The sequence below is a fragment of the Equus asinus genome, chromosome 2 (genome assembly GCF_041296235.1).
Source record: "Equus asinus isolate D_3611 breed Donkey chromosome 2, EquAss-T2T_v2, whole genome shotgun sequence".
Taxonomy (NCBI): domain Eukaryota; kingdom Metazoa; phylum Chordata; class Mammalia; order Perissodactyla; family Equidae; genus Equus; species Equus asinus.
This window is the reverse complement of record NC_091791.1, coordinates 14,577,586-14,649,674: the sequence shown is the minus strand read 5'-3', so window position 1 is coordinate 14,649,674 and position 72,089 is coordinate 14,577,586.

The following is a 72,089-nucleotide window of genomic DNA, read 5'->3' as shown; positions in this document are numbered from 1 at the left end:
TGGAAAACATAAAAGGGTCCAGCCACAAATGTTTGGGCAAGACTTAGGGAGTGTAGAGCCCCTTGTAGGAAGTGACACCTGCTCCAGGTACATCTCAAGGTGGAGTCCTAGAGGAAACGTGGACACCCTCGAGATCTCCCTCAGATATAGGAACGTAAGGATGTGGCAATGGCAGGAAGCTGTCATGATGGACATCAGGCAACCTGTGATTTTACTCTCCTGCCTCTGGTAAGTTCTGCTTGTCACAATCAGGAAGTAAGTTTTCAGGAGGCTGAGGGAGAAAGCCAGCAGGACATGCGTGTTCATGGGGAAGCCTGCCGGAGGCAGTGGGATACCTGCCTCCTAGTAGTTTCATCATGGGGCAGATCACCTCCCCTTCTGGAGTTTCGTCTTCGTTCACACATAAAATGGGGACCCAGACAATTCTTACTCTAAGGGGTGGTTCTGAGGCTAAAGCAAGACAATGGGTGTGCTGGAAACTCTGAAAGGCTGTACAGATGTGAGGAATTAGGGTAATTAAATGAAAGTGGGGGAAATCCATCAGCAGCAGTCAGGTGTGTCCCAGACCCGCTTGGGCTCATGTGGAGGGTGGGTGGGGCCCGCTTACCTGTCCAAGAGAAATGCCCTCCTGTCCCCCGGGAGTGGAGCAGAGCTGTCAGTCTTCATCAGGACTTCCTTTCTGGGAGCGGCTTCCTCGTGTCACAAACTTGGCATGGTTCAAACCTCTCCTTCCAGAGTTATTTTCTTTGGGTGTTGCAAATCCTCCTTTACCCGGAGGAGACAGAAATCTCCACATTTCTTTCCACCTGGAAATCACCACGGTTCTGAGGCTGTCCTTGCTTCCTGCCGAAGACATATTTGTGTGTCTACACCCCACAATTTTCCCATGTAACTTTCATTAAAGTTAATTGGTGTCACAAGATTAAGGCAGGCAGCAAGAGACAAAGAAGGCAGTTCCAAATTGGGCCTGGCCGGGGTGCCGGGGGAGCGACAGGCTTCTGGGGGGGGCCACACCAAGTGGGGGTCCCAGGCTTTGCTTCAGTGGTTTCTGCAGAAGGGGCTGTGGAGGTGCATTGTGGGAAGAGCCACAGCCCGGGGTTCTTCTGTGAGGTTAGGACAGGAGGTGCCTTCTTTGTAATGTCACTGGCCTGGAAGGCATTTTTACCCCTTTCTCTTTTTGATGGTAATCGGCCACGGTAACGCATATGACAGTCCTGGTAGCAACCATTCGCTGGGTGTCTAATGCACTCATCCTGGGGTGGGGGCTGCACTTGCGCTTGATTCTCATAGCAGCTCTATGAAGGCTACAGCTACCTGCATTTTACACATGGGAAAGCTGAGGCTCCAAGAGGTTTCATGATTCGCCTGAGCTTGCATACACAGTAAAGAGCAGAGCTCGTGTTCAAGCCCCTGTCTCCTGACTCCATAGCAGGACATGGGCTGAAAGTGGAGTGGGAAGGAAAGCCTTCCTGCCTTTGGTGGCCCTCAGCTGATGCCACACCACTTGGAGAGACCCTCCCAGACTACCTGTCTTTGGGCTGGCTGGGTGTCTGGGACCCATTGGGTGCAGGGGTCACATTTGCAGGGTCCGTGAAAGCCTGGTGTGGACAGGCCTGGCTCTCCCAGGGAGCAGGAGTTCAGCCCCTCCCCCTCTGCAGCAGGTGGTGGGCACCCCCAGTCCACAGAACCCACCGGTTCTTCACCCTTTTGTGCACGAGGACCTATTTAACATGAAAACATTCAAACTATTTTTAGTATCTGTTAATTGAAGAGATGAAATGATAAAAAAGATACTGTCAGTTTAATCATACTTAAAAATAGGTCTGTATTTTATCCATCACAATATCGATGTAAATGAATAATAATGATACAGATATAAACAGGCAATTCACAGAGAAAATACAAATGGCCAATAAATGTATGAGAAGAGATCAATCTCACGAGTAATTAGGGAAATGCAAATTAAAACAACAATGAGACATCATTTCATTAATCAGATAGGCAAAAATTAAAAGTTTGATGCTATCTAGTGGCGGCTGGGGTGTGGGGAAATGGTTACTTTTATCTACTTTCTGTCCCTGGAAGGATAAATCAACGCAGCCAGTTTGGAGGGGAATGTGTGGCAGTGATTATTAAAATGCAATACATACACACACGTGCACACACGCGGGCGCACACACACACACACACACAGACACTGGGGTTTAGCAACTTCACTCCTTGGTGATTCCTCTAGAGCACAAGATGAGACGAACACTGAAGCACTGTACGAAACAGTGAAAACATTGGAAATAAATTAAATGTCTTTCAATGGAGGGATGATTACCCAAACAACGGAATATTCACACAATGGAATACCATGCAGCCATTAAAAAGAGTTAGCAGATCGATATGCACTGAAGGGAAAAGATTTCCAACATATGAGAGTTGAGTAACAGAAGCAAGCAAGCTGCAGAATGATAACATTCCCTAAGACATTATATGGCGGCCAGGAGAATGAGCCTCACGGATCACCAGGTGGCATCATTGGTTGACAATGTAATTGTTGCTCCTTGAAATCCGTCCCTGTGTTTGAGTCAAGGCCATGCTTCCCCTGGGCTGCTCCCCTGCAGTGACTGGGTGTGGGAAGAATACTAAAGCAAACCCGCTCCTGGGAGACATCGGACTCCTTTCTTAGCCAACTTTGAGCTCAAGGACTCCCCACTGGCAGTCTAGGTGGCTTCTAGTTAATCTCTCCCCCTTTCTTCCTCAGGGTCAGACGCACCTTGACAAGACCACTTGCCCTGCAGTCTGATGGTTTTCCCAGAATCCCTCCTGTTTCCTCTCTGTTCCCTTTCTGCATGCCTCCCGCTCTATGTCCTCTCATATAGGGACTTCCCTTAATGAGATTCTTACGCGCTTAATCCTATTTTGGTGTCTACTTCTTGGAATCCCCATTGCATACCATTAGTGTAGTGGTTCTCAAACTTCAGCGTGCATTGGAATCACCCGGAGAACTTGCTAAAATGCAGATGGCTGGGCCCCCAGTCTCAGAGTTGCTGATTCAGTCCGTCTGGGGTAGAGTCTGGGAATTTGCATTTTACGGAGTTTCCTGGTGATGTTGATCTCAAATGACCACACTTTGAGAACCACTCTGTTAATGTATAACATGCAATTTAAAAAATATTTTTATGGGTTTGTCTATGTATGTAAACATGAAGAAAAATATCTGGGAGACATCACACAGCAAAGTGACAACAGGATCTTTCTCTGGGGAGGCCAATGGGATTAAAATCAGCAATATGGAGGTGGTTAAGAGCATGGCCTCAGAAGCCAGATAGCCTGGGTTGAAATCCCAGTTTTATAGCATGCTGGCGTGTCATCTCAGGCAAATTCTTAATCTCTCTGTGCCCCAGCTTTCTCATTTGTAAAATGATGGTAGTAATCGTAGCAATCTTGAGGGTTGTCCGGCAGAGAATATAAGCAAGTGCTTAGAACACCGTCTGGGATATGGTAAGTACACAGTGTTAGTTATTTCATTATTTTAAATTAAGTGAATGGTGAAAGGGGTCTTTAACTCTGAACTTTTAGCAACAAGAATTAGGCATACTACTTGAATAATTAAAAATTTGTAAATAAAGAGAAGAAAAATAGTTGTGCATATATGTGTGTTTGAAGGATATTCTGTATTCAATCTACATGCAATATTTGGTGAACAAATGAAGGCAGAGATTTCTTGCAAGATTTTTGCCTACCATCTATCCCCTGAGGGCCCCAAACCCATAAGTTATGAACATTTAAATAGGGCAACTACCACTTGTTGGCTGAATTTTAAAAAATTAGTGTAATCCAACTATAAGTCAGTCCCTATGTGACCCAGTCTATGTAGGTCATGTTAAAAAATGCACAATCTATTGGCCCAAATTAATTAAAAAGGAATTCCAAGTTTGACTTACATCACCACTAAAACATTAAGTGAGGTCCATTGAATTACCTCAACAACGGTTCTTAAAATGCCCTTTTCTCTCTCTCCCCAGGGAGAGCCTGAGAGCGTCTGCAGGTTAACAGTTACCAGTGTGGGTCCCTGTCACATTAGATTCATCAAGAAATCAGTTTAATTAAGCCTGAGTGTTAACAGGCCTGTTTTTAAAGCGAGCCACTGCTCCTATAAAAGGTCCCTTTCCCTGGGCACATAATCCTATTTTGACATTGAGCTTTTGGCGGTGAAACCTTCCTGCATTAGGCAGATTATCAAGTAAATCGTGTCCCACTCAGCGAAAGAAGGCCGGTTGTCAGGGAGTGAAAAGTTAGAGCGGTCTTCCTTTTTTTTGCATTTGTTTTTCTAAATTTCTTCATGCATTTACTTATTCAACACTTATTTTGGACATATTATATTCTGGCTCCGAAGCTAGAGGATACGTCCATGTTATTTTATTCGATACTCACTAGTCTACCTATGCAGTAGCAATTGTCTCCATTTTTTCAGATCAGTAAACTGAGGCTTAGAGAAATCAAATAAAAACTCACTTAAAGTCACTCACCTCATCAGTGGCTGAGCTTCTGTGATCTGTTCACTGTCGTAGCTCTTCTGCTGGACCAGGGTACAGCAGGGCAAAACTCAGCTCCCCCATTTGCTGTCTGTGCAATGCTGAGAAACTTTCTTAAAGTCTCTAAGCCTCAGTTTTCTCATCAGCAGATAAGATGGTAAGTACCTAGCTGTGGGGATTTTTGGAAATCAAATTATGTTACAGATGTGAAAGTCCTATCTCAGCACCTATGCACTGTAGGGACGTCGTGAGCCATACAGTTGTGTGGGTTTGTTTGGACAAAAGGAAAATCATGACCAGCATTACTGTGGCTGGTTTTGTAGATTAGCTCACTTATTACTCATCACAACTCCCTTCTAGCCCATCCTTTTGTATTATAGATGCTATAGAACTAGAAACAAGACAAACTACATTTCCCAGATTCCCTTGCAGCTAGGAATCTGCATATGAGCTCATTTCTGCCAAGGAGCTGTGCCACTCAAATCTTGGAAGTGAAGTGAGCAGTCGAAGTTGGCAGCCATGCAGAGGAAGATCAGCTGTGCTGACGGGGAGTGTAGGCATCTGTGTTTGGAGCTGGCTGTGGTGGAGTTGGTGGAGTACACCGCTCGGTGTCGTAGGTTCTGACCAGTGGGTTTTATGGTACAGGAGTCCCACAGTGTGCATCAGTATTGCTCCTAGCAAAGTGGCCCCTTGGCTATAGTATTTCTTATAGCATCCAAATCTGGTTCCCCAGCCTTTCTGGAGGTTCTGTGAGCTACTTAATCCTCCTTAGTAAATCCCTTTCTGCTTAAACTGACTAGAGTAGATCTGTTGTCCAGAAACAATATTCAAAGACTGATATAGTATAAACCAGGAATGGGGAATTGGAAATGTCAACCCTGAGTGTTCAAGTTGTCCATTGACACATGGCCAGCACTCTGAACTAAGATATTTTTAAATATATAATATGTTTCCTATCAAGGAAAAGAATCTAAGATTGATGGAGAACAGATACAGTTTCTGAATTTTCTCTTGATCTTTCACTATATGAATTATTTTAACAATCTGTAGTAATTTTATACTTATAGTACTGATGCAGTAGGAGATGTTGACTGCAAAGGTAACAAGGATATTTTAAGATTTAAAAACCAAGTTATAATTCTGCAAAATATTGAAGGAAATTTCCATGTCCCCAAACAGCAAACCATGTGTATGGTTAACGACTAGTATTGTTGTAATTGCCAATTTTAAATGGAAAACTATAATATGATATTTGGACAAGATTAGCAGAGATTCTGCGTGACATAGAGATAGTGTGAGAAGCCTCAGAGCAAGCTAGAACGGAGAGAGAGTGGGTCATGCCGTCCACTGGCACCCAGTCCCAAGTCTGCCACATCCTGGGGGACCCTGGGCAAGTTAAGGATAGGCTGTCTACATGGCCTAATTCACTGTGTGGTGAGAATTACATGAGACAGTGTATGGAACGGCCCAACACATAATAAATACCCGCCTCGTGATGGATCCCTCTCTTTGTCTTCCCTTTATCCATTTTGGTCAATGGAGAGTATAACACAACCAGTTGCTACACTTCTGAAATGTCGCATGTGAATTGATTTGGGAATATCAAATCAGCTTGGCATACATCAGGGGGACTCTCTAAGGACCCATTGTAAATCTAATATGTGTGTGTGTGTATACATGTTCACACATACCCACACACTCACACACATATATATAATTGGTTGTTTTGGTTTATCAAGGAATTTAGATAAGGATATGATAAACAGGGCTTCTGCCTCTGCATGTCTGGAAAGGGTCCTTGTCACTGTGTTTGTCCCGATCCTGAAACCTTCAGGTCGTCTCCTAATTGGCACCTTTCTGGCCGACTAAGCCAGGAGGCCACGGAGCGAATGGATTCCACACACTGAGTGACCCTGTGGACTAACCCCCTCCTGGGGTCTGGGGTGCCTTCAGGAAGGAGTGGGAGCCCCCCAGCTCTGCTGCTGCCTGCACTCCATTTCTTCCTTAGATCCACAGGGTTAGATCTCTGTCGTTGTGCCTGCAACGCATTTTTAACAGCACTGCTCTCGAGTTAAGTGAACAGCGAAGGGACATAAATAAAGAGAAGAGAAGGAAAGAGAGAAGGTCAAGAGTAAATGACGTCGGCGACCACAGTTTGACACTTAGAGGTTGCCCAGATTTTGCAAAACTCTATCTTCCTTGTTTAGTTAGCTGTTCTATGCTGGAACAAACAGACCTTTTCAAAAAATAAAAGCTGAGTAAGAAGCTTGGCGGAATTCTTAGACCCAAGTTTTCCACGGGTTAGGTTAGCTATAAATTAACCAGTCTGCAAAGGATATAAATAAATGAATTGCTTTGTTGCGAGCTATCTCCGGTAGGGCTCCGGCTGCTGGCTCTGAAGCCTGGTGGCCGTTCCACTGCCCAGTGCTTTTATAAATACTAATGAGTGACATATTGAGAAAAATTGTACCTACAAAAGCAAAGACTTCTTCCATGCAAATCAGGCCCCAATTCCCCACAGATAAGGATCTTTTTGATGGAACACATGCAAAATCTCGAGCTCTTAATTCTTTCATTAGTATTCCAGGCAGATGGCTGCCAAATAACAGAGAAAACTGTCTGAATTGCTGTGTCTGAAACCTAATATTGATTTGTTTAATAGTGTCAGGAAGTCAAAATTCACAAATCTCCTGTCGATTGTTTATGAGGCAGTTAGCAGAGAATTGGTTGCCCCTGCTTAATTAATAACTCATTACTGAAATTTGATTATATGCTTGAATGCTTTAAATGAGTTCTAACATAGCGTCGGCAGAGTGGCGGAGCGACAAGGTAGGGCCGCTTGCAAAACCTCCTTTCCAGGCTCCTGCCATCAGAATTTCCCGACAGTCACACGACACAGGCCTCTTTCACTTTCCTTCCAGGGTCAACCTCCCTGGTGTTAATATGTTGGTTTAAAAGGTGTTCTTGGGTCACGTGGACTAAATAGAGGTGGGTCTACAATTTGGGGTGGAGACACTTCTAGAAAAAACTGACTTGAACATAATTTATTGGTCACTTGATCAGAAGAGACATATGTAATATTGTCTGGGAGTGCACAAATTCGGAAGGTGGGAGCTCTTAGGGGGCAGATTAACTGGTGGGAAGATGGAAAACGCTCTATCCCTTAAGTGTTGTTGTTTAAAAAAATAGAGATTCAGTGTGGCTAGTTGCCATGTGTGGACAGACTGGCAGGACCAGGGCCCAGGAGGTCTAGGCGTTATCTGACCCTGAGTTCCGAGGCTGGGGGTGTGGAGGGAGGTGCTGCTCCACATGGCCTTGTGCCAGGGACAGAAGGAGAGATTAGAGCCCATGTTAAGGTGACATCAGAGCGTCCGGGTGTCTCTGTTACATCTCTGGATTAAAGTGATGCCTTTGGGAGACAACTGGTCTGAGAGGCTGGGCTTGGGTGTGGTTGGAAGGGTAGCTCTCTACAGACTAGTGATGTGGGTGCTGCCCCTCATCATCCTTAAACTTCTAGCCCCCCACCATCACTGCCCCCACCCTACACCCCACCGCCTCCATCCATCAGACAATTGGCTTTGCTGGGGCAGGCTCTGGCCAACAAGGGTTCCCTGAGCCCTCTTCTCTTTCTGTTTTAGGTGCAGCCAGGCTGACCTGAGCAAGGGAAGAAAGCAGAAGGAGAGGAGATTCGTAGCTTTGCTCCCTCTCTGTGCCCTGCCAGACACTGTGGCAGGAGATGGACGGGAGGAAGTGTGGGAGATGAGTGTGCTTCCCACCAAAGCGTTCCCTTTAGTGGATAATGGGGGCAAGTTCCCAGGCTAGCCCATAAAAAATCATTAAGCTCACAGTGGATTAATTGGAGTGTATCTGTTGAATAGTATTGCTGTTATGTTATAGGCAAATTAGGACTTTGTGGGCTAGCCTGTGACCTGGCCACCACTGGAACATTATTGCATCATTTTAGAACACTGTTATACTGGAACAAATGAAAGCGTACAATCTAAATTCCAAATAGCTGACTCACAAACGAACTTTCGGGAGCCAAGCCTTTGTCATCAAGGGCTGCCAGTTCGCAGGCTCACACAGGGATTTTAAAGGCTCGTCTTCAGTCAGTGATCAGGGCCTGCTCGGGGAGGCCCTGTCCCGTGGGGAGAATCCTCAAGGAGTTTGAAGTCTGATTGCTTGTAAGAAAGTAAACTGCAGCTCAAGGCAGACCACGATAAAACCCCGAGTGGAGGGACACACAATATGGGTGCAAAATTTCAGAGGGAGGAAAGGTCACTGCCAGCTGGTAGGGCCAGGGAAGGCTTCTGGGAGGAGGTGGGAGCAGGATGGGGCCTTGAAGGGTGGTCAAATTTCATTGAGGGTGGTGGAGCATTCCGGGCAGGCATAAGAGTGGGCTGGTCAACGGTACATTTTGGGGACGGCGACCGGCCAGGCCGGCTGGGAAGGAGGGTAATATGACCGGCCTGTCTCCTGCCTGTGATCTTAATTGAACCAGTCAAGCTTTCAAAATGAACAGTTGATCATTTGATTAAGAAGGGCCTTTGACTCTTTCAAGACCCACAGAGACTGATTTTTATCAAAGTGGATCAGAATGGTTTGCATGGAGGAATGCTGACCCGATTTGGGAGGGAGGCTCCGTGCGGCTCCTCGGGGGCCCGCCTGAACTGCTCCTTCTCCATGGAGTGTCCTTCAGTGGGGTGGGTGTTTAGGGCGGAGGCCGGAAATTGCTGCCCCATTCAGAGTGGCTGGGTCCCAGAGCAACGCTCACTCCTGCCGGCGACGGGAACTTGAGGGAGCCCTGCGTCAAGGGTAAAGCCTGGGTTTTCCCCAATGGCCTCCAAGATGGAATGTCTTGCAGCGACTTCATCTTGGCTTAACCAGCTCCAGTAGAAGGAAAGTTCGCTGGTGTCTGCCATGGAGCTGAGTTGTCAAAGTGCTATTAAGGATTTTCAGTTATACAAAAAAAAAAAAACCGGAGTCAACTTTTTTTTTAAACTCTAATTTATTATGCTTGATTACGCAGCTGGAATGGGAAGGTAGCTGCTGTTTTAAATAACTCCTCACAATTTCTTAAAGAAATGATCTTCAAAGCTTTAACGGGTCAGTGGCTCAAGTACAAAGGAAAGATTGATTTCCATCCTCCCACCCTTTGTTCCCAGAGTTTAAAACAGACACGTTTGGGTAAATTAGTTTGTCTATGTTATTAATGGAAGAAGTTATTAAACTCCCATAAATATACTGTGGTATCTTGCTTAAGATGCCAAATTTGCTTTCAGGGGGAAAAAAACAACTCAAAAAGAAAATGTGGAAAAGCCCAGAAGGGTCTATTGTTTTTTTAAAAATTTTATTTCGAGGCATGAATTTGGATTAGAGAGCTGTAGAACGGGGCTGGCTCCAGATAGCCCCCACGTGGCGGGATAAACACCCACAGAAGGAGAGCCCCGCATATTTTTTTAAAAATCTCTGAATTTAACGGGAAACATTCAGAGGCTAGGGTGTAGCAGGGGTGTGGGTACACGTGGGTGGGAGGGCACAGCGAAGTATTCTTTCCACCATGAAGGGGTTGATGAAGGACTGCCCAACTTTTAAACCTGAGGGGCTGGTGGACATGTGATGGCTGAGGGGGAAAACATGTTCCCTCTCCAGGGCCCTTTTGGGGAAGGGGCTCAGAGAGGACTCCCTGAGTGAGGGAGGCAGCCCCTAACCCACGTCCTGGGCTAGAGTGTGAGGGAGACACAGCCGCAAGACCCACCCACGGGGGACGGTGCCCCAAGAGCTGCAGGTTGGCGGCTCCAGTGTGCTTCTACGGGTAATTCCCCAACTGTGTACCGCACTTCACAGTTGATAAATCTGAGTTCGGTGTCTCCTTAAACCTCACAGTGACCTGGGAGGTATCTTAAACAAGGTTTGTGATCCTGATCTTGCAGATGATAAAAGTCAAACGCAAAGCATTTTTCCCCGAGTAGAAAAGGAAAATAAAGAAAATCATCGGAAAAGTAAAGAAAAGCATAAAGAAGAAAACCGAAGTCACCGCCAGCTGACGTTTAACATTTTGGAGCTTTCCCTTTTGGACTTTTCTCAGTGGCCACACACATGCACACACGTGCATACACACACTCACTGAACGCTCGGTGTCCCAGGCACTCTTACAAGCGCTTTTCACTTAGTAATTCATTTACTCTTCAACACGACTATACCAGGCAGTCCCTTCATTTTACAGATGAGAAAACAGAGGCACAGAGAGGTTTTGACTTGCTCGAGGCCACACAGATAAGTAGTGGTGGGAGATAAGATTTGAACCCAGACAGACGGACTGGCTCCAGCCTCGGTCCTATGTGCCTAACCACCCAGCATTTGGCCTTTTTGTACATCAGTGGACCGACTTAACAGAGGTGAAATCCTGCCATATCTGTAACATGCCCCATGAGCATTTCTGATGCAATTACAGTTCTAAAATGATTTTCAGTGGCTGCACCACCAGATGGAGAAGTTTTGATAGAGTTAGCTATCTTGCGTGGGGTCCCACAATCCAGGACCAGAACTGGGGTTCTCGGGCTCACAGTTCAGCACTCTTCCCACTGTGCACACTGTAGAGATAGTCACAAAATGAAACAGAGAGACAGCAAAACTCCCAAAGAAGCCAGGATGCACTGTCAGATTCTGAAGCGGCCCTGGGAGCTTCTGTGACAGCGGAGGCAGGACGTACAGCCCTGGGGTGAGACTGTTTTTCCTGTCATCTAGTGTCCCTATCCTAAACCCTGTGTGAGAAATTAACTTTTTAATTCAAGACTAAGAAGAGCTCTGTGTTCCCCGAGAGGCTGAAATGTTTCTTTGCTTTCCTCCTCTATAAGTATTTTTACCTTTTCACTTCTGCTACCAGGAAGTTCCAGGTTAAATCTGAAGCTAACCTAGGGCAACTACTCGACCCCTTACGACCTGCATGCTCCTCCCTGGCTCTCCCTGATCCCTTACGACCTGCATGCTCCTCCCTGGCTCTCCCTGGTCTTGGTGGTCTACTCATATTTGCATTTTCCCAGTTTCTGTATTCTGTTTCCATGTTTCCATGACACATGTTACAAGGTTTCCTTGAACAGTAACCTCCCTTGTGTGCACAGGTCCATCTGCTTGGGACTGGCCGCCTCACGCTGTGGGGAGAGCCAGGAACGACCATTTTGAGCACTCAGTTTTGCACTGTGTCGCTGTGTATAAAGCTCATGAACAGCCAGAATCCCAATTAATCGTCCTCTCACGCATCCTGAGAGGAGACTGACCATGCTCAGCCTCATTTTAAAGCCGAAGAAACTGAGGCTTGGAATACAAGTGGCTCAACCAAGGCCGTGCCCAAGGCGCCCTCCCCCGACCCCAGGATGTTTCTGAAAAGCACCGGGCGGCTTCAGTGCAGAAACAGGAACGCCGCTCCCCTCCCCTCTCCCTTCCTCTTGCTTCCCTGTGTGTGGGTGTTTCGCGCACGCACTGTGTCATGCTGTGGCATGTGAGCTGACTGGAGGTACTACACTGAGGAACTTTTTTATATTTTGAAAGATATATTAGTTTTAATGAATTATGGCAAGTGAAATTGGTTTTCCATTTCCAATAGCAATGTGATGTGTTCTTTTAAAATACACGTATTGAACTTGTTAAGAAAAAAGCAAATCAACTTAAAGTAAAATTTTGAGGAAATAGTAAAAGGACAGGCATGCAGGGGCCAGCCCGGTGGCGTAGTGGTTAGGTTCACGAGTTCCGCTTTAGTGGCCAGGGGTTTGAGGGTTCGGATCCCTGGCACAGACCTACATAACATTCGTCAGCCATGCTGTGGCAGCATCCCACATACAAAATAGAGGAAGACTGACACAGATGTTAGCTCAGGGACAATTTTCCTCAAGCAAAAAGAGCAAGATTGGTAACAGATGTTAGCTCAGGGACAATCTTCCTCAAAAAAAAAAAAAAAGGACAGGCATGTAAATATAACCAAACTGGCGAGCCAGCCTTATCCTTGGCTCCCTGCCAGCTTATGACCACATTTGCAGATTTCTCATCTATGCAGATAAGACTCTAGAAGACCAAATTGTTCTCCAGACCCAAAGGAATGAGTGCCCAATGTAAGAATTTCAGGCCAGCAGCAAGTGAGTTTCTTTAAGTTTGAAGGCAAGCCACCTTTCGAGTCAAATGTCCAAGGACAAAGTGGTGTCAGGAAGTTCAGGTTAGGTTCCCTGTAGCCACCGTGGCAGGCCAGTTAATCCCTCGATTTGTTCATCTGAGAAATAGGTGATCTCTACCTGGTCAGGTTAAAGTTGAGGTGCTTCCCCGAGATTGCTCAGGCTTGCTTCACCAAAAGTTGCAACGCTTCTCTCCTTTCTTCTCAGCAGGCCCAGCCACACGAGACAATTCACTTTCAGGTAGCATGTGGTTGCAAAGGGCCAGGAAGAATTAGCTGCGTGAGGCACTCCCAGCTCTGGGAACTGCCCGTTTGCCCTGGGGGAGTCATCGTCTGGGCCTCAGTGTGCTCATCTCTAGGATGAAGGGAGACGGATGCAGTCAGGCCTGAAATAAGTAATAGCTGCCTGGAGTGCTGTGTGTAGGAGAACTCTGAAGCCACACCCAGGCTCTGGGGAAGCCAGGGGACCAGTGAGTGACCTCCAGCATGGCCAGCTGATGGTGTGATTGTTGACATCGAGAGGGCCCCAACAGCCAGGATCCTCCAGGTCTCTGGGGTCTTGGGGTCAATGCCCACGATCTCTAATTCTAGTTGTTTCTAATTGCCCAAAGCCAGCTTCTAAAGAAAGCCTGCCCACTTGTCTTCCTTCCTTCCCCTCTTCCCTTTTCCTAGCCCAGTCTCCATGGTGATAATGTGATCCCCATCTCTCAGGAAGGCTGCTAGGCTCATGGGAGCCGTTTGTAGGGACCATACAATTTATGATCCATCCTGAGATACTTTTGAAAATGAAAGGGGCACTCTCCATAATTCTCCCGGGACCACAGCTGCGACCTAGGACTCTCCTGGGGAATTGGCGTCACTTAAGGTAATAGTTCTCAAACTGCCCATGCATGAGGGATCCTCTACCAGAGGGCAGTCCCGGGCCCTGCCTTCAGACATTCTGACTCGGTGAGGGTGGGGCCTGAGAACTGGCATCTAACTAGCTCCCGAGGGATGCTGATGCTACAGGTCCACGGGCCACATTTTGAGAAGCATGACTTGGAGCCTGTGTGCTTAACAGTTCTTACAACTCATTCACAATGTGTTCGGATTGACCCTTACAAAAAGTCCAAGAGGCCTGGAAAGTTCTTACCCATAGTTCCGTGTTAAGCTAAGGAACTGAGACTCAGAGAGGTTAAGTGATTAGCCCAAGGACACCCAGCTACAAGAGGAGAAACCCTGGGCCAAATTCGGCTCCTCCAGCTCCCAGGCTCCACTTGCCTCACCTGGTGCAGAGCCTCTCAGCTCAGGAGCATGTCTAGGGCTGAGCTGGGCTCTCTGGCTCTGCAGCAAGGCCTGCTCAGCAAATGCTCTGACCTAGATGAAAACTGGCTTCTTTTGCTTTATAAACACCACTTCAGGTCAGCCAGGAGGTCAGAGATATGGTGTAAGAAGTTACTTTAGCAATACTTTTGTTTATATTTATATTTAATTAATGTTTTAGGGTTTTAATCATTTTGATATATTCATAATTTTTAATAGGCTTTTAAAAAACCTTTTTTTGCTGAGGAAGATTTTCCCTGAGCTAACATCCTCTACTAATCTTCCTCTTCTTTTTCGCTTGAGGAAGATTAGCCCTGAGCTAACATCTGTGCCAATCTTTCTCTATTTTGTACGTGGGTTGCCACCACAACATGGCTGATGAATGGTGTAGATCCATGCCTGGGATCCAAACCCATGAACCTGGGCCACCAAAGAGGAGTGTGCAGAACTTTAACCACTAGACCAGGCAGCCAGCCCCTTATAATTATTATATATATATATATATATATATTTTGGTGAGGAAGATTGGCCCTGAGCTAACATCTGTGCTGATCTTCCTCCGTTTTGTATATGGGACACCACCACAGCATGGCCTGATGAGCAGTGTGCAGGTCCATGCCTGGCATCTGAACCTGTGAACCCCAAGGCTGCTGAAGCGGAGCACAGGAACTCAACCACTATACCGCTGGGCTGGCCTCCCTTAATAATTTTTGATATTTAAATAATCAGGTGTACATTATGGAACATTTGTGTTAGGTATTTTCTATGTTTTACATCATTGAAATGGAGTTCCATTTCTTTTTTTTTTTTTACTACCTTTTTTTTTTTTGGCTGAGGAAGATTAGCCCTGAGCTAACATCTGTGCCAATCTTCCCCTATTTTGTATGGGGGTCACCGCCACAGCATGGCTGCTGGCGAGTGCCGTAGGTCTGTGCCTGGGAACTGAACCCCGGCTGCCGAAGCAGAGAACGCTGAACTTAACCACCAGGCTGTGGGGCTGGCCCCTGGAGTTCCATTTCTAACACACCAATCTATTACTCAACTTCCATGCATTTAATACTCATGTATATTTTCAGGAATGTAGTGGGGGACTGCCTGTACTATTTAACCTCTCTGTGCCTCAGTTTTCCCATCTCTAAAATGGGGCAGGTAATAGTGTCTTCATAGTAGGATTGGGGAGAGGATTAAAGGAATTAAAGCAATTAGAATAATTATTGGAAGAGTGTTTGGCAAATGCTGAGTGTCCATAAATGTCAGCTCTGTTTTTTTTATTCTCTGCTGGACACTCATTTTATTCTGCTCTTCACCATCTTTCCTCATTTTCACACCTGTCCATCAGTGAGCTCTTTCCAAGCGGAGGCCTCTTTTCCTTCCTCACTTTGCCCCTCCAAGTCTTGCTTGTACACAGTAGGTGGCTAAGACCTACTTATTGAATGAATGCAGAGTGTAAAATGCTTAGAAATCCCAGGAACTCACCTCTGTAGAGGAAAGCCATGAAACCCAAAGCATGAATGACAGGACATTTCACTGAGGCTCTGTGGAGGTTGCTGGAACAGCTCAGTTTGGCCACAACCCAGCTTCTAGCATCTCACGTCCAGCTGCATGGAATGTGTTATGGGCTCCACAGCGCTGTTCCAGACATGAGGCCTTAACAGGATTTCCAAAGTGAGTTCCACTGTGGGAAGGCCTGGAATCAATGGATCCAATGGGAAAACTGGAAACGAGTTGGGAGCGTTGCATTCAGCCCTGCCGGCTGCTGATGGATTTGCGAGGGATGAATGTTTGCCTGTGGACGCCTGGCTATGAAAGGAAAGCAAAGCAAAGCGAGAATCTCAGTGGATGTGGGAGGTTTTGTGGTTTGGTCCAAAATCAGAACCAAAAGTGGGAATGAATCTCGTGTCCAATGACCACAGAAGTAGACTTTTGAAAATAAAAATTCGCATTTGTCAGTTGCTTGGTGAGCAAAGAGGTTTCCTGGTGCTCAGGGACTGGTGACAGGAGGAGCCTTATGGAATCTTGCCAGGTTGATGAGTTTCTTGCATAGCCCTAAAGATAACCAGCCAATGAAAGAAGCAGAGGGTGCAACATGAGCATGCCTTAGATAATAAAAAATATCTGGCTTGGAAGCTGTCTTGTATTTAGAGCCCACTGCGAAACAAACCGCCCCCAGACAGAGTGGCTTAGCTGACCACCATCTCTTTATGACTCTGTGGGCAGGTGAGCTTGGCTGGGCTCATCTGGGCACTTCTTCTTTCCTGAGGGTGCTTCCTCATGCCTCTAGGGTCATCTGCAGGTCAGTGAGGCAGCTTTGCTTCCAGAGGTTGGCTGGCTCTTAGCTGGGAAGTGGGGACAATTGGCCATTTACCTTCGCCATCCAGCAGGCTGGCCTGGGCCCATTTGGGGGTGGTGGCAGGATTCTAAGAGAGAGAGAGAGCAAAAGGATGCATGCCTCTTGAGACACGCTCTCGGAATTGATATCTTGTTGTTTCTGCCACATTTTACCAGCTAAAGCAAGTCAGAAGGCCAACCTAGATTTAGAAATACACTCTGTTAAACACATCCCAGCTCTTGAGGGAGGGAGCTGCAAAACCCCACTGCAAAGGGGGCACGCACATGGGGTGGGAAATTGGGCCATTTTACAAACCACCGCGGACTGGGCGGGCTCACCAACCAACCGTTAGGGGAGGGAAGCAGATAAGGCAGTTGCATGCTGAGAATGAGCATGGCTGAGGATTTGGAAGGTAAGCACTCTACTTAGCTTCCTGGCTGCCTGTTGGGAGCAGAGACAGCTCATACGGGGCTGAAGACTAGGCCTGTGTGTGTGGAATGGCAAATGGGGTGAGGTTTGGATCCTGATCCACTGCTGACTAGCCATGTGGCTTTGGTGGGGGGAGGGGGGTCAGTGAGTCCATCTTAGCCTTAGTCTTACCATCTGTAAAATGGGATGACAGTTTCTACCTCCCAGGGTTGCTGTGAGGATAAAGAGGCATTTGGCCTGCCATATGGCAGGCCCTGGAAGAACAGCTGCAATAATGAGTAGTACATGCTATCAATCAAATGGCAAATATGTTGAAAGATAATGAATAATAATGAACAACCAGAATTTCTCCCTAGCAAATGACCCTGAAATTTCTTACCCTGGAAGGCAGAGTGGCGTCCCAGGTTTGTACTAGCAAAGGCTGGCGCCTCCACGATGCAAACACCATTTGGCCAGCAGAACTGACCGTTAGCCACTCAAGGCCTCCGTGACCTCAGATGTCTCCCAGGGCTCTGCGGGGGCTGGGGCTTTTTTTCCCCAACAGGAATCCCAGTGAGGGCACACTGAGCTCTGGGTAACACACTGAGCCCAGGGTCTGACCTTGGCCCTGCACAAAAGGCCAGGTGCAGCGAGGGGAGTGCTTACTGAGACAAGGCAGTGTCTTCATGAGTCCAGGAAAACCTCTCTGGTTTTATCTTTCGATCCCCTGGACCAATATGCCAGTGTCTCTGGGCAGGGAGACATCAGGACAGAGAGCAGACAATTATGTAGGGTTCCAGACCAACAGTCTTGAATACGTTCTATATCTGCACTGTCCAAAAGGGTGGCCACTAGCCATATATTGAGCACGTGAAATGTGGCTAGTGCAAACAAGAAACTGAATCTTTAAATTTAGTTGGTTTGCATAGCCACTTGTGGCTAGTGGTTATCTTACTGGACAGTGCAGTTCTAGACGGGTGAGCCCCTGAAGAAAGAGGGCTTTGTGGATGCTAAGCCACACAGCCGTCAGGTCTGAGTGGGTTGGGGACATTGTCCCGGAGCCTTGTGGGAGCCAGGGGAGGGTCCGGGTGCGAGCCACGGGGCAGCGAGCCTTGGTAGAGCCTCCAGGGTTGTCCCTGGTTTCTTCCTATTTCTAACCAGGGCTGAGAAAAGAGGAAAGCCTGTGACTCTGCAGATGTCCAGAATCCAGGGTAGATTTGCCCTGTCCCCTTGCTCTGTTCTGAGTGGCCACTTGTAGCTCCCCCAAAGCCCACAGCTCTGTATGCTCCCTCCTCCTTTCTTGTCAAGTCAAGGGGACGGAGAGGACCTGCCAAGGATGGAGAAGGGTCCTTTCTATTTGGATGGTTGCTTTTGAACAAATATGGCTTTTGAAAACATTAAACTAGTGCACACGTGTACACACACACACACACACACACACACAGTTTGTTTGTGATGGTGGTTACTTTTGGAGAGTTGGGACAAGATGCTCGGTTTGGAAAAACTGGAGAGTTTGCCTCTGCTTTAATTGGCTTCAAAAAGATGACAAACCAAATCCGCCTCAGGGTTCGCTCTTGAAACTCACATTGGAATTTATTTCAGGACCTTCCCCCAGCCTCAGCAGAGTGCTGCTTGTGGGTCTGCTGGCAGATTTCGCCCAATTGCCTTTCAACTCGAGCAGCAATAAACAGCCCAAACCAATCACAGTCCTTGTAGGAAAGCTGGATGAGAAAGCCTCTCTCTGCCCACCTCACCCATCTCTCAATCCCCTGGTATTTCTTAAAGTTGGGACTTTATTGCAGGCTAACGTTCTAGTGTCCTTTAAAGGATAGACTCTGTGGATCCTTCGATTAACTGACTGCGGTGGAGACCAGCGGCTCCTGAACCGGCTTTTTGCACGTGGTGTGGGCGAGATTAGTTTCCTGCTATCGGCATAATTTACAAGGCTCACATACCCATGTAAGGACTTGGTGATTACATGGAAAATATCGTATAAATATATAGTAATTACAAGTTCATGCAGATTACTTGGTATATACATTTGAAGTTACCGAGTAGTTCAAAGATTAATTATCCTGTAACTGGCTGTATTTAAATCATTTTTTCTCATATACGAATACACTGAGGCGGACTTCAAGGCTAGCGAGGATGGGGATGTGATGAGTATGATCTGAAAAGAAAAAATGAAATTTGACAGGCATGGATTATTTAAGGCATGCATATGTGAGCGGAGCAGCCACTGCACTTTGATGCAAATCGTAGGGGAAAGAGCAGGGAGATGGTGTGTAGAGAAAGGTGCTGAGGAGAGTAAGGATTTCCTGCGGGCGACTTGAAATTTAAACAAATAATCATTTAAATGGCGGCCCGGCATTACGTTCCGAGTTGTGTGCATTAATGTCAACATCTGGTACCAAGATTTTGACAATTCTATTAAAATGCCCCAGCACTCCCTATCTAACACCTGTTAGCTCTAATTTTCTTTCCTGAGAAGCACACCAGTAGACAGGGTAGATTCCAAATCATTTATCACTTTTAAAGTGCTTCCATATGCGTGTTGGACCCAGCCTGGCCCTAGGCAAACGTTTTCTGAATGCATTAAAATTCAGGACTATGTTTTTTTTTAAGTGTAGACACCAATGTTTCATTGAATTCATGTCTGGTAATTATTAGCTTAAATTATGGCTCACACATGACTTGACAAAGTGGACCATGAATTAAAACACACACACACATACACACACCCCCCCCCCCCCCCCCAGAACTCTTCAATAGATGCACCCAACTCCTACTGCTCGTTATTGAGATGTCAGTCAGTAATCATTAGGCAAACACTCTTCATAGAGGGAACTGCTAAGAGGCCCAGGAGTCCCAAGAGACAATCTAAAAATGTCAAAAATGTTACAGTATAAATGAATGACACCAACAAGAGAACATGTGTTAGTGATGCAAGCAATTAGTTAATATACTACAAGTTTCAACCTCTGAGCAAAACAGGCAACAAAAATTTCCTCTTGACAAAAGGCTACAGATAAGATCAGGTTGATTTCCAGACAATACAATCCTCCTAAATTGGAGCGGCCCACTAGGAGGCTGGGAGGAGGGATGATGGAGGATTCAGGGATTTGTAGGGTGTGAGCCCCCAGGGTAGGTCCTGCTTCGCCTGGAAATGACTGGCTTGACTGCTGGGCTCTGGCCGCGGGGAAGCCGAGTCTGAAACGAAGGAAGACGTCCTGTGTCCCATGGATCCGCTCACGAAGCTACCTGCCCGCTCCTTGCTGGGGCTTGAGAATGAAATTTAGAAGGTCGAATGAAATTTTAGTGCTGTTTTCAGAGGAAAGAAGGTGCCTACAAAAGGTGACAGGGGTGAGGATGTGATATGGACAAATGCTTGTTCATTGCTTTTCAGAGATTTTAAAAACTAACTATTGTATATTGTATAGTTTCTCTTTCTCTCAATATATATATACACGTGCACAAACATAGACATAATATACACACAGAAAAGATGTTTTAAGAAAAAATCCTGCTACATTTATACACATACAGAAAATATGTTTTAAGCAGAAATACACATGATGTGCACTTGGGCTAAGGATTTGAATACGTCCTCTAGAAATACCAGGCAAACACTGAGAATACAAGAAAGCAGGGATGAAAACCTGAGTTCACCAACTTAAATATAAAAAAATTTGTAGACAGTTAAAAATGTCTGCCCCTGTACACACGCACGCCTACACTTTCACACTTCCTCTGTTTACTAAATAACATTTCAGCACAGTTTTCATCTTATAAGGAAAGTGTTTGAAACTTGGAATAAGTGCACTTAATTAGAGGAAGGCTGTGAAAATGTGCACTAATCTGATATGACTAATAGCAAAGTGCATGAAATTGCTAATTAGAATTTCATTAAAGGTACTGCTTTATCAGACTGTGAATATCACAACCTTTAAAATTCTTTCAGGAGGGCTTAATTCCTTTTCAAACAGAAATATTCTTTAAAGACATTTGATTTGTTCTGAAGGAATTCATGGCTTAGGCTGGAACTTAAAGTGTTGCCGATATTCCAGGAGGTGCTATCAGAATAGAAATAGACATCAGGGACTTTGTTTCATTTGCTGCATGAATCCCTTCCTCTCCCGCCTCTATGGATTATTGTTCAAAAAACCAGTCATGAAAACAGAGTTGAGTCCTTGGTTTACTCCACGTGTCATTTGTCTTGTGCCGAAGCAAAACGTTTATTCTCTCCTAAAAGAATACAGGGAAAATTACTTAAAAAAATTTAAAGTCACCAAAAATAAAATTAAACATCTTAATTTTCACACTCATTCCAAAAAATAAAAGGGAGCAGACAATAAAATATTTTTTTCTTTAAAGGAAAAGGCTATTCATTAAAAAAAAATTAGCTGACAGCCTTCACTCTTTCTTAAAAAAGAAACTTCTTAAAATATGAATAACATTTCAATCATTAAATGGCACTTTTTAAAATTAGCAATGTCCACTGTTAAAAATAGCAAATTCATGTTTACTTCTCTCATTTGCTTTCCTAGGTTATTGGGTTTTCTTTATTTCATGTTTTAATTATTTGCTGCACTCAATCTGCATTTCAGCTTGCTTTTTACCACTCGGATTTTTAAAATTCTACCTCCATTCCTTCATCTTTTATATTTTCAGCCTTCCTTTCTGTCACTTCTTTTATTTTCATATGCATCATGTTGCTATGACACATTACTTCACTGCGCACAACTCCCAGTGTTACCAACTATATTTTTTTATTTGGTGTTTTTCCTGGTCCTTCAAGGGTATTTACCATTAGTAACTGGGTTCTTTCTAATACTCAAGCTTGATTGCACAGTTACATTTTGTTACTGAAAAGCCATTAACGTGAGTGGAAACTACGGCTCACTCAAAGCAGCAGTTTACTTTTACAGAAGTTGTTAAAAAACCAGCCTGGTTTCAAATTTGCTGAACACACCGGTTCACAGTGATGTAATTTTGCAGAACTGAATATTTTAAATACACTTTTAAAAGCTTGGTGTAAAAGCTAATCAGTTCTATTTGCCTGACGGACCACATCTGAAAGGCGAGAAAATGAGAACAGAAGTAACTTTATTTGAGAAGCCGTGTGATTTCTTTGGACGTTTAAACAAATCTCAAGTGAGTTAATTACAGTTTGCTCTGATTTTAGGAGGAATTTTCATGGCATTTAGATAATTTATCGACCTGGCTAGGTAACAGATAAAAGATTATGTTGTCCTTTCCAACATTTGAGAGGTACACTTGTACAAGAAATGCAACGATTTTAAAAGATCGGTCTAGACTTGAATGAAAATTGCGCTGGTTAACTGTAATGTCTGCAGTCCGGGATGGGTGTCAGTCTTGCCTATCTGTGGGCCACCGTAGTCAAACAAAGCTGCTAATTCGAATGTTTTAAGTTTCAAATGGAGAAATATTGTTCTAATGTGGCAACAATGGGGCTGTTGTCCTTTCAAGCACTCCGAGATTGCAGGCTCCTCACGGGTCGTTTTATGCAAAACGAATGGCAGGTAATTGTGATTTAATTCTTTTCAAGTAAATTACAGTGAGTGCGTGACACAAAGCCGCGCGGCAGACCCTCCTTTCTCTGTCAATAGTTGAATTAATGATGGCAGGAGTAAAAACAGCAATTGTGCACAAGAGCCCTCCCCCGGCCCCCCACCCCTGCCAAGGGGAGATCTGCCAATCAGGCCGCGCCACCAAGAGACTGGGAATCCTTGGGTCGCCGAGGTTCGGGGGACGGAACGTTCGGGTGTCTCGGCGCGGGGGTCGCGGAGCCCGGGCTCGCCCAGAGCCGAGGTGCCCGCAGGGGTCAGCGTCTGCGCGCTACCGGCCGGGCGCCCACCGCGTGGTCTCCGGGGGCACCGGGGGCACCAGGGGCTTATGGCGCTGGACATGCGCGGCCGAGCTGACGACAGAAACGATTCCGCGGGCGGGCAGGTGGTCCTGGGCGCTTTGATAGTAGGTTAACCTGGCCACGCTCGCCTCCCTGAGAGACACCCCAGAAGGCTCCCGAAGGAGGGGTCTCCGGTGAGCGAAAGGCGCTCTGGAGGCGGGGCGGGTGACGGGTGGCCTCTCTGCGAGCCCCGTCTGAGCGCGCGCGTGGTGGCTGGGCTCCACGGGTCCCTTGGCGCGCCTGGGGTCCGAGGACCAGAGACCGGAGCCGCTTCTCACCCAGAGCGCCAGTGTCACTCCCAAACCAGTGAAGCCCGGGTCGGAAGGGAGTCACTGGGGGAGGCCAGAGAGGTGGACGGGGAAGGCAGGGGTCGCCTGAGAGGGCATGTCCCCACACCAGGCGCACTGCAGGCAGCCTGGCACGCAGGAAGGGGCTTGAGGATGGGGCTCGGCACCTGGCACACAGTAGGAGCTCGATAATCATTGAGCTGACCACTCGCATACTGTGTGACCAGATCCGAGGCTCACAGCAGCTGTGTCCTGGAGCTTTTGCCTGGAATCTGCTCCAGTGGGCTCTGGATTCAGAATTCCAGGGATGGAATCCTGCACGTCTTGTCCTCAGTGGGTAACTTTGGGCAGGTTACTTAACCTCTCTGGCCTCAGTTTCCACAACTCAAATGGAGTTAAGAATGGTACCCTACCTTCGAGGGTCCTTCTGGGTATTTAATGAGCAACCAGTACAGTGCTTAGAACAGTGCCTGGCATGCAGTAAAGTGCCCTCAAATGACAGCAGGCTCACTCTGCCTCAGCCCCGTACATGTACACCTGTCCCTTTTCTGGAACCTCCTTAACTGAGTCCCTGCCTCAGGGCCTTTGCAGGCAGAGCTCTTCCGGTGCTCCTGTCCTAGCTTCTGCTTCAGGCCTCAGCTGTCACCCCTGAGATACATCTTCGTGACACCTGGCTCTTCCCCCCATGACTATCACAAAGCTCTTTGTTTTCTTCCTAATATTTAGCCTGATCTGAATGCTTTTCTTTATTCCCTTAGTGTTTATTCTCTGTCTCCTCCCCAAAAATGTAAGTTCCATGAGAATGAGGACCTCGGTCGTCTTGTTCTCTGCAGGTCCCAGCACCTTGATCAGCGCTGTAGCAGGTGCTCAGTAAATACCGTAGGAGGGATGAACGGAGTCACATCCTCTGACCTGTACATCAAAGTGGTTGAACCACATCATTTCTAAGTGCCTAGGCCTGTCGTTCAAGAAGTGAAATCGTCAGCATGGAAATTATATTTTCAAAATTTAAAAAACCAATTATTTTCTAAAGAGATCTAGGTTCTCAAGAAGGGTGCCAGACAACTGGAGACTTGTCTCAATGCCACCATCTTTCTGCCCTGACCAGTTTTGACCATGAGGCTGGAGCCAGTCTCTCGGAGCTCTCCCCATGGCTCCCTGATCCTGGGAGGTGATAGAGGGGACTTCTGGATTTCCTCCCTACTCTTGATTTCTTTCCTAGTTGAGGGTGGTGGTGGCTCCAGGCCAGTCTGGGTCCCGGAACCCTGTAGATTTCCACCCCACAGCACAGTAATGCCCACCTTCATTCTACCTGCCCTTCCATGTCCCTCTCGCCCACCCCCCTCCCCCTGTTCTCCAGTGACATCATACGGCACTGGCCTTTTGTCCTCAACCTCCCTTGCCAGAGCTTTTCTATTCCTTTGATTGCCCCTCTTTGGCATTAATCACAGATTCACACCTGCTTTTCCTCCTCCCCAGAGCCAGCTGCTTTAGACTGGCTCCGGCTGGGCTTGCCAGACCATCTGAAGGAGCCAGCAAGGCCAGGCGAGAGAGGCTGGGGGGGGCTGTCTCAGCAGCTCAGCTCATGGTGGAGAGATGAGTCAACTGGCTAGGGTCACTGTGTCTCCGTGCCGGGGCCAGAGCCAGGGACAGAGTATTTCTGGAAGACCTGGCTCCCCATCTCACACTATTTACTCAGTGAGGTCATTATAAACAGTGAGTATCTCGGATACATGACATCCTCGGTGGCCAACTCCTGTCCCAGGGTCCTATCTTTGGGAGAAAATTTGAAGAAGACCTCTGGCCATCCAGAGAACGTGAAATATAAATAGTCAGCTCATTCACGGATCCACAACCAGTTGCTTAGCACCACTGGATGGGGCACAGCGATGGGTGCTGGGGCCGTAGATACAATAATAGCTCACACTGGTTTAGCACTTCCCATGTGCCAGGAGCTGTTCTACGTGCTTCATGTGGGTTACATCACTTAATGAAGCACTCACATCTCTATGAAATAGCTTCTATTATTATCCCCTTTTGTGCAGGAGGAAACAGGCTCAGAGCAGACACAGAGCTTGACGAGGTTACATAGCCACGAAGTGACAGGGTCTGACCATCAAACCAGAGCCTGCAGTCCTAACCACCACACTGCACTCTCCCTCTGTCTTAGTTTCCAAGATGGACAAGATACAGCCTTGGCGGTCCAAGGGCACAGAGCATCAGAAGGACACAGAGGTAGGTGGGTGGGGGTGGTTGCCTGCCCAGGGTATCAGTACTAACACGTGATGGTTCTTGCTATACACCTGCCTTGTTCTAATTGCTTTACACCTGTTATTAGCTCTTTAAAGCCTCACAGCACCCTAGGGGGTAGAAAGTAACATCACCCCCGTTTTATAGATGAGATGGCGAAAGGTACGGCAGGTTGCCCAAGGTCTCAGGGCTAGTAAGTGACAGAGCTGGGAATGGGACCCACAGAGCCCAGCAGTCACAATGGATGCTGGCAAGAGGATTTCTGAGAGCAATTTCCTGGCTTTGGAGCCTCTCTGCAACAGAGGGGTTCTGAAGACAATTCCTTACCTGAGGGATTTTAGTGACAGCCTTGCCTCTGGGGGCCAAGTTCTCCTAGGAAGGCATCACAATCACACAGACACTCTCTGCCACACCGCGTGCAGCTGCCAAGCGCTTGCTGGCATCCCCATGGCACGACCAACGGGTCTGACGGATCACAGGTCACAGGATGGGGCAGAGGATGGGGCAGCAGCTCCTCCCTGCTGAGCTCCGAGTACAGACTTTGCTCATTGCCACCCCCGCCCCTGCCCTCATGCAGCCCTCTCCCACTTCTGCCTTGGGGGAAATCGGCTCTTTCGGCGCCGCCTCCCCCATGAAATCGAGCGCCCCCTGGAGGCCGGGGCTGTGTGGCATCCATCCACTTTCCCCTCAGAGCCCACCATGGGGTTGGGGGGGTGGAAGATATCACTTGTTTTGCACAAGTTTGTTGATTTCAGGCGTCAGGGACAATTTTTATGGTGTTCTGGAAAAGATAAAAATCCTCAGCTTGGGTGAAGTTTATATTAATTTGAAAAATTGTGTATTATTATTAATATATTGGATGCCTGTGCTGCTCCAGGCCCTTCTGCTATTTCATGAAATCCTTTCCCATAATCCTAGGAGGTGAGTTTTAAGTAACCCATGTCCCAGGTGAGGAAGTGGGGTGTAGAGATGCTAGGCCCAGGGGCCCAGAGCTGCAGGAGGTGAGTTGGAGACTCCCATGGGGGTGAGTCCGGTGGTAACAACAGCTGACTTTTCCTAAGCCCTTAGGTGTGCTAGGGGCCATGTACCCTAAGTGCTTTTGATGAATTAATGCATTTAATTTAGATAGTTTTCCTTATGGAGTGGGGAGCGCTATTCCATTTCACAGGTGAGAAAACCAAGGCTCAGGGAGGTTAATTAACTCGATTCCCCAAGGTTTCATGGTTAAAAGAAGTGGTGCCCGAGTTCAGATTCGAGTCACTCTTCCTTGAGAGCTTGCCCTTCGCTTACTCGGCATGTGCAGTGCCTCCTTCTGCCGCTGGGAAAGTGCCGTAGGCACCCGGTGAATGCTCTTTTGGGGGCAGTGACTTTTGGGTGGGGAGCCATCCTGAGGTCAAGTTGACAGCCTGCTCCGGACAACCCCTGCTATGTGCAAACTCTGGTCCTAAGCCCTGGGACGAGACAAGGGAGGCCCAGACTGTCCCAGGGCACTGGCATCCTGGGAGAGAAGAGAGCCATGTCCCTCCGCCTGCAGGCTGCACCAGTCAGGGCCAGGGAAAGGTGGATGCCGCGAACCTCTGAGGGGAAAGAGGGCGCCCCAGCAGAGGCAGGGGACCTTTGCCAAAGAAGTGGACTTGAGATGACTTGAGTGGACTTGCTACCTGGGTTTGAATCCCAGCTAGCTGAGTGACCGTGGGGTTGTTAATAACTTCTCTGAACCTCAGTTTTACCAGGTATAAAATGGAGACGATAAAAGTACCTACCTTACAGGATTATTATGAGGACTATATGATAACATTTAAAGTGCTTGGAAGGCAGGAAGCTCTATATTCTGTACTTCTTTACTCTGTTCCTTATCAAGGGTGGTTGAGTTTCAGTAGCTGAAGGGGGGGAACGATGCACCAAGTGAACACCTTGAGCGAAGCTTGCGAGTTGAGACAACAGAGGGTGTTTTTAAAGAATAATAAGTAGCTCCGTCTGGCTGGTTCCTATGGGAGCAATAGAAGACGAGGCTAGAAAGAGAGGCAGGGGCCAGGTTGATGAGTATATACTTAACAGGCAATGGGGAGCCATTGAAGGTTTTTGAGGAGGGGCATGTCATAGCCAGAGCTGGGTTTTAGAAAGATCCTTTTGGCTGCACAGTGTAGAGGGGGTTGGAACAGAAGTGATGGGAGAAGCTAGGCTATTGTCATAGGCCGGGGGAGAGGGTGGTGGCAGCCGGCAGGGCAAGAAAGCATGAACTGGCACTCACGGCAGAGGGAGGCCCCTGGAGCTTGGCGGTCGTAAGGTTCCTGCTGTGTGGGGCGTGTGCTACACGCACCCTTGGCCACGGGCGGGCACGGCACAGGGCCCCATCTAGGTCCAAATGAGTGGCTGGGAGTCTGCATCAGGGTTTTCCCTGTGCAGGCCCAGGCTTGGAATGCGGTCCCTCTGGGCACCACATCATCAGTGGCATCTTTGTGCCAAAAAAAAGACAAAAGAAAGGTAGACAAATGGGGGTGCAGCCTCCTTTGGGCCTGAGAACCCAGGTGCCTGGAATCCTCAGGGCGGGAAAGCTCTCTGATGGTCCGAAAACCGTTTCCCGAAGCTGCACTTGGAGGGGAAAAGGGAGGCAGGCTCCTTTTGGGTTTTCCTGTAGGTTTTTGAAAAGCAGAGCAGACTGGCGGAAGCTGCCTGTCTGAGGTGTGTTTTATCTTAACCTTTCCATGTAATCCTGAAAGCCCACCTAATCAATTGAAGATCATAAAATATTAGACTTAATGCTGCAAAGTGCTGCTTTTTAATTCACATAACAAGCTCCTAAATAATTCAAATAGCAAACAGACCCTGCAAGTCAATGGTGGGAGGCTGCCTGGATCAGCGGGAGAGTGTCAACACATGCCACATTTCCCGGATCGACTCCATTTCAAGAACCCTATTAAGTTAATTGCTGGTTTCTGACAGCAGAGAGCATGCTGGGAGCACAGCAAGCTTTATTAGCCTCCGTGGCATCTGGAGACATCAGCCATTTTGCCCCTACTTGCAGGCACTGGGAGCAGCACGGAAAGAAAGTAAATCAAATTATGAGACAATAAATGCTTTTGGCACCACGTGGGCATCCGATTCATGGGTGAATCCAAAAGCGTTCGAGTGTCAATTGTTGGCCTGTTAAATTTTTTACAGCAATGCTGTCTATATGTTGCAAAAGTCTCGTGGGATGCCACGGAGCAGTGACATCATTTGGCACCGCATGGCTGATCCAGGTGAACCTTGATGCAAGTGAGGGGCCCCTCCTCCTCATGGAACTAGCGGGTGGAGAAAGTCTCTGAGTGGAATGGGAGTTGAGGGGATCTTTAGAGGGGTCCCCAGTTACCCCAAATAGTTGATTTACGCATTCAGGTTTGTAAGCAGATCTGCCTTGTTTGGAAACCCAGTAGAGGCCCCCATGGGGTTCTGGAGATGGCCAGGGGTGGGCAGCGAATGGAAGACGTGTGCAGTCAAGGTCCCCAGCCTTCTGCCCATGCAGAGGTTCCCAAGCTGGGCGTTGCTTCCGTGGCTATGTGCTCTCCCCTTGGAGGCCCTGGTATATATTGAGTACGGAGTGGGGTGGGGGCTTCCTGGCAGCTTGAAGATCTACCAGCAAGGATCACTCTGCCAAAGCCCACCTTTGATACTGGAGGAAACACAGGCACAGAGAGATTCCATGTCTGCCCTGAGGTCACACAGCCACCCAGTGGCAGCTGGTTCCAGGATGAAATTCTCTCCTACTGCCTGGCATCGGCCCATCTTGTGCTGTTTCTCTTTCAGGCCTCAAGATTATGGTACAGTAATCCAGAATCTAGTAATCTAGGTTAGAATCCTGGCTCAACCATTCATTGTCTGTGTGACCTTAATTTAAGTAAAATATATATCATGACATGTTAAGTACGTGGTTAAGGCCTCGAGCTCAGGAGCCAGCAGTCAGCATGATTTCCATCTATGCAGAGGCTCTCACGAGCAAGATGCAGATGAGCAAGCTTATTTCTATTTCTAAGTGATTCTTTTACAAACCAACAATCTTCCAATTTATTGGGTTTGCACATCTGAGTTTTTATATCAGGTTTGCGTAAAGTGAGGTAAACCACTCTCTACAATCTCTCCGTGCCTGGTCCTCAGATCTAGGCTCAGTGTCTGCAGAAATGATGGTTCTTCCTGAATGGGGCCCGTGGTGTGATGGGAGTACAGTGGGAAGGAAGATTTGAGAATGATGGCAGGGGCGAGAAGCCGGCAGAGTCGACAGCAGGTACAAATAGAGCAGGTGGATGGATCGGTTCCATCCGGTTCTCCAGGCCCCCTGTGTTCGCGGGATCGCTGCTCTTTGATGCTGGAAGGGGTCTCAGAGGTGGAGTCTGGCATCCTCATTTCACAGATGGGGAAACTGAGGCTCAGACAGAGGTGGCGACTTGCCTGAGGTCACACCGCTGTGGTGAAGCCAGTGACAGGAGCCGGGTCCCCTCCCTCCCAGTCCTGTCATCTTACCCAGGTCTCAGACAGTTGGGAGTGACCTTGGTGGCACGGGAAGTGATTTACCTGGGAAGAACAGAGCAATGCTACCTCCTGCGTTTACGGAGAGAGGACGTGCCATTGCCCCAAGACCTCTCTCTGAAAACAGTAGTATCAGTTCATAAGTCATCTGTGATGAGAACAGCTGTCATTCCTGAGGGCTGAATTCCATGCACTTTATTTGCATTATCCATGTAGCCCTTTGAGGCAGGTGTTACTGTGATGCCTATTTTTCAGAGGAGGAAACCGAGACTCAAGGATTAAGTGTTTTGCCCAAAGTCGCACAGCTGGTAGGAGTCAGAGATAGGACTAGAACCAGGGTTCATTTTGACTTCTGCCCTTTTCCTGTTGCGGCGCGGGCCCCCCCCCCCCCCCCCCAATTAGATTTTGGCTAAGGCTGGAGGTGTCTAGAAGCTGAAACAGGGAGAGACGGATCACTCATCTGGGGTCTAGCACTAGCGAAAATTGGTGGATTGGTGGGCAATAGTGGGAAGGTGGTGTGGACCCTCATCCTGCACCATGACATTCTGCCCCCTTCCTCCCACCTCCCACCCGTGTCTCCTTCCAAGAATGGGTTGGTAGCCAGGCACCCAGAGCTCCTATTTCACACAATCACCAGCCTCGAGTAACAAAGGACAAATATTAGGATTAAGTCCAGCTGCACCTGACAGTAAACTCAAATAACAGTGGCCTAATTGCATACAGGTTTCCTCTCTGATGTACAAGAAGTCCTAGGTAGGCTGGTGTGGTAGCTTCACCATCATCTGGGGCCCAGGCCCATCTCTCCTCCTGCTCTGCCATTCCCAACATTTGGCTTCTGTCCTCAGTGTTTCAAGATGCCTGTTGCAGCTCCGGCCGTTGTGTCCACATTCCAGCCAGCAAGAAGGAGGAAGTTGGTAAAGCAAAAGGATTTTTCTTCAGTTGTCTTTTCTCCCTTTCCAAGAATCTTCCCAGAAGTCCTTCCCTGTAAGTTTCTCTAGTTTCAGTGGCCAGAACTTAGTCACATGGCCACACCTGTCTACAAGAGAGGCCGGGAACGAAAGTCTTTAACTGGGCACCTTGCTGTCTCAAGAATATAGAGGCTCATGAGCACGGGAGGATGAGAGAACAGTAGGCCGTCTCTGCCACAGCGTGGCCCTGTGGCACCTCTCCCACTTGCCAAAGTGCTGTTAGCTGAGAATGGTGGCATTTTGAATCGGGAAAACTCGGGTTAGCTTTGGTCAGAGTTTGGTGTCACCCTGTGAGATAATTGGCAACGCCCTGGGGTGCCACAGGGCGAGGGTTGGACCACTGAGCTTTCTGGTGCTGTGTGTTCTGGGGATGGCCACGGTGATGGAATCAGCGGCAATTCGCACTGTCAGTGGCTTTCATCCCACATTGTCCCCTTTCAAAATAGGGATAAGTTTTATTTCTCTGGATTTTTTCTGTTCATGACATGTTTATCCAGCGGGTCTTCTGAGGTCGATTGGAGGATGGGCTTCCTGTTCTGGAGGATTCTGATGGTTACCCCTGAGCCTGCTCTGCCTTGCACCAGGCACTGTGCATGTGGAAGGTCACGTCCTCCTCACAACATGCTTGCAGGCAGAGGGATTATGATCCCATTTTACAGATGAGAAGTGGAGGCCCAGAGAGGGTAAGCAGCTTGCCCATGATCACACAGCTGGTGCTATGGACTAAATGTTTGTGTCCCTCCCAAATTCGCATGTTGCAGTCCTAACCTGCAATGTGATGGTATTTGGAGGTGGCGCCTCTGGGAGGTCACTAGGTTTAGATGAGGTCATGAGGGCGGAGCCCCCATGATGGGACTGGTGCCTCGATAAGAGGACGAAGATTGCAGAGCTCTCTCGCTGCCATGTCAGGACACAGTGAGAAGCGGCCATCTGCGAGCCAGGAGGAGGGCTCTCATTGTGAGCCGATCACACCACAGCCTGATCTCAGCTTGCAGCCTCCAGAATGGCGAGAAATTCGCGTCTGCCGTTTGAGCGCCCCATCTCTGGTACTTTTGTTGCAGCACCCGAGCTGACTAAGAAGCTGGTAAGTGCAAGAGCCTGAGGCTGTGCTTTCCCCTACACCACAAGACCACTTCATGCGGTCCCTATCTCCACCCTCCCCATTGCAGACGTAGCTCCTGGGGACAACAGGGGTATCCTCAAGACCTCCCAACATCTGCTGTCTCCTAAACTCCTTTCTCATCTCTACCTCCTCCTCTTTCCTCTCCTCCACTCAAGACCCTCCTCCAGTCTTGGAAAGACCCCTGCAAAGTTGCCGCGGGAAGCTAGCCCGTCACCTGACCCCCGTCTGGGTTTGGGCCAGTCACGCCTCCTTTCTGGGCCCCAGGTGGCTCACACCTCGGTCCAGCCCCCTTTCCTGAATCTCAGGTCACACGCTGTATAGGAAGTCTCCGTGGAAATAGTGTTACTCCTCAAGTTGTGACCCACGTGGTCTGCGGGCTAGGACTGAGGCCGGTCAATAGGAACCAAACACAGGCTGTCTCCATGCCCTGTGCCCGTCTTCATCTCAGTGAAGGAAGCCACTGACTCTGAGGACAAAACCAGAAAGCCCTCGTTACGCGGCCCCAAGAGGTGGGAAGAGCTGTGTGTGCAGCTGAGGCCCCGCTGCCTCTCAGCATCCTCAGGTTTTCGTATATATAATCTAAATATATACTTTGAAAATTGAAAAGCGCTCACATATAGAATGTGTCTGTGGGGAGGGAATGCTCTCTTTGAACATGTCTTTTTAAAGAGAAAATTTGCCAAGTGTTTTCCTGCCCTTAAGGAGACACTTGAACACGGCAGCAGATGTAAAATGGAAATTGAAGTGTCTCTCCCAGGCCACCGTACACGTATAAAACAGGCACAGTCTATTCTAAGCGCTCATTAATAGCTGGTCTCCGAGGGCCCTGGCAGCAGCCAGAGGGTTTTACTCATTAAAAAGATGGCGAGGTAGAGTTTGGAGCCTTCCCCGCTTGTCGCTGCGTGATCCTGGTGTTCAGACGTCGCCAGCAGGCCCCAAATGAGCTCCCCTGGATAGCTGGCCTGGGTGAATCTTTTCTGAAGCATTGGAGAGCATCACCCGCTCATTGATGAGGGGAGAAGCCCTTGCTGTTTATCGAGTGGGCTTGTCTCTCCTCTGAGGCCAGCCCAGAACAGCGTTATCTCCAGACAGGTGTGGGGAGGGAAGAGCTGTCACTTGTCAGCTAAGAAAAGATCATCGGTGATTCTCAACATGGCATCGTGGTCCTCTGGGCAGCGCCATAAATGACACGGTGCCACCAGGCTTGGGCCTTGTGCAGAGGCCTGGGGCCCTCAGAAAGGTCTGTAAGGGACCGGACCCTTGGAACTGAAGGTGCTGACTGACGGCCCCCTGGGTTTCGCATCTTAGCAGCGCCTGCTTGCAGGAGGGCCCCTGGCTTGTTTTAGGAACGAGCATCTCTGCCTCGTTTCTCACCCACACTGTCTGTCTGTTCTTTGTTTTTGTTCTTCCACTATCAGGATCAGTGTTTTGTCCTCTTCTGCCACTCTCTGTGAGGGGAGTGACATTGTCTTGTCCCCATAGGCACATTTGCGGGCACTCCACAGTTTCCCAGCCTTCCTGAAGGCTGCCTTTCTGCCCTAAACCCCCCGGGAGAGGTGGGAAGCTTACTGGCCTCTACGCCTCTGCGTCCTCCACGTCCGCCTTCTTTCCTCTTCTGGACTTTCACTGTTGGACCCTTGACTTCTGCTTCCCCTGCCCTTCTCCTGGCCGGCTCAGATGTCACCTCCTCTGAGAGGCCTTCCCTAATGTGTCCACTCCCCCACCCCCCACTGCTCCCTGTTGCATTAGCACGGTTTGGAATGACCTTGTACTTGGCAGCTCCCTCGCTTCTTGTGCTCTCCCCACGCTGCGCGCTTAGGTCCAGTCTTGTTCATCTGTTTCCACGGGGCTCAGCGTGCTGCCTGACCCCAAAAGGTACTTGATTTATTGAATGAGCCAAGAAGCAGAGAATGAATGAAGGGTTCTCTGATCCCAAAGCCTGGCGCTTAGTCCCTCCACTAAGAGCAGCCCTTTGGGACTTTTTTCATCTGTGACCCTTACTAGCTTCTGGGCCATAGCCCCCAGCTCTCATGGTGTCCGTGCAGACGTACTAGGGCCTGCCCCTTGTTGCACACTCAATCAAGGTCACCACAAGGGGACAGAGCCAGGATTAAGACAAGAAGAAGGTCATGACATTGCGTTCCTTCCTGTAGGGAATGTTTTCTTGTTTGTTATCAATACTGTGTTGAGAAATCAGTTTATCTATTCTTACCCCTCCTTTGCAGATAGAAAATGTATTATTTATGAATGCTAAGAATAAATTGGACTGTTTAAATGAAACTAAACTTCAAAACAATTAAGCTCAATATTAATAAAACGAGTTCAGGGGTGAAGGGGGTGGGAGATAGGGAGAGCGTTCTGCAGCTTTTTTTGTGTGTATGCAAAGGGAGCTTAGCTCACCCCTGAAAGGACTTGAGTTGGCCTGTGGAGATGCATCCATTATAGCTTCAAAAATAGACAGGAAATCCAATGGAAAGGGCAATAAGGAGCCAAATCCTCTGGAGTGGAGACTTATGGCGCACCACGTCCACCGCGAGGCCTGGGGGGCTGAGGGCTGCGGATTTGGCTGTGAGTTTCCCAGAAGGCAGGGCAGAGAAAGAGAGGCGGGGCTGAGGTCTGGAGGAGGTGCGAGGCCTCGAGCTTTGCAGGGAAGAGTGTGGATACCCTGGAGTCTTTTTTAAAAAAGAATTTCAAATAACTTCTTAAAAGACCAAAAAATCATCACTCATGGTCTCAAGATGCCTATCACGCTGCTGGGCTGCCCCTGCCCAGTTACTTGGCAACGTGTGCTGTGGGCTCTGATGGCCGGGGTGCCACTGCTCAAATGCCCCCAGCCTCCAGCAGAAGACCCACCCTTACGGCACCCCCTCCTGGGAAGAGCGCAGGATTATGCCGCTGGGGGGGGAGGGGCCAACAGCAGGCTGTGATCAGGGTGGGCCCTGCAGCTGGGTGGGGTTGGAGGCTGCACACTGATTTCACAGGCATGGCAGAGTGGGGTTGGATGCTGTAGATGGCTGGTGGGGTGAAGGTCCAGCTGGGGCCCTACTGAGTCATGCTCAGATGTGACCAGGGTCTCTCCTGTGCATCAGGCACCCAGAAGTCTGACTGGGCCGCACAATCCTTGAAATCCCTAGACTGTCCTGAGAACAGGATCAGATTCGTCCTTCCCTGCTGGCACGGTGTGTTCATCTTTGTGTTGACAGCATCTGATATGACACTGTGCAAGAGTCCCTTGAATGAGGGAATGAATTAATGATTGAACAAGTGACTGCCATGACTCCCGTGCTCCAACTCCCCTCTTTCCTCAGCTGCTGTTCAGGGCCACTTCCTGCAGGAAGCCCTCCCTGAATTCTTCTGCCATCCCGTCTCAAGACTTGCAGTGCTGGGTATGCAACCAACGTGTAAACGCTTCCCTGGTGCCAAGAATTGGTAGGTCTTTCTCTGTTTTCCATTGTTCCTCTTTCTACCTGGACAACAAACTCATCTCTTCAACACACACTCATTCAGCTCTCACTGTATGCCTTACACTGTGCTAGACCGGAGGCCTTCAAGAGTAAACAGACAGACACGGAGGAGCTTATAGTCTAGTGCGGGGATCAGCAGTCTACTGCCCCTGGGCTGAATCCAGCCCTGCCTGTTTTTATAAATAAAACTTTATTGGTGCACATCCCCGCCCGGTTATTTGCATGTTGTCTATGGCTGCTTTCGAGCTACAGTGATAGAGTTGAGTTGTTGTGACAGAGACCATATGGCCTGCAAAGCCTAAAGTATTTGCTCTCTGACCCTTTCAGAAAAGTTTGCTGACCTCAGTCTAGTGGGGGAGACAATCTAGAAAAAGGTCATTACAGCAACGACCTGTGCCCTGAGGGACAAGAATGGGGTGATGTGACTGAGACTAGTCGGGGTGGGGGGATGTGTGTGTTACTGTAGACAAGTGACAGGGAAAAGGTGCTCTCATGGAAATATCTGTGAGCTGCGACATGAAGGATGAGAAGGCTGCTGCATAAAGAGCGGTCCTAGTGGAGAGTAGAGCACGTGCAAAGGCCCTTTGATGTGTTGGAGGAATGGAGAAAAGCTTGTGTGGCCGGGAATGCAGTGAACGAGGAGAGAGTAGGACCAGACCAGTGTTGGAGAGGTAGGCAGGGGCTAGATCCGTGGTTCCCAAGGCGGGCAATATTGTCCTCTAGAGTCCATTTGTGGTGATAGAAGGAATGCCATAAATTCAGGGAGCAGGCACCAAGGATGCAAGACTTCAAGAGATTATGGAACAGTGCCACACAACAATGGACTGTCCTGGGTCCTGCCTGACTTTGGGGTGTCCTGATGGGTACTCATGTAGGTGAAAAGCTGGTTTCTAATGATTGAGCCTGGACGTGGCTCTCTTATGCACATAAACAGAAGGAAGTTTCAGCATGGCGTCCACTATACATTGACTTGTGCAGGGATGGGACTAACGTACAAATTAAGGGGAGACTGCGCTGTGTTTTGTTTGGAACGTTACCAAGCAGCGTTCACCACGTTGGGAAAATCATGTCACCCATGGCAACCTCGCTCTCGGTATTTGAGTCTCCGAAACAACACGCCCATTGTCAGGCTGTGTTTGTGGCTGTGGCATTCACAACGACTTACACACAAACGCAGGTCCTTGTGTTCATTAGGGAAGTCATGTCAGAGAATCGACCTATTGAAATGCATCTTGTTTTGTTACAAACTGCTTCTCTTTTCCCCTCTCTATATTACAGTTGAGATGTTATGCTGATTAGAGCATCTTGTGTGTAGATAAACTATATGCCTCTAAACTTTGTTTCAGAATAGCCAAGGGGCACCACAGAATATTGTCTGGCAGGAGCACCAGGCTGGATCCTCATGTTTCGTGTGGATCTTGACCCGGTTTGGATTTTTTCTCTTTTCTTTTTCTTTTTCACTTTGATCCTCCATCCCTCCCCGTCCAGCACAGGGCCCCATGCTGGGTGCCCAGCAGGCACTCTGCAAATTAAAGTGCTGCCAGTCAGAACAGCCTCAGCCCAGGAGCTAAGCACGTCTGTACTCCTCCCTTGCAATGAGATCGCTGAGGCCGAGGGGGGTTAAGTCGCTCACCTGGGCCAGGTAATATCTGCTAAGTGGTATCTGATGAATGCGGGGTATGTGTATGTTTGGGTTAGGGTGCCTGCCTCCTGTTCCGGACCCTGATGCAGTCCTAGTTCTTGTGGCTTCCCTGTTTACTGATCTACCTACTAACCCTGGCCACCTGCCCAGGCCCAGCCCTGCTCACTCCTGTTACCCGACCAATGCCACAGGCATCACCTTGTCCCAGGAGCCAGCCTCTCACCCTTTAGACCCCAGGCCAGGATCTAAGAATATCTCCAAGAGTATTCCCCAACACCTGCAACAGATGTGCCCGCAAATTACCTGGTCCCAGTGGTGGGGAGAAGGGGAGGAAAGGGCATCGTTTTTCTAAAAGGATTACACACTTAATTTGCAAAGTTACATCACACATTCATGCACAGGTCAACTTTCTGGGAGCTTATTTTAAAACTAGAGGCAGGTCAGGGATCCTGAGGGCGTCCTTCACGGAGAAGACGTCTGGGGAAGGGGGACCAGACGCGTCACTTGCTTTCACATGTGCAAGGTCAGATGGGGACAGGTGGATATTCACGGGGCCTCTTCTCTACATGTGCCAAGCGCCTCCAGCCGCCTTCCAAGACCAAGTGTGCACTAGCAGCATCCTTATCTCACATGTGTGGAAACCAAGGCCTAATGAGGTTGTGTGTCTTCCTACCCTCCGTGTGCCGTGTGACCTGGGCAGAGCCTGAACGGGAACCCAGTCTCCAGACTCCTAATGCCACGCTTTCCCACCATCTAGTGCAGTGGGAGATGTGAATGGGGCCGTGTATTGAGCACATTAATGTGTATAGAGAGTCGATGTGTATACGTATTTAGTTATACTTTTTATTATTAGATGGGTCTGGGTTCTTTATTTTATGAGTCACAGAAAAAGCTACGGAATCCATGTGAGCCTACAGCCAGGAGTGGATAAATTTCATAGAAAGTGGTAAAAATGAATACTGATCCAGCTCATTCAACTGACAAAGCAATTGTCTTGAATTCTTGCTGTTAATTTAAGGGTTTTTAAAAATTAACTTGAGGATAGTTTTGTGTGCAGAAAAGACCGTTTAGAAGTTTATTCGGTTTCTAAAATTAATATTAGCTATATTACAGTTACAAAGTTCAAACCCTAGTTCTTCCTTATGGTTTTAAATTCTGCTTATGAATTGTATTATTCTATTTAGTCTCTTAGTAATGATGTTATTGTGGTTAAATGTACGTGACATAAAAATTACTGTTTTAATAATTTTTATTACAATCCAGTGGTGTTAAGTACACGCATACTGTTGTGCATATCTATACTTTTTTTAAAAAACGTAAGAAATCTCTTCTGAAAATTCTAGCAAAGGACGAATGGATCAAAGCCTTCTGGGAGAAGGAGCAGCCAGCCCCACACGTCGCGTGCCCACTTCCCGGGTCCAGAGAGCGCGTGTGAGCACAGCTGCTGGTCCAGCGAGATGTGCGTTTCTGCCAGGTTCTATCAGTCGCTGAGACTTCGTTGCTGGCGACCACTGAGACATCATCTCAAATCCCAGCTGCCTCTGCCTCCCTCGATTTTTCAAAGCAATGTTTCCCCAACCAGATTTACATTTTCAAAAACCCTTCAGATCATCACAAACCCAAGAAACTTCCACTCCTCTGAGGTTTAATTAGGAGAAACTGTCTTTCTGGTCCTTCCGAGAGCCGGGCTCTCAATTTCTCAGCAGAAAGGGAAGGTTCTGGTGGATGAGCGGGGGCGAGGGAACTCGTGAACAGCCTCGCCTGCCTGCAGCGGAGAGAAAGCCGCGCTGAGGTCACTGAAATCACGTTGTAAGTGTGCCCCGTGTCATTAGGAACCGGAGAATGGGGACGATGGGAACGCAGGATAACACATTAGCAATAGATAATACAGTCTAAATAAACATAATCAGCTTTCTTCTATGTCTCCAGACCAAAGCTTATCTATAAATACCCTAATGACGCCCAACCAGCCAATTACTTGTTTCTTGGAAGAGCCCCTTATTAATGGCGTTGCAGTGAGGGAAAAACATTAATTATTGGACACAGTGGGATCTTTTACGTTCTGTCTGGTCCGGACAGCACCAATTAATGCAACAATTATTATCAACGACCGTGGCAGCATACTGAGTGCAGCCACCCCGGGGTTGGCTTGATGGGGTGGGAAGAATTCACACTGGGGGAACATCACCCACGCTCTCTTTATGGAGCCTGCTCCTTCATCACTGCAGAAGCTGCAGGAACAAAGCAGAGTGTGTTGGTTTTTCTTTTGAAGCGTCAGGATAGTGTTCCTGGGGTGCTAGGTAGGGGAGAGGGGGAGGAGTCAGGCACCGGTCTGTCCTGATGAATTGCTGAGGGAAGCCAGGCAGAAGCTCAGAGAAGAGAGTCCATCTTCAGAGTATGGAGCACCTGGTTTGGCCCCTGCCCATTCCTTCAATCCCTTCACCCCCCCACTCATCATACTGCAGCCCCACTGCTTCTCTCTCAGCTTCACCAATTCAGTCGTGCTCCATTCTGCCGCAGGACATTTGCACAAGCTATTCCTCATGCCTGAAAACTTTTCCCCTGCCCTTTGCAAGGCTGGCTGCTTTCTGAATGCAGTATGAATGTTCCTTTCCTAGGGAGGTCCTTCTTGAGCCTGAACCCAAAATACACATTTCCCTTCATATTGGTCACTTCTTGTTTCTATTTTTTGCACGGCATCTATCACAAATCGTAGTATATTTAACAGACGTATCTTATTATTTTATTTGTGTCTGTTTCTCCCACAAGAATGCAAGTTCCATGAGGGCAGGGATTTCATATTTTCCCTCCAGCATCTATCCAAGTGTCTTGCATTTAGCAGGTGCTTGATAAATATTTGCTGAGTGAGTGAATAAATCCACGCGTTGTGTAGAAACAGATTATACTTGAGAGACTGCGTGCCAGGTGCTACACAGGCTAAACCAGCTCTTCTCTTGCAGAAATTCCACAGGAACCCCCCAAACTGTTCTATTCATAGCGATAATGTCTCCTGCAAACTTTATGTTGACTCTGCTTCTGTGGTTAAAAAGAGAGAAACATCCTGGAAGGGCCTTTGACAGGCTGTCCTGAAAAATATTGGTCTCTATTATTACTCACCTCACGGCACTTGATTTGGGCTGGCTAAAAGGAATCTGCTCTGCCCAGGGTATAAAACGTTTGCAGGAATGCTTTTATTTTTCTCTGCTCTGTGACAAGGAGAGGATCTCTTCTGGGAGGCATTAATTAGAGAGCACTTTGGGAAATCGGTTCAGGGAAGGCTGGAAGAACTCCCCAGAGCCGTGGTCAGGGCTCGGAGAAGTGGGCGTGCCCCTGTAGCCCTTCTGGAGAAAGATGTGCAGGCTATTTTCACTGAAAGTTCCCCTTTGGAGCATTAAAACAGCTCCTACATCTTGTTCAAAGTCAGCCAAGTTCGGGAAGTTTCGCCGACCTCGCTGACCCACAGCAGCCCCCACTAACGGGGGGCCAGCCTTGTGCACCCTTGGCCGAGATGATGGCCTCCCGGGGTTTCTAACCAAAGTGGAACTGTGAAGCTTGGAGGCAGCCCCGGGGAGCCCTCAGCCTGCGGCTGCTGTACAGATGTGACCACAGCAAGCGTTACCATCCCAGTTCCCCTAAATAACCATCCCCAGGGAAATACTTAGAGATGACACGGACACTCAGGGCATCTGTCAGGGCTGTTTTTGCTTTCATCTCCCAGAGAATGGCGATGACCTCAACCCATAGTGATCTCACCCCATCTGCACGCTTCTAGCACATTTGGTCTTGACCCTGCCATTGGGCTCAAGGGTGGGCTACCCACTTCTAGGCTGTTTGGGGGCAGACAGGTTGTAAGCCGCTAGCGGGCAGGATGTGCAGTGTCCCCACACCCTGCTGAGTGCCTCGCTTGGTGACGCCAGCTTGGCAGTGTTCAGTGGAAGTCTGTTTCAATGCCACGCTGTCTTGCCATTATGTCTCTTCCTCTGCCCCCTGGTGCAGCCTGTGACTCCTAGAGGGCACGAACCACAAACTATTTATCCTTCTAGAAATGACTTGCAAAGTTCTGAATGAGAAAATGCCAAGGTCCTCAAAGGAAGCTGCTGCAGGGGCATTTCAAAGATGCTCCCCCGCAAAGGAGCATCCGGGGTTACTGTGGGCCTCTGGATGTCCAGAACAAAAATAAGAATGAAACGTTATCGTGAGGGGCCTCCAAACAAGGTGGTGGTTGATCTGGGTTCGAATCCTGGCTCTGCCACCTACTGGCAGGGGGCAGTGGACTTGTGCTTGAATCGTCTGGCCCCTGAGTTTCTTCACATGAAAGATTGAAATAATGGTCGCAATCTCATCGTGCTGTTGAGGTGTTCTACGGGGTAATGTCAGTAGAGTGTTCAGCATGGTGTCTGGGACAAAATACACCTCCAATCAATGTTAGCTGCTGTGGTTATTGCTGCTCTAACTGGAGAGCTTTGGAACGTGGGAGTGAGGTCTCCGAGGACGGCCAGTTGACAAATTTGTACCGAATGGCACTGTGAGCTAAGCGTTGTCCTAGGCCCGAGGATGCAGTGGTGACAAAGGTTGGTTCTGTCCCAGAGAACCTGTTGCACATTAACCAAACGATGTTTCCCGTCGGCTGCAATCTCACTTCTCCTGGCCACACTGGCCGTGTCCTGTGGGAGGACACCTAACATGGGTGCAGAGTGTTTGACAAATGGAAGGAACAGTGGTGGCCGTGGAGTGTGGGCTGCTTCCGAAGCACCAGCGGTGGCGTGTGGGGTGGATTTCAGAGCTAGCTGTTGTCCCTGGACTGTGTTGGACAATCATTAACCGTCTTTAAATCAACCAGTGCCTGCAGCCAGGTAGAAATGCCCATGTCAGAAGGTTCTAGATCATAAATCATGGGCTGCAGTTCAGATAGTTCTGCTGTTAGGTCTTTAAATCGGGACTTATATTTGAAAATACTGTTTGTGGCTTCTTGATATATTTGACGTTTCTTTATCAACGGGTATGAAAAAGGTCTCTGGTTGCTATCAGCTGCTCGGGAGGACAACTGTGTATTTCTCTGGGATCCCTCGCGGTAACCCCCAAGTGAATGGTGTGTGTCCATGCGGCCGCTATCTTAAGGTTAGCCACCCCAGATGTACTTTCTAAATTTGGAGGCAATCAGTGCAGGCATTGCATGTGATGTGGAAACAAACAGACACAGAGGCCCTTTCTTTATGTAGATTTGAAGTGTGGGGTCCTGGGCGGCACCACTTGATTTCAAATGCATGCTTCCCCTGTTATTCCTTTCCCTCATCTCCCACTTCCACGCCCCGCTCTCGCTCGGATACACAGTGATTCTTGATTTCCTGTAAAGCCGAAGAATATGATAGTCATTTAAAACGTGTCAAATTCTTTACAAAAAAGTACAGTGTCTCGTTCAGTGATTTCCATGATTATTCAAGGCAAAGGACTTTTCGTTTGAATTGACAGTGTAGTTCGTTCCCAAAACAACAGCATAAGTTCCACGTCAACGCTCACCCTCTACTGTGCAGTCAGCAATTCCAGGCTATCACTGGAAAGACAGACGGAAAGCAACGTTCTGCTGGTTTTCTGGGGCTTTTACTGACCCACAACAGTTAGGGGGTAAACCTCCTTCACGGCCACTTACTGCTGTTTACTTTTGTCCCCGCTCTGAGCGTACCCCTCAGGTCCCACAGCTCGCTGTCGTCTCCTGACGCTCTGTGGCAAGCTCAAGGTCTTCCTCAACGCGGTACCTACGTGTGAACCTTGTATAATTGGGGTCCCTCACGTAATATGTGTACCTTACATAATTGCTTTAACCGTGGACCTTATTTAATTGGAAACCAGGAACCTTTGAGCTATCTAATGACATCATATGACTTTTATTAATTTCTGCCTATTTGCTTAGCTGTCAATTTCTAAACTTGTTCGAAACTGTGATGAGGAAAGGAAATGCTGAGCAGGCAGGTACCCACAGAGTTTATTCAGGCAATAAATGAAATATTGAATGAAAAGACATCAAATCAGTAATAAATGAAACACACCAAAATAGAAAGCTGTGGTACTGAAGACTGCATCTCTACCGAGTACCAACTACGCTTTCCTTTACTGTGAAGAGGGAGAAGTCCCCTGGGCTCCTGGTGGCCTCAAGGGAGGGTGTAGGAGGAGCCAGCAGGCAGAAGGTACAGCGAGAGGCCCTGGCGTTGTGAGTGGCTTAGAAAACAGGTGCCCGAGACAGGCTGCTGGCTAGCCACGTGATCTGGGGCAAGTCATCTAGATGGTGGGGCCTCTGTTTTTTCATCTAATCAGAAGGAGCCACAGCTAGCCCCCATCTCATCCAGCCGGGGTGGGCTTAAACGAGATGATTCAGGCTGAGTTAACGTAGTGCCGGGCTCTCAGAGAGAACACAACAAAGGGAGGAGAAATGCTTTTCTAATAATTAGAGCCAGTTAAAGATGGTGTGGGCTTCCGTGGGGATGGGAGAGGGAGTCCCCTGCCTCTGGAAGTATTTAAGAGGAGGCAACCGGCTTCTCAGAGTTTCTAGTGCAAATGAATCACCTGGGGATAGTGTTAAAATTCAGATTTTGATTTAAATAGGTCCTGGGTGGGGCCCGAGAGTCTGCATTTCTAACGAGTCCCTGGGGATGCTCCTGCTGCTAATTGGCCACACTTGAGAGGCAGGGAGCTAGATGATTCCTGGGGGAGATGCTAGAGAAGGCACATGATAATCCATATGGATCCATGAGCTAGACTTCTGTTGTCCTGTGCGGCAGTGATGGCCACTGCCATGTGGCTGTTGAGCCCTTGAATGTGGCTAATTGAGTCCAAATTCAGGTGCATTGTGAGTGTAAAATACACAAAAACTTAGTATATAAAAAGAGAATGTAAAATATCTCAATAATTTTTATGTTGATTACATGCCAAGATGATAATATTTGGGATATATTAGGTTAACTAATATATTAATTTCACCTGTTCCTTTTTGCTTAATTTTTTTCCTATGACTATTAGAAAATCTTAAATGACATACGTGCCTCATGTTCCATTTCTATTGGGCAGCACTGAGCTAGATGGTCTCTAAGGTCCCTTCAGAACAGGAGCGCTCAGGATTCTATGGTTTTTCACTTGGACCCAAATATGATGTCCACGCATGTCCACGTGTGTGTCCCCTGAGGAACGCGTGTGGCCTGTGTCCTCCCACTGCTGAAGGCCGTGAACAGGGCCAGACAGGGCTCCCTGGGTGTCTAGCCTCCTGCTTGCCTGGGGTTGAGGGCGAGGAGGGAGCCTGTGTGTTGTCTCCACTTCTCTCTCGCTCTAATCCTGTCTCAGAACTAACAGGAGATAAAAGGCCGTGTCACTACAGGGATGATCCATTTCTACCTCGAAAATGCAATTTCTTGACACTGCTCTCTGGAAGGAAGCAAATGTTGTCTCCAGCCCAGAGCTTCTCTCTGAATTTACACATCACCGCCCAAAATAAAAATGCCTGCCTGGGGGAGGCGTTCCTTTTGGGAGTTGGGCGTTGAGGAACCAGGGGACGGAGGCCCCGGTGATGCCCATGGATGCAGCACCGTCTCCTGGAACGTCACCTGGTGGATCTGGCTCGAATACACCTGAGGTTGTGGGATGCTGAGGCTTGTCACCTGCAAATGATGGGGCAATCAGAGCCGGGGAATGACACGTCACAGGCAGCTGCTAACTCAGGCCCCATGATGGCAGACTTTTAACATCCTCTCTGATCTCTGCTACCCATGTCCGGCCCCCTACTTTTTTTCAGTGCATGCTTTCTGCATGCATCAGAGTGAGCCTGGAATTGGAAAACCACCTGCTAGTGTCGACAGCACCATCTCCATCTTTCCTTGTTTGTCTATAGTGATGGCTGGATACGAGCTTCTGATTTTTGCATGAGTAACAGGCTGAGAACCTTCCCATATGGTTTGGAAAAGCCATTTCATTGCACCCAGTGGGGAGATCCAGCAAAGTGAGCACTTAGGATCTGGAATCCGGTCTCTACTCCTTTCTGGGTGGGACCTCCGTCAAGTGATGCAAACTCCTGTGCCTTGTTTTCCTTACGTGTAAAATACTGATGCTGATAACATCTACCTCCATGGAGCTGTTGTGAGAATTACTCAGTTAACACGCTAAGGCCTGAGAATAGTTCCCATCTCATGGTAAAGCTGAACATGTGCTGGCTGTTATTCTGAGCTAGGAAGGGCTCCCTGAAAGGCAGCCTCTTTTTTCAGCTGGCAGATTATTTAGAAAAACCCCCAAATGGCACACCTGGTTGAGTAAGAATCAGGCCCTGTGTGGCAATGATGTAATGTACCTGTTTCTGGCACACTTGGCCATTCAGGGGATGACCCGTTTTCCTGCACTTCGTCTTGGTCATTGCAATGGGTTTCATCAACCAGCAGGCTTGGAAGTGAGCCCAGGGTTAGAAAGAGCTCTTTCTGCCACTCTAGACCGCTTTCACAGCTTGCAGCTCGAATCAGGGTTGGGGAGGGGTGGAGGGACGCTGCCATGATGACATCCACGTTCAGGATGATGGCGATGGAGACAGGCGGAGGAGCAGAGCGCATGTTCCCCACTTGGCCCTCCAGGGAACGTTCGCTGCATCACCAGAGGAGGTAGGAGGGTTTTTGTTTCTTTGCTCGGCTTTTGGCCTGGTACAGGGAGGCTTGAGTTTCCAGGTATACGTAGGACCCCTTGAAAATTGAGTGGCAGCATCCTGGGAGAACATGTGTTGTGACTGGCCTGCTGTGGGAAGGCCCCCAGCTCCCAGCAGAGCATCAGAAGGTTCCTAAGCATCACGTTGGGCATCTTGGATGCGAGAATTTCTTTAAAAGTCTGAATTTGCACCTGAGAAGACGTTCTCATGGGATCTCTGTACCACCAATCAGAATGAGGGGCTTTCTTTGAAGGAGACTCCGGCAAGTACAGAGAATCTGGGGTTTCAAACCCCCTTTAGAATGAGGCTGAGTATGAATCAAAATGTATAGACAGACAATTAACTAGTTAACTGACTGGTGCAGTGTAAATTGAGTTGCCAGCAGTGGTAGAGGATCAATCAATCAATGAGTCAAACCAAATGAGGTCATTGCTAAAAGCAGAGGTTTGGGCCAAATGTTCCTGGATTAAAGTCTTGCTCCATTGCTATTGGCTGTGTGGTGTTGATCAAGTCACTCAACCACTCTGAGCCCCAGTGTGTGTGCCTATGCAGTGGAAAAAGATGCCAACCCTGCAGGGCTGTCGGAGCGACTAGACAGGAAGTGGCCCAAGGCCTCCTGAACTTCCGGGTGCAGACCCAGGCTCTCCTGGTTCCATCTGGTCCTCGGCTCACTGGCTGCTTCTCATCTTCCAGGTTCGGCTTATCCGTCCCCTCCTCAGAGAGGCCTGCCCTGATCTCCCGTGGAAATCAGGAGATTTCTGTGCCTGCTCCTCCCCAACTAGTTGCCTTCCATTGCTTCCCCTGGTCTGTTTCCTTCCCAGCATGTGTCACAGTCTGTGATTTACCTGTTGGTGTTTCTTTGTTGTTCTTTTTTGTTTGTTGACTGCTGGCTGTGTCTGGACAGGAGCCTGAGGTCTCTGAAGGCAGGGGCTTGATCTGTATTGTTTTGGGACTTGGAGCGCCTTGATCAGCCCTGGGTCACAGCAGGTGGCTGAAGTGTTGACGAAAGACCCCTGTAACCAGGGCCAGCTTCTGAGCTCATTAGTCCTTGGCTTTTCCGTACCTGTGATACCAGGAGGCGCTTCAAAGGGTTGTGGTATGGCAGAGAGGAGCAGAGATGGAGCACAGATTTCACAGTGCGAGAAGTGAGCGACACAGAGCGGGAATCCACGGTGTTTCATTAAACTATGAGATGGCGTACGGAATACTCAGGGCCCCCAAATCACAAATGTTTTTATTCTTTTTCCCTCTGCTCCTTTCTTCTCTCTATGGAGTTTCTACTTCTTACTTGCAGATAGAAATCACACAGAATGCAAAGTTTGGGGTAATTGATGTAACTCTGAAGAATGAGAAAAGGAAAACCACGGATTTTCAGTTTCTCAACTTACAAAACCAATGATTTCATTTATAATATCTGTGGAAATGGCCAGTGAGGGAGTTCACATGCTAACATGTGAACTGACCCAATGAGGCAGCCTAGATGGGAAAGCTAGTATCTTTGGAACTATTGGTATATTCCATCAGAAGAAGAACACAACCTTTTCCCTCTGTAAGGTTACATAAGGACATTTCTTCATGAATTAATCTCTTTTAAAAAGAATTGATATTTTCTCATCAATAAGAACTATAGAACCTAGTGGATTTCTCTTTTTACCTTGAGTGGTAGGAAGCTCAAAATTAATTTCGACATTCAAGAATAATATTAGCTCTCAGGTTGCTACACCTACTTATTTCTGTGCTTTGAAAAGAAGCAGGACTTAAGTAAATAAATGCATTTTGGAAATGTGATTTGCTTCCTAAGATCCTGTGGCTGAGTTTTCGGGTATGGACAAGCTACGCTAACACTTCCTAATTTTTGCTGTGCACTTGCTGTGACCCTGAGCTTGTCTCTCTCCCTTGCTCTGGTCTGTAATTTCATCGGCTATTAAAAGAAGAATTCAGGCCAAGGGAGGTGGTTCTGGGCACTTGCAGATTGAAATGCTTTTCTTCTTTCCATGTTCTGATGAGCAGTGTGGCCCTCTCTTCTCATTCCACTGTCACAATGCATTAAAGCAGGGATTCCTCTCCAACTTTTTTTTAAAAGCCACATTATCTTTCGTCCAAAATAAAACTGATGGGGAATCCAAGTGCCTGAAACAGATCATAGCAGAACTCCTGTGGTTGAAGTGAGGGGTGGGGTTGTCGGTGAAGAATCCTCACCCTTCGCTCTCCTCCCTTTCACAGCCCCCAAGGCACCCCTGAGGCACCCCCGGAGTTCCAGGGAGCACAGTTTGAAAGCACAGTATTACAGGAGTGCGCGCCATAAGCAGAATGAAAAACGCTTTCTAAAATCTACCTGCCCCCAACCAAACCTGGATTGGAAGCTTCTTGAGGGCCAGCAGCACCTGGCGCCTGCTGAAAACACAAGTGTCTGTGAAGTGGATGGAGGAGTGAAGCCTTTGTTTTCATTTCCGAGGTCTGGCTCAGCTTCTCAGTCCCGGGACGCCCTCGCTGCAGTCCTTCATGACCCTGTAAGGCAGGCGACAGTCTCCGGCTGCTCCCGGATGGCGAGTTTGCGCTTCCCTTGCCTTTGTATCAGAATGATTTGTGGCTTCTCAGGTGGAACGGCTGGTGATATAATTAACATTTCAAAACTTCGCAACCACAAATTGAATTTGTTTTGAATATTTGGGGATGTTTAAACAGTAGCTTGAGTGTTAAATTTGCACTTTATGGGAGTTGGGGAGGAGGAGGGATGTGGGGATGGGAGGAGGGGGAGGGGAGAATTTCCCAAAACTGTATGAAAGAAGGATGGAAAACATTGTTGAGTATTTGCTGGGAAAATTGTTTTTTCTTCTTGAATTGAAATATTGCCTTTAAACCATTGGCAGGCTTACAGAAGTGAAATGAAAAACAAATCCTGCAAAAATCCTGAAGTATCCTAAAAATAATGAATAAAGTAGTGCAAAATGCTTTGATTTCAGTAATATTTTTCAATAAAGCTGGTGCATTCCAAACAGATTGTATTTATCCTGAAGGAGGCCCTTCTGCACTGCGGTGTAAGGGTTTATAACAACTTTTTGGTGGTCTTGCTTCTGGTATGATAATAAGAAGTATTCACGTGGGGACAAGGGCGTGGGCTTTGAAAATGGGTGGACCTGGGTTCAAATCCCTTCTCCTCCTTATATTACCTGGACCTCTCTGAGTACGTGATCATCCTGTCTGGGTTGAGTTTCCTCATGTGTAAAAATCCAAAGAGGAATGCCGACCTCAATGGGCTGCTGTGAGGTTTCAGTGAGAGAACAAGAGTGAAAGCTGTGGGTGGGGTGTGCAGGCTGGGACCAAGCTTGTTTGGGTAAAGAGGGTGCTTCTGTATTTGTGTCCAGAGCTCTGAAAGATGTTTATAGTACTACTCAAAGCTCAAAATTCCATCAGTGCGGAAAACCACTGCTGTTTCCTTTTAGTTTTCATGGTGATTTATGATCTAGATAGATAGATAAATTGGGAACTTCCTGAGTTATTAATATTGTAGATTACCTTCCTTTGCTGAATATTGATTGAGAATACTTTCCGACATCATTAACTTTTCTTCTATATCATATTTTTAATGGTTGATATTATTTCATTGTTATCTATCATAGTTTTTTATTACTTCTCTATTATTAGATAGATTTCAGTATTTTATTATCATAGATAACTTTGCAGTGAACATCCTAATAGCTAAATTTATGCTATATCCATGATAGATTCTTTAAAATAAATTTCTGGAAGTGGAATTTCTAGTGGACCTGCATGCACATTTTTAGGTCTTTTGCCAACTTGCCCTTCAGTAAGTTTATACTAATTTATACTTCCACTAGTAGTACATAAAAGTACTTGCATCCTTGGACCCTATGACAATTATACTGGTAATATCATCAAAAAGAGGAAAACTTTGCTAATTTGTCAAAAATTATTGTATCTTATTGTAATTTACATTTTTTATTATTAATATATTTTTCCAGTTTTGAAGTGTCTGCCATGTCTTTTACATATTTTTCTTTTTCATACTGGTTTGTTGTGGTAAAACAAACATAGGAAAAACGAATAAAGTGCATTAATTAAGAGTACAGTTAGGTTAGTTTTGACAATTGTACACATCTGTGTAAACACCCAGATTAAAATATAAAATATTTTCCACACTCTAGAATAGAATAGAACCTCTGCTGAGATCTATTTGTCTATCCTTGTGGTAATACCACATTCAAAAAAATGTCATATACCTAGGAGTAAATCTAACAAAAGGTGTGCAAGATAGCCACTCTGAAAACTACAACACATTATTGAATGAAATTACAGAACACCCAAGTAAATGGAAGGACATACTATGTTCATGGATTGGAAAACTGTATATTGTAAAGATGCCTATTACCCCAAAATTCATCTATAGATTGAATGCTATCCCAAAGAAATTCTAGACAGCTTTTTTTTCCTATGGAGTCAACAAGCTGATTCTAAAATTTATATGGAAATTCAAAGGCCAAGAAAAGCTAAGGCAATCTTGAAAAAGAAATATCAAAATGAAGGACTTATAAAACCAGATATCAAGACTTATGTAAAATGATAGTAATTAAGATGAAGGAGTATTATGGATAAAAGACTTGAATAGACCTTCGAAAAGAGTGTATTCAGATAGCCAGTAAACATATAAAAAGGCTCTAAACTTCATTAGTCATCAGGGAACTACAAATTAAAACTACAATGTGATACCTCTACACACTTGCCAGAATGAGTAAAAATAAGGACAGATGTACCGAGTGTTGGAAGGACGTGGAGCAATTGGAAGCCTCATATACTGCTGACAGGAATATAAATTGGTACAGTCCCTTTAGACAATGATTTGGCCATATCCATTAAATTTAAACATACGTCTACCTATGATGCAGCAATTCCACTTGTAGGCATACACCCAGAAGAAATGCATATATATGTTCCCCCGAAGACAATTAATGTTCATTAGTAAAATGTCCACCGGCAGTAGAATGGATGAGTTGTAGTATATGCATACAGTGGAACGCTAAATGGCAACAAGAATGCACAAGCCACAGCTACATTCAAAAAAACGTAACGTTTAACAAAAGAAGCCAGACACAGAAGACTCCACATTTTATGATTCCGTCTACATAAAGTTCTAAAATAGGCTAAACTTACCGATGGTGTTAGCAGTTAGGACAGTGGTTACCTTTTTGGGGTATGGAATGGCAGTCGGAGTGTGATGGGGATTCTGGGCTCATGGTCATATCCTAGCTCTTAACTAAGTGCTGATTATAGGATGTTTTCTTTTAAAAAAATTCATTGAGCTGTACACTCATGATTTGTGTACTTTAAATTTTGTATATTATTTCTTACTTTTTTCCAACAAGAAAAAAGACCTTAATGGCCAGTGCTGTATAATCTTTTTGTTTTATATTAAGGAGAAGAATTCTGAGGCCAGACAGGTTTCCCTTTCTTGGGTAGGATTATAGAATTTTCTCTAGCCTGAGGCTGAAACATAATTACCAGAATATTTCTATATATTGGGTATTTTAATTAATATGTTCTGATCTTCAGGGAGCCCTTTGGATCTAAAGACTTATTAAATCATTGTCTTCATTTTTTTAGTTTTATAAAATTTTCTTCTGTTACTTGGTAGGTTATTGTGCCTTCCATCTTTTTGGCTAGCTGCATTAACATCCCTGATAAATGATAATTGAATCTATTGAATCATTTTTTTTAGAAATTCTTTCCTTTTAAAATGTTCATCTCTTTATTCTGGGAAAATTTCTTGGCCTAATTTTGTATGTCATTGACTTCAAATTTTAAAAGTTATTGCGGCTGCTATTTGTTGCTTTCGATTCAGCAATTGTGTCTCTCATAATTTTATAAAGTTCCCTAATCTCTGATGTTCTTTTTAAATTATCACTTGCTCTTGATATGATGTTGAGAATACAAATCAGATGATTCCTAAAATTTTCTCCTGCTTCCTGCAGTACCAGTTTCTTAGGAAAACATTTTCTCTGATTCCTCTCTTTTGGCACGTCAGGACCTTTCCTCTTCTAGTTTCTTCTCTCCATCTGCACATCCTTATAGAGATGCTCAGAGATGGATTATGTTATTCCACACATCTTTACTGAGTATACACTCTGCCACACATTCCCCTAGGACCTGAAGATAGAGTAGTGAACTCTCTAGAAACCATCCCTGCTCCCACGGTTCTCACACTCTAACAGGCAAGGCTGACAGTGAACCAGTGGTTACAGATGTGGGGAATGTTGTGCAGGTGAAGAGAGAATCTTACAATGGAGGCGTTTAACCAAGTCTTGGTGGGCGGTACATGGAGTATTCTGGGGAGATTCCCTAAGGAAGTGATAGTTTAGGCTGAAATAAAAAATAAATGTCAGTTAAAGAGGGAGTGAAGGAAAAGGACTCCTGTCTACAAAGGTGCAGAATAGCTGATGTGGTTTCTTGAGCGACGCCATGGTTTGTAATCCTCTCTACATTTTAATCTATGTGTATGTGCCCCACACATATGCTCCAAGGCAGGCAATTCATAGACTAGGATGGTGTCTGGAACCCGAAAATATCATGTATGGGATCATAGCACAGTTTGAAATACTCTCCTATCATGAGTCATCAAAGACCCCTGAGGGTGGTCAATCGTACATTATATAACAGTGGCCAGACCTCCAGCTCCTCTGCAACCCTATGGAGGACCTGGGATCCTAGGCAAACATTGCTGAGAAAGTCAGCAAGTGGGAGAGGAGGAAGTTAAAAATCACTCTGTGTGATGCCTCAGGCCTACTGCCTGTTGGGTTCATTTTGCAACTAGTTTGCCTTGGATAGTTTTCCAGCAAGTTCTGTTGCCCAAACATAGATGCGAGATGGGGGCATTACTTAGATAAAATGAAGACGTAAGTGGTATTTGGTTCCAGGTGCTTTAGGAGACTTCTCAGCCAAAACGAGGAGCCATGCCACATGGTGGGTTTGTTAGAACTTCTACTGCCTATTGGTCTGAGTGTCAGCCCAGAACCAGAGTCACTGTCTGAGGAGAACCTGGCCCTGCTGTGGGCTCTCCCTGGCTTCCTTCTAAACACAAGGAGAGTGTACAGGTGTGTGCTGTAGACAAGCCCCCCAGTTTTAACAGGAGGACATCAGTGGATCTTTTTCCAGCTCAACTGATAGTTAAAGCATGTACCTATGGACCCAAACGGCAACCTGGAATAGTAGGTACCTGACAAGGAAGAAAAGCTCAAGCTTACTGCCACTCATTGTCAAAAGTGATGCAAAGGGATTCTGGCAAATCGAATACAGCAATACATCAAAAAGATTATACACCATGATCAAGTGGGATTTATACCAGGGACACAGGGATGGTTCAACAGCCGCAAGTCAATCAACGTGATACACTACATTAACAAAATGAGAAACAAAAACCACATGATCATCTCAAGAGATGCAGAGAAAGCATTCGACAAGATCCAACACCCATTTATGATAAAAACCCTCAATAAAATGGGTATAGAAGGAAATTACCTCAACATAATAAAGGCCATATATGACAAACCCACAGCCAACATCATACTCAACGGACAAAAACTGAAAGCCATCCCTCTGAGGACAGGAACAAGACAAAGGTGCCCACTTTCACCACTACTATTCAACATAGTACTGGAGGTGTTGGCCAGAGCAATTCAGTAGGAAAAAGAAATAAAAGGAATCCAAATAGGCAATGAAGAAGTAAAACTCTCGCTGTTTGCAGATGACATGATCTTATATATAGAAAACCCCAAAGAATCCATAGGAAAACTATCAGAAACAATCAACAGCTACAGCAAAGTTGCAGGGTATAAAATCAACATACATAAATCAGTAGCATTTCTATACACTAACAATGAACCAACAGAAAAAGAACTCAAGAACTCAATCCCATTCACAATCGCAACAAAAAGAATAAAATACCTTGGGATAAATTTAACCAAGGAAGTGAAAGATTTATACAATGAAAACTACAAGACTTTCTTGAAAGAAATTGACAACGACATAAAGAGATGGAAAGACATTCCATGCACATGGATTGGAAGAATAAACATAGTTAAAATGTCCATACTACCTAAAGCAATCTACAGATTCAATGCTATCCCAATCAGAATCCCAAGGATGTTCTTTACAGAAATTGAACAAAGAATCCTAAAATTCATATGGGGCAGCAAAAGACTGCGAATTGCTAAAGCAATCCTGAGTAAGAAAAACAAAGCCGGAGGCATCACAATCCCTGCCTTCAAAACATACTACAAAGCTACAGTGATCAAAACAGCATGGTACCGGTACAAAAACAGGTGAACAGATCAATGTAACAGGATTGAAAGCCCAGAGATAAAACCACGCATCTATGGACAGCTAATCTTTGACAAAGGAGCTGAGGGCCTACAATGGAGAAAAGAAAGTCTCTTCAACAAATGGTGCTGGGAAAACTGGACTGCCACATGTAACAGAATGAAAATTGACCGTTCTTTTTCACCATTCACAAAAATAAACTCAAAATGGATCAAAGGCCTAAAGATTAGGCCTGAAATAATAAGTCTTCTAGAAGAGAATATAGGCAGTACACTCTTTGACATCAGTTTCAAAAGAATCTTTTCGGACACTATAACTCCTCAGATGAGGGAAACAATAGAAAGAATAAACAAATGGGACTTCATCAGACTAAAGAGTTTCTTCAAGGCAAGGGAAAACAGGATTGAAACAAAAAAACAGCCCACTAACTGGGAAAAAATATTTACAAGCTACTTATCTGACAAAGGATTAATCTCCATAATATACAAAGAACTCACACAGATTAACAACAAAAAAACAAACAACCCGATCAAAAAATGGGCAGAGAACATGAACAGACATTTCTCCAAAGAAGATATAAGGATGGCCAATAGACACATGAAAAGATGCTCATCATCACTAATCATCAGGGAAATGCAAATCAAAACTACACTAAGATATCACCTTACACCCGTTAGATTGGCAAAAATATCCAAAACCAGGAGTGACAAATGTTGGAGAGGTTGTGGAGAAAAGGGAACCCTCATACACTGTTGGTGGGAATGCAAACTAGTGCAGCCACTATGGAAAACAGTATGGAGATTTCTCAAAAAGTTAAAAATAGAAATACCCTATGACCCAGCCATCCCACTACTGGGTATCTATCCTAAGAACCTGAAATCAGCAATCCCAAGAGTCCCACGCACCCCTATGTTCATCGCAGCATTATTTACAGTAGCCAAGACGTGGAACCAACCTAAATGCCCAGAAACTGATGACTGGATAAAGAAGATATGGTATATATACACAATGGAATACTACTCAGCCATAAAAAGGACCAAATTGTTCCATTTGCATCAACATGGATGGACCTTGAGGGTATTATGTTAAGCGAAATGAGAAAGATGAATTCTATATGACCCCACTTATAGGTGGAAGTTAACATATAGACAAGGAGAACCGATTGGTGGTTACCAGGGAAAAGGGGGGTGAGGGGAGGGCACAAAGGGTGAAGTGGTGTACCCACAACATTACTAACAATAATGTATAACTGAAATCTCACAAGGTTGTAATCTATCATAATCTTCATTAAAAAAAAGTGATGCAAAGGGACATAATGCTTAGAGCAAACAGTCTGATGGGTGTGCGATTCATCCTCAAAACCCTAACGCAGGGGCTGGCTCAGTGGAGCAGAGATTAAGTTCGCATGGTCCGCTCTCGGCAGCCCCAGGGTTCGCAGGTTCAGATCCCGGGGGCGGACATGGCACCACTTGGCAAGCCATGCTGTGGTAGGCATCCCACGTATAAAGTAGAGGAAGATGGGCATGGATGTTAGCTCGGGGCCAGTCTTCCTCAGCAAAAAGAGGAGGATTGGCAGTAGTTAGCTCAGGGCTAATCTTCCTCAAAAAAAAAAAAAAATTAAAAAAAAAAAACCTAAACAATGCTGTCAAATGGAACATTCTGATGGAAGTTTTCTACGTCTGTGCTGTCCAATACAGTAGCCACTACCCACATGTGTCTACTGAGCTCTTGAAATGTGATTGGCATGACTGAGAACTGCATTTTAAATTTTATTTAATTTAAACAGCCATGGTAGCTAATGGCTACTGCATTGGAGAGAATAGCTCTAAAATCTACTGCTAAATTAAGGCAGAGCCACACAAAACCCTTTAGTAGTGTCATTGGAAAAACCACATGAAATCAATTACTGGAGTTGGTTGAGGATGGTGTTCCTTACATCACACCCAGAATTTTCTAGAGGATTCATGGGGGAAATTCTGGTTTTAAGATTAGAATTTACTTCCACTTATTTTTACTTCATGAATAGAATCATATTTCTCTCTCTGCATTCGTCGTTGGAAAAATTATATGGAAAACTGAGGCCCACTTTTACAAATATAGAAGGCTCCAGGCATCCGCTTTATGTTTTAGATTCATTCTTGGTTTGCTCAAAAACTTTCTCTTGAAGTGCAAGGACACGCAGGGTCAGCTGAGAATCCCTCTGGATGCTCAGCTCAGCTTGTCTGGCAGTGAGCTAGCTGAGACTGGGGCACCCCCAAATGTCCCATCTCCAGTGGGAGGGGCTTCCCAATTTAACTGGCCACAGCAGCCTCTCCGTTAGTAGGGGCTGCAATTTCCCGCAGGCCCCCAAGGTCTGCAAGTGCTGGGTAGCGGCATTTCCCAGCAATGGCTGTAAACAGGTGACATCTAAGCTCAGTCATCTAAGTAGTCTGTTTGTCCCTAAGTTCTTTAGGATCTTCCCATGCTTACATGGTAAGAAGGCAGACCAGCAGAATCCATCGCTCCCCTGGAACACAGACCCACTATGTGCCTGGGCCCTGGTATTCTTCTAATGGAATGATGAGAGGAGGGGAGACCAGACTGATCCCTTTCTTGTGGATCCTTGGTTTGTAAATTCCTCTCCCCAACCCCCACCCCCAAATCCCTTTCTTTATCCCATATGGTGTGACGTTGTGGTATTTGCCGTTATTCCCCATTATATCCTACCTCATTTTCTTTCTTAATCAAATTATTTTATCTTGTTATAGTGTATCCAATTTTGCAAGCTGCATTAAATTATTTCAGAAATAATTCAACAAGGCACTGTTTAAATTAATCAAAATAGATAAAACACGGGCACTGGCTGGTGGCGTAGCAGTTGGGTTTGCAAGTTCTGCTTTGGCAGCCCGGGGTTCACTGGTTCGGATCCCGGGCACCGACCTGCGTGCCATTTATCAAGTCATGCTGTGGCAGGTATCCCACGTATGAAATAGAGGAAGATGGGCACAGATGTTAGCTCAGGGCCAATCTTCCTCAGCAAAAAGAGGAGGATTGGTGGTGGATGTTAGCTCAGGACTAATCTTCCTCAAAAAAAAAAAAGACAAATAAAATAAATAAATAAATAAATAAAACATGGCAGGGTGGGTTTCCCCTGTCCTGCCCTCCAACCCTGCACTTCTGGAAGGCTGGCTGTCTTAGCGTCAACAACAGGAAGGGGTTGTTACATTTCATAGCTTATGACTCAAAGCTGAGAAGGAGTCATAAGCTCTTCTAGCACAAAAAGGCACAAGAACTATTCTTTCCAGTCTGACCTTTCAGCAAACCCAGAGGCAGCGCATCCTGGGGCTTCTTCACTTTTCCCTCTTCCTTTTGCAGGATTTTGATGCATGAGGGGTGGGAAGGGGAGAGCAAGAGGTTAAAAGAACCAAAAAGGATGGTCAGAGAGGAGAAAGGGCACAAGAAAGGGGAACAGGAGCGATTCTCTCTGTTCACTGAGGGGCAAGTGATATCTTCACAGTCTAGGAGTCAGGCCCAAATCCCCAGAGACCCTCTGGGTTGGATTACCTATTGCTTGAATCAGAAGCAAAGAAGTAACAGAAAATTCTTTGGGATTCTGAGTTTGTTCTTACCTGGCAGTGGGAGGAGATCTCCCACCTCTTCTCTGCCCGTACAACCTTCCAACCATCCCCAACCATTATCTCCATCAGAAGCCTGGCATTTCGTAAAGATTCAAGGAATGCTGGCTCTTATGACTGTTGCTTGTTACACTTTGTCCATTCCAGTGTCTCTCATAGCAGAGGCCATCCTGGGCCTTGAGGACCTTCTCTTCCTACAGCCAGGAGGTAGGTGACACTGACAACATGTGAGACCCCTCTATGAATATCTAGCCTCACATGAAAAATGCAAGGCCTTCTGTCTCTTCCCATCTTCTCTAATAGTTCCTCCCTCCCAGTCAGAGGAGAAACTGTTTAGAAAAATCAGACAATGATTACCCCAGAGAGAAAATATGTTTTGAGTCTAGTGAAGGCCTTTGCTGAGTGACGTTAATTATACTCATTTAGGTTCGACATTATTAATTAACCTTCTCAGCTGTTTATATTGTAGCCTCTTATTAAAACAATATGATTAAAACAAATAATTAAAGAATATTACTACCACCTTAAATGCATGCCTCGTTTTAAACTTACAAAAGGCCTCTATCCACAATCTCATTTGATAACACACATTGATTCTGCAATGTGAATATGGCGAGCTTTATTAATTTTTTCCATTTTCTTATTGTAAAATATACATAACACAAAATTGACCATTTTTAAGCATACAATTTAGTGGCATTAAGCACATTTACGACATTGTGCAACCATCACCACTATCAACCTCCAGAACTTTTTCATCATCGCCAACAAAACTCTATACCCATTAAACAATAGCTCCCCAGTCTCCCCGCCATCTAGACTCTGGATCATCAGAATGGCAGGTTCTCTGGAGACGCAGCCTGGACGGAGCAGTAGAAAGAACCCTCCAGGTGATTCCTCTGTGCAGCCAGAATCGAGGGCCATGGAGCCCGTAAGAGCAGGACTCCCAGGCTGGAGCACTCCGGCTGTTTGCAGGCTTCCTTCTCTGGGTCTCTTCTTTCTTTAGTAAAGCTGCCCATTACCATCGGTGGATCAAACGGGATCCTCTTTCTATCATTTTAGCCCATAATTTGGAGCAGAAAAAATAAAACAAAGATTTTAAAATTCAAAATTCAAGCTTAAAAGAAAAAAAGAAAGCATGCTCTCAATACCATGAAGCCAAATGCTGGTTTGTTGGCTAAATATATGGATCCATTTGTTTCTTGCATTTTAATCATCTCGTTTTAATAACACACCACAATACAAACAATTGTGTGGGTTAATTCAGCTCTGTTTAAGAAGTCTTTTTCTGTATGCCAAAGCTTGTTGGTCTGTCTAGTTAAATGCTCGTGCATTAAAATGCTAATAATTAAACTGTTACGATTGACTAATGAACTCTGCCAGCGATAAATGATGGTCTTGTTAGATTCCCTGCGCAGCAAGCTTGCTTTTGTACTGAGAAAGTTAAAGGTTAAAGTGCTCTTGAAACCAGTGAGTGGATCTAGAAGCAATTACAATTTTTCCTTGAAACTAATAGTTACCACAATAATGTTTCAATTCCAACCCAGTAGGAGTAAAAAGAAAATAAGAGGGGTGGAGGGAGGATGCCTCCGAGCTCTATTCATGGAGAAGGATGTGGAGCTCTCACTCACCCACAGGGCAGATGGTGTGGTTATTCAGACTGCAGCCGCACTGAGTGACAAACATTCTTCCTGGAGCCTTGTCTCCCACAAGAGCAGACAGAAATGGTGATTTTTCAGGACACAGCAGCAGGTGACCCAGTGTCATGGGTACTGTTAGGAGCATGATGGTTAAACAATTTGAGAAATTTCTCCCCAAATCTCTGTGTGACTTGGGGGAAGTTGCTTAATCTCTCTGGACTTCAATTTTCTCACTTTTAAGAGCAGGATAATAGTAACAGTTCTCTAAAGCAAAGTTTTGCTCTGCCCCGCTGAGTAGACAGTTCCCCTCCTTCCAGCAGTGGACTCCAACGCTGCCTGCAGAAACCTGGCTCCTTGGCTCTCAGTCACTCGCTTTGGTGGGAGTTGATTCCGACCCCCAAGCTCCAGCGGTGAGCATGTGACCAGGCCTGGCCAATCAGAGCAGCACATCCCTCTGGCCTCAATGAGGCCCAATCAGAACCAGCCAGAGCAAACCCTGGGGCTCTGGCCAGAACAATCTAGAAAGCAGCCCTCCCTTCGCAGTGGACTTGAACCTAGAAAGGTGTAAGCCTGGAGTGGCCAGGGCCCTACCTGCACAAGACCTTCTTGCCACAGACAAAACAGAGCTGAGGAGGAGAGGCAAGTTCTTGAGGCTGGATCTAGCCTTACTCCAGGACTTTTCAATGACATGAGCCAAAATTCCTCTTGTATTCCCCCCTGAAGCCCGTTTGAGTTGAGTCTCTGTTGCTGGGCGGGAATGTTTCCTCACGCTGAGGAAGAACTGTGGAGCTCAGCTCCTGCCTTCTCCCGGGGGCCCCTCCTTGGCTCCAGAGTGAGATGGGCTCCTCCCTCTGCCTCTCGGGGTTCTGAGCAGTGCCTGGGGCTGGCTTTGCATTTATGGGAGCTTCACCCCTCCAGCAGGGCAGGGAATTCCTCGAAGGCAGGGTTCCCATAGCCTCTTCCTCTGTGTTCTTCCTTAGACCTTTAAAGCCACGGGCAAGGAGGGGTTGACTTGGACAAGTGTGGCAAAGATGCAAAACTGACCAAACTCAGCAGTGAAGATAAAGCCCTGAGGCAGGGCTGGCGGAGAAACCCCTGTAGATGCTCAGGACCTTCCCTTCCGGAGACCCCGGGCCCTTTCTGAATATGGGTTTTTTTCCTAGAGGAAGAAATGGAAGAGTCTGCTGAAAAAATCAAGCATGATCGCGAACTCAATTCATTTGCAAGATTCCTTAGCCATTCTAGCGGCTCTTTGAACTCAAACCTAACAGCGGCCACATTTAACCAACCAGCGCAGGTCCTGGGCCCTTGGTGGGAGCCTGTGTTTGGAAGGGTTAAGTTTAGAATCTAAAATCAGATACTATCCAGGTGACCTAGAGCAGGTCACTGCCCATCTTTGAGACTCCTCTTCTCTAAGATGGGGATAAAAATCCTTGTTGTGGTATCAGGGATGTTGGGGGAATAAGCAGAACTATGGGAGAGAATAATAATTAACCACTTGTATGGAGGTGCTCTCCATTCCGTGGAGTTTTTACACCCACCTCTGTGTTTGGCAAAAGGCAGTGTGAACGAAAAGCATGATAAAAATATAAGGGGATAAATTATATTCCCTTAAATTCTTTTCTGGTCATTCCGTGTATTTCTTGCCTCCCTAAGAAGTCAAATCTTTTGATAAGTATGTACTAGCATCACCTTGGCTCAGTGTGCGGCCCTGGGCCAGGAGCTGGGGATGCAGCCGTGACAGCACAGGTGTGGTTTCAGCTTTTATGGAGCTTAGGGTCTAGCGGGGGACCTACCGGAAAAAAAACCCTTACCCAAAATAAATGTACAATTACAAGTGTGATAAATCCTATGATGGAAAAGAATGGAGGCAGGTAAGGGAATAAAAGAGGGCGTCTCTGGATAGTTGTGGCCCGGAGGGCAGCTGAGAGATCTTGCAGAATGTAAGACTTGGCCTGAGACCTGCAGAAGGAATTCGAGCTTGGGCCACAAGTGGGCAAGAAGAGAAGTGCAAGTAGATGGCAGGCACTGGGGCCTGGAGGCCAGGAAGTGGAGGCAGGCTCCGGGCCCCCTGAGGACTGACCCTGGGTGTTCTCCTTATTTATATATTTCTCCTGCTCCACCGTGTCCCCTCCTCGACTCCCACCCGCCAGGGCTCCTAGCCCAGCCCAATGTCTTTGTTATGACAACCTTGTACAGATTACAATACCATGGAACAAATTATAATATTATAACAATGATGCTTAAAATGAACAGTAGAGCTATCTGCTCTGTCCACACCTGCCCATGAGTCTGGCTTACTATGTTATCGTATATCTAGAGGCTCATCTTTGCAGCCTCACTGTGCCCAGCACAGTGCTGGAACACAGAGAACACCCACGAGTTCTATTTTTTGAGTGAGTGGAGACAGGCATTTCAATTGGCACCAGAGGAACTGTCCATTTTTATTGTTTTTGTAAGGCTCGTTGACCACTAATCACAAAGCCGTAATATTTATCAAGCTCTTACTGCCTTGTGTTAGAAAACACCTTTACAACCATTGTCTCCATTCCACTGATGGCAAGACTGAGGGTGAGGGGTGAAGGAACAATCCCAAGGTCACAAGGCTGGGAAACAGCAGAGCAGGGGTTTGAACCGAGGGAACTGTCACCACTTTGAGTGCCCTTCCCTCTACCCAGCTGCACTGAAGGGCACCAGGAGGAGATAAAGTACCCAATTGATTTCTAGGTCACCCGAAGTTCTATTTTTCTCTAAAGAACCCCGTCTCCAGGTGGCACCATTTGGCTAAAGTTATGTTTTCAATCTGGTTTTGTAGCCCCACCATGGGCTGTCGTAGCTGGGCAATTAGGGGGAGAAAGGAGGAAGCACGAGCTCCTGTGTCTCTTCTCGGAGAGTCGTGGCCACCAGCTGGCAGGCCACTTCCTCCTGAGAAACCTGGCCTCCTGCTAGTGACTCTGTCCCAGGGGGGCAGAAACCGGCAAGAGGGAGAAATGAGGATCAAGGTTTGTACAACTGGAAACCACACAGAGAGGGACAGTTTGTATCTTCCAGTGGATTCCTCCTCACTAGCTGCTCTTAGCTCAGTCCACTTCCTCAGAGTGAGGTCCCCAGATCGGATGAAAGCCTTCTGTTAAATTCTTCATTGATACTGAGTACTTCTTCCTTCTCTGCGGCGTTTGACGCGATTGCAATTTTACATTGCTTTACATTCATGACTCATTTCATTCATTTAATCCATAGTCTTCACAAAATTAAAAACTTCACAAGGGCGAGAGCCATGTCTGTTTTCCATTCATCCATCATCCATCCATCCATTCATCTACCACCAACCCATTTGTCCATCCACCTATCCACGCATCTATCCAGCCAGCCAGCCAGCCAGCCAGCCACCCAAAACAAATATTACTGAGTGCCAGGCACTGATCTGGCCACTAGGGAAATCACAGTTTCAAAACAAAATGTCTACATGGATGGAGCTTACATTTTGGTGAGGGAGAGAGACCATAACGAGAAATCAAATATGTGTAGAACACATCCAGGTAATATGTGCTGTTAAGAAAAATAAAGCAACGTGGGCAGCGGAAGTGATGGGCAATGGGGGCTCCACCACCAGGACCTCAAAGACTCCTACAAACTTGCCTCCCAGAATTGCCCTCCATAGGACGGGAAGTCCCTGCAGTCACTGGTCACCAACTGGCAGCTCACTTTCTGCTGAGACTCTTGGGCTCCTGCTTCTTCTCTCCCCTTCCCGGGAAAGAAACAAGTGAAAAGAGAAAATTAGGGAGTTAAATTTCCAGTATCCAGCAAAGTGCCTGGCGTTTAGTGGGCACTCAATGGATACCAGATAAATTAACGCATGGATGGATGGAGGGATGAAAGGGTGTTGTCATGGGGATATTTTGGCATGGGCTGGAGGCTGACAGCCCTGGACCCATCTAGAGGGGCAGTGGGCTTTGGGAGTGTGGGTGCCTCACCCTGACTTTTGCCTGCTGCCTTGAGACACATTCTGGGGAAGATGAGACAGACTCAGGGTGGCACCTGGAGGACTCTGAGTCTCCTGAAGCCCCCTCCTCACGCCCCACCTCCCCTCTGGCATGATCTTGGGTCAATGTCCCGGCCCAAAGCCTTGAAGCAAAGGGTGGGGTCCCAGGGTGAGGCTGGAACCTGAGCGACCACAAGAATTCCTCTTCCTGGAGCCACTGAAGTGTAACAAAGCCTCAAGTGGAAACTCAAGTAAAAGTTAATAAGAAAGCCACACTGTGTACCTAATGAATTTTTTAAATCAATTATGAAACAGTCTCATTGATCATTTGTTAACATCTTGAAACCTTTACAAATTAATTTTGTTTAAAAATAACTCTCATGGTCTGTTAACTCCATAAATGTGTTTTAAATTTGTTTTTGAAGGCAGCAATAAGCTGTGTGTGTGCGCGCGCATGTGGTTCAGCCCGACCATTCTGACATAAGCTGCTCTGCACTTGAATGGGCTCCACCTGTCCCTTCACAGAAGAGCTGGCTGTTTGCGATGTCAATGTCACTGTCAGTCCTCCTGTCCAGGTGGGTGGCAGCACTGGTGCCGTCGCCCATGTGTTGGACTGTCCTGGGCCAGCAGGATGGCGCCAACAGGAAGGTTTAAAACTGCCACCCAGCTCAGTGGCAGCTCTTCTCGTGGGGCAGAGATAGTGGCTGATGACTGCAGCAAGCAGTGCAAAGAGACCGTGTGAACGCAGGCATCCTGAACCCCAGAAGGCAAAGAGACCCAGGAATCAGAGTTGTGAGGTCTAGCTGATGAGGGACACCGAGGCAGTCCCCAAATGCCAGGCTACCCGGAGAAGCTGGCAGCGGTCCTATTGACAGTGAAGTGCTGTTCTCTTTTAAGTCATTGACATGGGAACAAATCAATAGGAGAGGGCTTCGAAGACCCACGAAAGGACTGCTCAGCCATTTTCACATGGGCCAAGTCCGTCCCTGAGCTCTGCTTTGGGCCCCCAGTTTGGAGAACGATGCAGAGATCTTGAGAAGAGGCCAGAGGGAGGCAGCCATCACGTGGGAGTGTTGAAAAGCAGGATTAAGGGAGCTAGAAGGATTTTGCATTTTGATTGGGGAAGGGATGGGAGGGCAGGGATGTGGAGAGAGAGAGAAGGGCTGACCACTTTCAAGTCTGCAGAGGGTTTTTATGTCACCAGACTTATTTCCGTGCAGAATAGTGGTGGGCTTTTTTTTTGAAGCAAGAGGGAATTAAGTCAGACCCAAAGAAGGCTGACTTGAAGTAAAGCTGCTTTATCACAGAGATGATCTTCCAGCTGAGGCTGTAGAATCTGCCCCTTCCTGAAAACCCTTAAGAAGCAGGCAGGCGTCCCTGTCTTCTGAGCAGTAGGGATGGCCTTCGCTGGAGGCCAAACACTCAATCTGATCTAACAAGAAAAAAATCATAGTGGATTTTCAGAATTGAATGATGGTCTAAAGACTAGTAGTTCAACCTTCAATATTTCATAGATGCGAAGGTGAAAGAGACCTTTTAAACTGTATGATACGTGGAAAGAATTACGGCTTGGCGGTTAGGAGTCCCGATTCAAGGCCCAGTCTGCCATGCACTGGCTCTGTGGTTTACCAACTGAGGATATCAAGTGAGAATAAGACATGGTTCCTGCCCTCAGCGAGCTGACTATCCAGGTGATAGTTGGAATCAAAAGTTATTATAATTTTACCTCGGTGGTCTTTCTCCCCAAAACCTATAACTCTAGTTGAATCATGAGAAAAACATCAGACAAATCCCAGTTGAGGGACATTCTACAAAATACCTGACCAGTTTTCCCCAGAATTATCAAGGGCATCAAACAAGGCAAGTGTCAGAAACCGTCAGCCAAGAAGAGACCAAGGAGATACGATGACGACATGTACTGTCCTGGACGGGATCCTGGAACAGAAAAGGGATGTTGGGTAAACACTAAGGAAGTCTCGATAAAGTGTGGACTTTAGTTAATAATGTATCAATATTGGTTCATTCATTGTAACAAAGGTACTAAATTAATGCAAGATGTTGATAATGGGGACACTGTATATGGGAACTCTGAACTATCTTTGCAGATTCTCTATAAGTCTAAAATTGTTCTAAAGTAAAAGATTGTTTTTAAAGTTACAATAAAATTAAAACAACTTAAAAAAAACAAACTTCTCTCCTGTTTCCCGTCTTTTATTTCTACATAATCACATTTCTCATGTTCAAATATAGCTCCATTAAATTTATATTTTTGGATAAAGTTTTTTTCTGCCTAGATGCCTACTGCAGGCAATCTGGAATGACAGAGAAGTATACAGCAGAAGAAAAAAAATGAGATAATCACTGTTAAAGTTTCCTCCTAGTCTTCCTTTTCTGGACATATAAATATATAAAATTAGTCTATCTAAAGGTTTGTACCTTGATTTCTTTTTAAATAAACCCTGCTTCAAAATCATTTTTTCATGTCATTGCAAAAACTTTCAAACCTTTTCCCCATATTAAATAATGTATTTTTCTTTTTCTGATTACAAATGAAATACAAAGTAATACAAAATGTAAATATTTCAGAATTACCTATTAGGAGAAGTGAAGGCACCACCCCTCCCACAAACCCACCCCCAGAGATAATCAGCCTGTCATTTGGAGCACGTGCCAAGACCCAACGCATTTTTCATGGCTATATAATATCCCTTCGAGTAGATGTACCACACATTATTTACTTCCCTACTCTCATTGTTGAACAGTTATATTTTCAGTTTTTCACTGAAATTCTGGGCTTCACTTATTCACTATTTATTTGTTCCCATATTATGTACCTGCTGGGCAGCTCCATGTACACTGTTCTAGATAATGAGAATATGGCAGGGAACAAAACAGATGAGAACCCGTGAGCATAGAGAGCTTACAATTTAATAAAGGAAACTTGACCATAAACAAGTAAAATGGAGCGTGTCAGGAGGCATATGTGCCACGTGGAAGACTGCCGGGAAGGGGACAGAGAGAGCCGGATGCGTCTAGGTGGAGGGGCTGCCATGTTCCTTCCTGGGCCGGAGAAGAGCTCTAAGTCTTGACCTTGAGCTTATGACCATGGCTGATCTCCACAACAGTCCAGGGGAGGCCTTACGCTTTCCTCCCTGGGACATTTATGGATGTCTGACGCCCGCGACCTCAACCTTCCTCCTTTCCCATCTCTGTTAGAGTTGAGTCTGGAGAATTCTACCTCATGCTTTTTCCTCCATGTGAAAACTTTCCAGGAACTTAAATTAACATCAGCCCCTTCCTTTGCCCATGTTCTCACGTGCACAGTGTGTATTACAATTATAACACCCTGGGCTGACTGCTAGAGACCAAAATCCCCACGACGTGGGCTGAGTCAGTCCCTCAGGACCCCGATTCTGCCTCCTCGGAAATGATGCCTCACTCTGGGCCTGTCCCAGTCCCGAGGCCCAGAGGGCAGCAGCCTAGTTCCAGGTGGCCGGAGTGGGGAATGGGCCATGCTGGCCGTGTTCAGCCATCAAAGGACCCCGGAGGCATACTGCCTCCCCTGGGGCTGTGTGAGGATTGCTTTTCCACTGGCACTACGTCCAGGCCTCCCCAAGTGCCTGACAGGAGACCCCACAGCCCTTCACCCAGTGACCAGGAGGGTCCCCGCTGCCTGGCCCCAAATCCTGAGAGAGCAGTCAGAAGTCCCAGGCCTTCCCCACACTCAAGCACAGCCGGGGGCTAAGAGCACCGCTGGTCTGGGTAACTTAGAGAATCACTTAATGTACCACTTAAAATCGCCAGAGAAGGGGGGAGTCTCACACTGGAGCGTTAAAAACATCGTCAATTTGATACTTTTCAGAGTACAAAAGGATTTGTTTTTTTTAAAGCGTTAGGTGAGACAAGATGAAGCTGCATAAAGGACAGCCGTCTCCATCACCTGTGCCCACAGCCCTCTGCCCAGCAGCCAGTGTGCGTGGGCTCGAGGCCGGCGTGGGTCCGGGCCACACAGCCCTCTCCTGACACACAGGCAGACCTGGGAGCTGGGAGTGTTGTTTTCATGGAAATGCAGTCCTCCTTTATAAATTCCTCACCATCCACGTTGCTGTGATGGCTCTGCAAGTCGGTGAATCTGAATCTACCTAAATCTGTTTTTTTTTCTTTTGAAGTTTATATGCAACCACACACAGATAATTTGCATATTTAAGATCTTATCCCATACGCTGATTTTTAGGGCAAGCTTTTTTAAACTTGCTTCTTCCCATTATTATTCCACCTCCCAGTTCCAACTCATTCTGCCAACGTGTTTGGTGTCCTATACGTTACTCAATACTTCTGGAATCATACACAGACACATGAATATAAACAAGTGTACAAGATACATATGTTATACGCACCACTGCATCTTGCTTTTCTCACTCTCCACTATGTCATGGAAATTCACCCCCCAAATTTGATGATGAAGCTCTCATTCACTCACAGTGGGCATGAAGTCTAATTTAATTGGCCAATCTTCTAGTGATGGAAATTCATTTAGTTTTTTTTTAATGTCAGTATTTTTATTTATTGATGGATTTTTTTTTTTTTTTTTCTGGGGAAGAGTCACCCTGAGCTAACATCTGTTTCCAATCTTCCTCTTTTTTTATGTGAGCCACTGCCACAGCATGGCCACTGACAGGTGAGTGGTGTGGTTCCTCACTCGGGAACTGAATCCGGGCTGCCGAAGCAGAGCACGCTGAACTTAACCACTAGCCCACTGAGGCTGGCCCTGTTTTTAGTCTTTATTTTTGCCTACTACAAACTATGCTGTGCTTAAACATCCTCATGTCTTTGTACATAGGTCCATATCTTTAGGTCATTGTGCTTTTACTTCCGTGGAATCGATTCCCAGGAGTGAAAATTCTGAGACTTTAGGATAATTTAAGAGTTAAAAGAAAAAATATTAGAGAAAGAAAATAAATGATGCAAGCGATGCAAGCCCTAAGCTTGGAGCTTCTGAGGTTGGAACATTTTCCTTGAGCTAATTTTTCTACCTTCATGCCTAACTGGTTCCAAGCGTTCCTTCTGCCTCCTATCAAGGGTCAGAGCAATGGGGCCCCACTCCCTCTCAAATTCTCCCTGGTGCTCGTATACGACAGAAAATACTGAGAGAGGGGGCTGGGGCTTCTTATTAGCCTTGTGACTTGGAAATTCACCCAGCCTCTCTGCACATCTTCTAGCCTCCCCATCTGCAAAGGTCTGATGCCGAGGGCTGCTGGGGATGCCCCCAGAGCCTTAGGAGGTGAAGGTTTGTGAAGGTGCAAGACCGCGCCCTAGTAAGGGGTGGACGCTGTTAGCACCACCTTGGACCTGCTCTCGCAGGCCTTGGCAGAAGCTCGGCTACAACCTGGGTCTTCCTCTCTTTGCACATCTGCTTCTAGGGCCTCAGCAGGATATCCAGCTTCCCTTAAGGTTACTGCTTGGAACATAGGTTCTTTCTTTTCCTTAATGGAAAAATTATGGCAATTGAAAGGCACAGCCACCTTCTATTTTAGTATCAACAGATGAATGAGTCATGATGGATGAGAAGGAAAAACCATAAATGCATAGGGTGATTTAGAAAAAAAGACCTTTGTTTGAAACCGGCTGATACAATCTCCACCCATTCATTTGGTCATGTTGTTCATTAACCACGTAGCTGGACCAGGATGAGTGGAGGGGTGGAGCAGGCTGAGGGCAGGGCAGTGTCCTACGCTTGTCCGCATGCACAATAGGAGCTTGGACGAGAATAACGTGTTGAAGTCCGGCGTAAGACTTTGCCCCGTGTCCTGGCACATACACTGTGATGTGTGCCATTGGTTTTTAACCCACTTGCTGTAACCAGGGGGGTAAAGGTGGAGGCGTGCAGTATGACACCTTTGCTTTGGAGCCAGTTGAGGAATGCTGAGTTCCGCTGACAGGAGAGTTGCTTCCATGCGGTCGACTTTATGGAAACCGTCCCTCCATATTTATCAAAATCTCAGAGACATGACAGGACGTTGTGGAGAGAATGGGGATGAGTTACGGGACCTGGACTCTAGTAGTGGCTCTGTCACCAAACAGTTTGAAGACCTTCCTGGAGGCACTTCACTTCTTTGGGCCTCAGTTTACCTGTCTGGAAACTACGGCCATTAGACTAGATTGCTTCTAAATCCACTCTCAGCTGTTAAACTCTAAATATTTTTTTAATTAAATAGAGCGTTTTTTAATATAATGAAAGACATCATGTTTCTTAGAGAGAAATCAGAAAATATGGATCAGCCAAAGAAAGAAAATGGAAAAAAATATTAAATCTGAAATCACAGTCCTGAGAATAAAAATTGATTAAAAAAATTCACTTTGAAATCATATTACTGAGCAGTAAACATTATCAACCAACTCATATATATCCTCATAGGCTTTTAAAAAGAGGCATACGTATCTTTTAATAGTTATATATAAAATTTGTACTTCTAGTAAACAAGGGATCCTTCTAGACACACAGCGTTGCAATATGCTTATTTGTAACCTAGCATGACACATGAATTTCTTTTCAAGTTCACAATGAACTTCTTCTCATGTCACTATCAGCCTCATTTAAAATGCCTGCCTGGTTCTTCAGCATATGGATACTCCAAGTTTTATTGATGCTGGACAGTTAAGATGTTTTGTATTTGCCACCATTAAAAATAATGCTGTGAAGAACATCGTGGTAATTACATCTTCACATATGTGTTAAAATTCTGTCCTTAAATAGGATGTTTAGAAAGGTATGAATGGTTAGTGGGTGGTGTGCGCTAAGAGCAGAGTGTGGAGGCCAAGCTGGACCCAACATGGTTTTTTGAGGGGGAGGGGGGCCAGGAGGGATGTCTGAGCCAAAACACTAACCATGACTTTGTTGAAGGGAATCTCTGCTGTGTGCTGACTGACCAGAGAGCAGGCAGGGGCTAGGTAGCTGGTAGGCGAGATGCTCATAACAGTGTCCACCTGGAGTACCCACCATGTGGTGAAGGGCCATGGGATGTGTCCCAATTTCAAGTACCCAGAGCCCACAAAGGCTTTCAGAGATGTGCACTTAGCAGTGGGGCATTGCTGAGGGGGCAGGTGAGTAATCCTTATTGCGGGGAAATCAGGAGAATGTTCTCTGATAACAATCACTGCTCAGCTATTCCCTGAGGAAAGAACTAAGGGTTCTCCTTCACTGACTCCTGGAATGCCATTTCATGGCCCTCCTCCTTGTGAAAGGGGAAGAATAAAAGTTGAGGTCTCATAAGTGCTTGTGAGATTACTGAGATAATATGTAAAGAGCTTTGATTCTGGTTCCGTCATGAATAAGAAAAATGTGGGATGAGAATGGGGCCAGCAGCTCTGATAACTCAGGAGATGTTGGGGGAACCAGCTCTTAAGTGTGGCCTATGCTGTGATTCAGAGGGAGCCTCTCTACCCATTTCACAGACGGGTGCCCTCAGGATGCAGAGGTCCAAGTAATGGGTCCAACTGTGTGCGAGAGAGCCACAGGAGAGCTGGAAACCCATCCTTGGTCCATGGATGACCATCCTCGCCTTACCAGCTTTACTGTTGAAAGGTTGGAATGAGGTAACGTCTCAGAATGTCCTTTGTAAACTATAAAATATTATATGTACGTCTGTGTGAGAGATTACTACGACTTATAAAGCTAAGTTACAGCAAATTTTAAATGAAAAGCTCAAAATGCCAAGCTGTAGAATGCTAACTTTTCATATTCATTTTTCCTAAAGGGACAATAAGAATTGAGAACATGTATTGAATTCTGCTGTGTGATCTAAGAGCTTCTATGATGTTAACCTGTTTAATCCTCACAAAAATCTTGTGAGGTAAGTGCTACAATGATCCTCATCTTATAGATGAGGAAACCGGGGCACAGAGAGGTTAAATAATTTGCAAAAAATCATCCCATCTATAGGTACTAAGTCTGCTGGCTCCTGTAGTTTGTGATGCATTCCTAGATCATATAAGGATGTACTCATTCCCAGAAAAAGAGGACTTGGGTTTCACCTGACCATTACGGTGCCTTTGGAAAGTCTGGGCCAACCCAGAGATTTGCCCCCCTGTTTTGCCAGCACAAGGCTGACCACCCCAGCTGGGGGTTCTCTAGTGCGCCATGCAGAGTCTCTTTCAGAACAGAAAGGGTTAAGCTGACCCATGGCCCAGAGGACCCCATGCTATTTTCCTTCTGTGCCACATATGTAGATGGGCCCCAAAGATGAACATCTCTCCTCATTGGAAATCATGAATTTTTATGAAGCCAGTCCAGAATTCCCAGAATTCAGTCGGGTGCACTTTGCAGACCCTAAAACGCTGTCACCATGGAAGGTTTCATTGCTTGCACCTGCTAAAACATTTGAGGCATTTGAGAGGCAGTGAAACACATTTGCTTTTCATTTTATCTGACTCTGGAAACCTTTGAAGTGTTTAATAGTAGAGCCCAGGAAAGATGCCCGCCTCTTAATCATTGACTTGTAAGGCACATTCTCGGCTGGTAGCCTGTCAAGCAGAAACTGACCTGAGCCCAGTTTTATTAAGTGTCACATGCCCAGTCACTGTTCATTAAAGGTGTTTTAAGGTTTGAATTATGTAATTTATGAGAAAAAGAAATAAAAATTCCATTGTTTTATTAATATGCAGCCCCGATCTCTCACTCGTAACAAACCTGAAGGAAAGTTGGGTGAAAGGACACGGAGGCGGTAGCTGGAGGTGGTTCTCTGTTCTCAGGCCTTCCTCGGCCCCGGCCCTCCCGTGTCCACTCCATCCAACCCCAAGCAGGAGCCAGGCAAGGCGGCAGAGCTCTGGGAAGGGAGCCGGCCCAAACTGTCCTCCTATTCTCCCCCTTCCTGAGACCCGAGGTGACAAAGCAGCCACATTTCTCCCCTCTTCCTTCTCTTCCACCTCTTTTGCACAAAGGCCTAAGACAAACAAACAGCAGGAG